The sequence below is a fragment of the Oreochromis niloticus genome, linkage group LG13 (assembly GCF_001858045.2).
Source record: "Oreochromis niloticus isolate F11D_XX linkage group LG13, O_niloticus_UMD_NMBU, whole genome shotgun sequence".
Taxonomy (NCBI): Eukaryota; Metazoa; Chordata; class Actinopteri; order Cichliformes; family Cichlidae; genus Oreochromis; species Oreochromis niloticus.
Window position 1 is genome coordinate 1205189 of NC_031978.2, and position 71381 is coordinate 1276569.

Genomic DNA, 71381 nt, shown 5'->3' on the forward strand with positions numbered 1-71381 from the left:
TTTGAGGGAGTAAAGGTGAGAACACAGCACCGAGCACGGTGGTGGTAGTGTCATGGTCTGGGGCTGTGTTGCTGCCTGTGGAACTGTTACACTGCACCGAGTGGATGGACTAACAGATAAGGACTAACGTCCAGTTCTTCAACTTGACCTCAGATCAGCAAATAGACGGTTGACACTTGGAGACAGTTGGGTGTCCAACAGTAAGCCTCTGGAATGACCTCACCAAAGCCCCGCCCCCATCCCTACTGAAACCGTGTGGACTGTGGAAATCAGCCACTTTAAATAAACTCGATCAGTTCTGTCAAGAAGAGCGGGCCAACATCAGCTGGAATTTAAGCAGAAGCTTGTTGAAGGCTTCTGCACACGGTCGAGGTTTGTGCCTGTGTCTCTGAGCCTGTGTGGGTTAAAGAAAATCCATTCTGATTTTTCACTGTCATTAAAGATGTTTTCTGTCCAATCATTCCACCTAGAAGAAATTTGTTGTGTCTGTGGTGTTTTTGTGGGATTTTGTGCCTGTTTTCAGCTTTTATGGAATAAACTGAAGTTGAAATCTGGTTGTTTTGTGTCTATATTGAGTGTTTGGTACATTTTTCTAAAGGTTTGTAGTTAATTTGTGCCTCTTTTCACTCATTTTGTAACATTTTGTGTTTGTTGGGACTGTTCTGGTCATTTTTGCGCAATTTTGGGTTATTTTGGAGTGATATGTGATGTGTCGGAGGTTTTTGTGCTTCTCTAATTGTTTTGCATCTTTTCTGTCATTTGAAGTTGTGTTCTGCTTGTTTTGTGTTCTTTTCTTGTCATTTTGCATCTGTTTTAGGTGCTTTTGGGTGTCTTTGGGGTCCCTTTATGCCTTTTTTGTGACAATTGTTTTTGTTCCCTTTTGTGATCATTTTTGCATTTTTCTGAGTTGTTTAGTGTTTCTCTGCATGCATTTTGCATGATTTGTGACATTTTTGCCTTTCTGTAGACATTTGAAGTATTTTTGTGTTAATAGTAGTCACACTGCATCATGTCTGGTCATTTTTAATCATTGTATGTCTTTTTTGTGATTTTAAAGGTGTTTCCTGTCTGTTTTGTGTCTCTTTGTGGTCATTTCCCTCCACCTTTGGCCATTTGAAGTTTGTGGCTGTCTCATCCCATTTATACGCTCGTGTTTTGTAGGCTCGCTGGACCTCTATAATAACCCCACTCATGAGAGGGTGTCAGCTGTATTCATCATATTTTGGGATAAACCTCTTCAGCTGTTTGGGGTCACGAGGATGCGTCTCCGTCACTCTGCTCCAAACGGAAGAGGACACTTTAATGAAATTATAACATCTTCGTGGGTAAAAAACACACTTTAGTCCTGCAACTCTAACAGTGACTCATCTGTAAGCGTGACTCACTTGTTGAGTTTGGCATTTCATGATAAAGACGTAGGCAGCCCTTTTGGACATCTTTCTGCTGGGAAACACCCACCCACACACACACAGCCTACTTTATGGAAATTCACCCTGATAAAGACATTCGTTTGGCCTATTAAAAGACTTATTTGTGTTCACTGCTGACATCAAACCAGAGAGAAACAGGATGTGGGCGATCCTCCTCAGGATGTGTTATCTTGTTAGGGTGTTCACTGTCCACATCCAACTGATTTTTACCTGTTGTAAATATGTCAGGTACATATTTATAGATTTAGGGTTGAAACGGAGTTTATGGAGCTCCCCGTTCATCCACTATAGTTAATCTTAGCTTAGCACTAAGATGACGTGAAAAACAAACAGACACAAACCAAACTGCATGTTTTAAGCTCTAAAAGCATTCGTAAAGTTCACAATGTTTGCTGTGTTCATTTAAATGCCCTACATACAGTTTGTGCCAAGCTAAACAAACACTGCTACTTTGTGTTTGTTGGAGTTTTGTTTTTAGGTCATTTTGTATATTTTAGTTTCTCTGTGGTTGTCTTATTATTTTACGGCCACTGTGTTTTGTTATGTGGCAGTTTTGAGGCATTTGTTATCTTTTCTCACAATTTTGAGATTGTTTTGAATTATTTTATGTTCATTTTCAGTTTTTTTATTGGTGTGTTCGTGTTTCGATGCTGTTTGCACGGAATTTGCAACATTTTGTAGTTTTTTGTGGGAGTTTTGCTTTACACCTTTTTGTGAGCATTTGATCTTCTTTGGTGTCTCTTTGCACTTTACTGCATTACTGTAGAAATATTTCTGAGAATCTTTTGTGGATTTTTTCATTTTGATGTTGTTGTGGGGTTTTGGATGAGATGCTGGGTCTTTGGGAGAAATTATTTCTGTTACTTTCCATCTTTTTTGTCGTAATTTTGCACATTTCTATCTTATTTTGAGGTTCTATTGTGCTCATTCTGAGTTGATGTGGGCCCTTTTGTGGTAATTTTGTACCATATTCTAATTTTGCGCGCATTATTTTGTGTCGTTTTAGGGCCATTTTTCATTACTTTGTGAACCTCTTTGTAGTCATTTTGGCTTTTTTAGTTTCTTGGGGTTTTTTGAGTTGTTATGTTTTTCCTGTTTGCATTAAACCTTTGCAGAGTGCATCAGTCGAGTTTTGCAGTGACTTTTGTATTCAGAGTTCTCCAGTTGTAATCAGATCATTGATGACATAATGTGGACAGGATCTGGAGCCACCGTCATGCTGACTGTTTAACACCTCAGTAATACTGTAGTGTGCACTCAGGCTGTGAGCGAACTAGTCACAAAGATCTCCCTCCACCCGTCCGTGGAGATGTCACCCGCTCCCACGCAGATCCCCTCCTCACTTCCCTTCAGTCCGTACGTACTCCTGACACCCACCCACTCACAATGTGACACGGAGGCCTCGCTTCCATACCAGAAATACTGCCAAGCATGTGTGCAGTCAGCGTGTGACGCCACAGTTCTCCTGAAGCGACGTGCCATTTTTATTAGCAGGAAGCGAAGGCCTGCTGAAAATAGACGGCGTGATGCAGAGCTCGGACGCTTTTAGCCCTGATGGAGAGCCAGATTGTGGAAGCCCCGAGTAGGCCGTCCTCCAAATCAAATAAACAGTTTAAATTATTCTGCAACAGGCGGCTGCTGTGCAGCCAGCACACACACACACACACACACACACACACACACGGCCAGCCTTGTATATTTATAACAGGACAGTAAACAGCAGAGGCTGTGCATGTTGTGTGTAGACTGCAGACTCTTTTGAGGTTTGCTGTCCACTTACAGCACCAGTTCACAGCTTCATTCTGCTCCTGGACACTGAAGATCCTCCCATGATGCACTGCATTAGCTGGATATCTTCCAAGATCACATTTATTTTAGTCTGCAATCCAAGACTTTCTTATTTTTGGCTACTATATCTGCACATTCAATCACAAATTGTCAACTCAAGTCAAGTGGCTTTTATTGTCATTTCAACCATGTACAGTACAGAGTGAAACGAGACAGCGTTTCTCTGACACCCTGGTGCTACATATGACATAACAGACAATCAACACAGAAATACATTAAGTGCAATGTGCAAAAATTGCAAAAAAACAAGACAAGACACAAGACAGTGCAATGGAGATGTGAGTATTGTATGCAAAAGTAACTTGGTGTATGTGTGTGTTTGTGTGATACTGCAGATAAGTGCTTGGTAGTGACGTGTATGCAGCTGTGTGTGTGTCACTGAGTGTTCAGGAGTCTGACGGCTTCGGGGAAGAAACTGTTCCTCAGTCGGGCAGTGAGGGCCTGGATGCTCTGGTACCTCTTGCCAGAAGGCAGCAGGGTGAAGAGTGTGTGAGGGGTGTGTGGGGTCCTCCACAATGCTGGTGGCTTTGCGGATGCAGAGGGTGCGATAGGTGTCTGTGATGGAGGGAAGAGAGGCTCCAATGATCTTCTCAGCTGCTCTCACTATCAGTTGTAGGGTCTTGCAGTCCGATACAGTGCAGTTACCGTACCAGACAGTGATGCAGCTGCTCAGGACGCTCTCGATAGTCCGACTGTAGAACGCTGCAGCACATCATTCTGAGCATCAAACCGTGCATAGAAGTTGTTCAGCGCATCTGGTAGGGAGGCGTGGTCACAAATGATGTGTACTAAGTTGGTGCGCTCATGTCCCAGTCAGTGTGCTCAAAACAGTCCTGAAGGGCACTGAGAGCTCCTGCAGGCCAAGTTCTCACCTGTCTCAGAACCGGTTTGCAGCGTCTGACCAGCGGTCTGTACGCCGGAATTAGCATAACAGACAAGTGGTGTGAGTGTCCGAGGTGGGGGCGGGGCTCCGCTCCGTACGCTCAGACCTTGTCCTTCAAATGTATAAATTTGTGATAAAACTTTAGTCTCAAACTAGTTTGTGAACTATTTTCATGATGTCAGTGAGCTCAAAGTTTGGGGCAAATTTTTAAAATACAGTATTTTGGATTGTGCAGGACGCGGGTGGCTGAGTTCATCCTCGAAATCTCACAAAGTCCAACAAAAACCAAAAACATGAGGTGGATGAGAAATCATTAGAAACACACACACATGCTAAACAGGCGATATGAAAGGGAAGACTGAAACTGAGAGTGATCAGGAACCAGAGACAGCTGAATAAAAGGAAACTATCAGAATAAAATGGAGATAAAGCTGAAGAGACGAAGATGAGTTTGGACCTGTGCAGAGGAGGGAGGGCGGATATACTAGAGCTCTCAGGCAGGAGGGAAGAAAGGAAGACCTCGGAGAAGATTCATGGATGGAATGAAGGAGGACATGCAGAGGGTTGGTGTGACAGAGGATGCTGAGGTAGAGGGAACTGGAAGCAGATGATCTGCTGTGGAGACCCTGAAAGGGAGCAGCCGAAAGAATAATGATCAGAAAGTCAAAGAAGACAGAAACATGAAACTAAATACTAACCAGAGGGAGGGAGGGAGCAGCAGCCAGGAGGATAACAACAACAACAACAACAACAATAATAAGCAGGAATCAAAGAATAACAGCACAAGAAGTTAATCTCACTGTTGGAAGAAATAAGTGAGGACAGGAAACCAAAACTAAATAAATACTTAACGCTGTAAACAAAAACTACAGTTACGTTTTTGCTCTTAGCTTTAGTTACTGTCAGACGCAGGAAGTAACAAAGTACAGATACTGTGTTACTGTATTTCTGCCACCTGTGCTTCACGCTGACTTTCAGGTTGTGTTTCTGAGCCTTTGTGTTTCCATCCTGCTCGTCCTTCTGTCTCGTCTGTGTGTCTTTGTCTTTCTGGGTTTCCTCATCTCGGTCTCCATGTCTCATTTTCACTCTGTCTGCTTCCTTTAGTCACTTCCTGTTTTAATTTGAAAGGCCCAGATTTGTTACAGAGACCCTGATTGTCTTCAGCTGTGTTTTGGACCCCACCTGTTTGTGTCTCTATCGTCTCAGTCTTCTGTTGTTATTTGTTATTAAGTTGCGCTCCTACTCTGTTCCGGATACTTGGATTCCCCGGATCACCGGTCAGTTTTGGACGTGACTTTAGACTTTAGTCTGGACTAAGAATCATTAAAGCTCGTTTAATGTTTATTTCAGTCTCGAGAGTCCTGCATTCGTATCTGCAAAACTTTATTTTCCACACAGCGGTTGATGACAGCTTCAGACACTAAGACAATAAAATCCCAGTCTGTGAGAAACTCAGAAGAATATACGTGAAGACGATTCAGGAGAATCCCCCAAACCATCTAAACAAATAAACAAAAACAAATAAACACGACTTGTGACAAAAACATGGTTTGTGTTTTTGTTTCCTGCCTCTTTGTGGTCATTTTTTAAACTTATTAAATTGTTTGTTTGTTTTTTCCATTGAAGTTATTTTTGTGCCTTTTATTGTTTGGAGTCATTTTTTATTTGTTTGTGATTTTTTAGCTTCTGTGTGTTTATTTTGCATCTATTCCTGACACTGCAACTGACAACATAAAGCACTTTGAAGGGTCTGTTGTGAGTCGATGCTTTAAAAATAAAACTGAAATCAAAGTTATTTGTGCTTTTAGTGTGTGTGTGTGTGTGTGTGTGTGTGTGTGTGTGTGGTAATTTCACAGGTGAATATCTTATGAAAATGTTTCCTGAGACAGATTTCACATAAGAAAAAAAAAATCCAAGATGTTCCCATTTTTTGTCTCTGCAGTTTCCTTCTCTCACCCCAACCAATCACAGCAGATGGCCCCGCCCCTCCCTGAGCCTGGTTCTGCCGGAGGTTTCTTCCTGTTAAAAGGGAGTTTTTCCTTCCCACTGTCGCCAAAGTGCTTGCTCATAGGGGGTCATATGATTGTTGGGTTTTTCTCTGTATGTATTATTGTAGGATCTACCTTACACTTGGTGCTGTCAGCCTTAATCTCGTTAAAATGAAGTTAATGTTATAACTGCATTAACGCGTTAGCAAGGTAACGCCAATCGCCGACATTAACGCTGACAGCTCTATTTACAATATAAAGCACCTTGAGCTGAGTGTTGTGATGATTTGAAGCTGTATGAATAAAACTGAATTTAACTGATGTGTCTCTGACATTTACAAAGTTTTTGTGCTACGACGTCACTTTATGAACATGTTGGTCAGTTTACGGCATGTTTGTAATCAGCATAACTGACCAGTAGATGAATGTCACACGTTGCGTATTGACTGTAATTTACTGTCTTTTTTAGTTACATTCAGCTCAGCTGTGCAGTCGTTATACAGTACTTTTTATTATTTGTATCATTATAGTGATAATCTGTGCGATGCTAGCTCGCACACAGAGCAGCTCTGCAATTCCCTTCATGCTTTTTCGAGGTTACACGGAGCTCCTTGAAATTGGAATTTGAGCTTTGCGCAACAATTTCTCTTTTTAACTTTTGCCAGCATTGGCAGCAGAGCTCTGTGTGACATTTCCAAGATTAACTGGCTGAGGCAGTTGTCGTCCCTGGGGTATCGTATAAATGTCGCTCTCGGGATGACAACTACTTTGCAGTTTCAGGATGTGTGCTGCGCTCTGATCGGGAATCTGCATTTCTAAAGGAGCCCGAACGAAGCTAAGTTTAGGTTTGCGTGCCGTTGTTCCTCAGACACTTCAGCTTGAGTGGATCCAAATGTGTTTTCTGACAGACTTTGGTCCACAGGGTATAGACAGGAAGCTGGATCTGAAGGCAAAAGAATCCCACAGAGAACCTTCACATGCACATGACTCTGGGCTTTACTCTGTAAAAGTAAATGATGGTGGTATTTAGCCCAGAAACAAACTATCTTGATGGACCTTTCTATTTTGGGGGTGATATATGTAATAATACTAACATTACTGTCCTTTTAGGTTCATATCAGTTTTTCATGACTTCTCCTTGGACTCTCGGGATCTGGACCTGATGAAATTTCATGTTATTTCCGTCTGGAGGATTCGCATGGACTCGTTTCTGCCGTATTTTGTGCTTCGGCCCATTTTTGGATGGTCGTTGTCTTTATGGTGGGTCAGCTTATGTTGTTAAAAAGTTCCTGCAGAGTGTATACACACACAAAATCATTTTTCTTTTAACGGTGTTGACTATATAATGAACATCAATGATGTTTGTCCACTTCACAACCATTAGCTACAGTAGCAAGTGCTAAAAAAAGCTACACTCAGAGGGAATGTTGGCTGGAAGCCTGGCACCAAATGTTGGTGAAAAGGAGACCTTTCACATGCTCTAAGTTGTTCTGAGCAGCCACCTAGCCCACATGGTAATAAAAGTCTTTAAGGTTTACCCAGAATGTAATTTTTGAAGTTTTATCTGCCAATTTCTCAGAAAACAGATCAAAGATCTGCGACACCAAAGCCTGTTTCTGTTCATCTACATCACACATGTTAACCTGGTGCACTTTATTCAGACTAATAGATCATCGTGCTGAAGCTCAGACTTAGTGAGATTCTGGATTTAAGTTGGGTTATTTCTGTTTTTTTAGCACTGAAAAACATCAAGAGCACCTCGCGTGAAAGACTACATGGTCTGGAACGATGCTCAGGTTGGTGGTACATGTTAGAAAACATCCATTTGGATGGCAGGACCCAAGGTTTCCCAGCAGGACATGCCCCAAAGTATCACACTACTTCTGGGGTCCAGTTTGGATGCTAAGGGGCCCATTGGTGGAGGACACGGGTGTACATGCAGTTCATACACGATGGACTGTAATGCTCTGTGTATACTGACACCTTTCCATCAGAATCAACGTTACCTGCACTGAGTCTTAACACACAAAGCTACAACACTTAATAGTACTATAGTATTTTTGCTTCCTTTCTTTTGAAATAAAAAAATAAGGTCTAATATTTATCACTTTTATTTTAAAATGCTCCAAAGGTCTGAAAAAGTATAACATTACCTCCTTTTAAATACCTTAAAAATACTTATTTAAAACACTTAAGCAAAAAACAAAACAAAAACAAAACAAAAAACAAAGCTTTAGTTTACAGGTAGTGTTAAAGTACTGAGACCATAAATTCAGACAAATTCCTAAATGCTGGGAAGTGACACCGTCGGTCAGAGGTGCTGCCTCTAAAGTCAGCCTCACGCATGTCTCCTTTGTACCAGCGCAACAACAACAACAACTGTGCTGTGTGTCTGTGCTCCCAGAAATCTGTTATCTGCAGCCCACACGGCCCAGGCACCACGGTTACAATCTGTAGATGCGCTCGGCGATACGGCCGACCGGCCGCTTCACACAGCGTCTTTTTTCTCTAAGCCACGATTTGACGGCGGAGCGCGGAGGACTGAGAGCGCCGTGCGAGTCTCCGCGGTGACGTCAAAGTGCCGTGTTATTGTGTTTACTCTCTCCATGAAAGATCAACACCAGCCTGCAGTATTTACTGACAGGCTGGAGTGCAGTTAGGAACCATAACATAACAAGACATTTAACATTCTGCCGTGGCCTCAGGAGCAACAGCCGGATGGTTTTTCTCAACGCGCAGATGGCGCTGATTTAGGTCAAAAACCAGGAGAAGAAACAGAAATAGAAACAGAAATGCTTCATATGAAGAATTTCTGTTCAGATGGGAGGAAAGCAGACACGTGGTGGACACGATGATCCAATTATTTACTATTTATTAAGCAAAGTGACAGAACAGTGGCTCTGTCAATATTCTATATACATCTTTATTCAACTTTGAAGTGGCTGCTGAATCAAATTGTGAGCTCTGCACTGATTTATTTCAAACTGTCTTCACACCATCAGATGGTGTCAGCGGGGCTGGGAATTTTATATTTTCTTTGCTTATTATACGTTGAAATAATGTTAAGTTCTTCTTATTATTAGTTTGTCTTAGTTGAGTTTCAGTCTAGTTTATGTTTCTTCTGTCTCCTGAGTCGTTTCCTGTCCTCTGTGCAGTCTGACACGTTGTCAAGCTTGTGTTGTCTTGTCCACGTTCTGTTAAGTTTCCTGTTTTACTTTGAAGGGTCTGGTGTTCCATGTTTAGTGTGTTTAGTTTTACGTCTCCTGCTGTTCAGGTTCATTTGTGTCAGCTGTGTTTCCCCAGGTGTTCTCACTTCCCTCATTACCCTCCTGTGTATTTAAGTCTTCTGCCTTCCTCTGTTGAATGTCCTGTACTTCAAGTCACGTGATTATTTTCAAGTGTTGGTTCAGGTTCATTCTGATGGACAGAGTCTCCCACCCCATGCATGTAAATGTTGCTGAACTGCAGAGCTCCTTCAGTGACAGACTGCTGCATCCTCGATGCATGAAGGAGCGTTTCCGCAGGTCCTTCCTCCCTGCAGCTGTCAGACTGTACAATCAGAACTGCTCCCAACAAACACAGATGTTTACATCTGTGCTGTAACTGCAATAAGTTAATTAACCGATTTGCACTACAACCTGGTTTGCCTCTTATCTGTAGTTATTTTTATTTTATTTAATAACTGTACAGTACTCTGTTTATAGTAACCATTGTCCTTAATAAAAAATTGTGTATGTTTCTGTTCTGTGTCCTGTGTACTGTTTGTTTGTATATGTGTCTTTTTGGCTGCTGTTACAACCAAATTTCCCCTTGTGGGACAATTAAAGGATTATTCTATTCTATTCTATTCTATTCTATTCTATTCTATTCTATGTCAGTGTTAGCTTATTCCAGTTCCCAGTTCACCTTTGCTTTTTGTGTTTCTCATCAGCCTGAATAAACGGCTCGCTTTTTGTTAAACCTGTCCTTTGTGTATCTGCTTTTGAGTCCACTCCTCAAACACACCGGCCATCCCGGCCGTAACAGATGGTTTACTTCCTCAGGTGTTGGATCATATATGGTTTATAAAACGTGGACATAACCACTTTCTTACTGTTAGTGTTACTCCAGTTCTGTTTTTTGGATTTTTAAGTGATTATATTTGCTGTATGAAATCTAACACTTGTTCTTTACTGATTTGGGGTCGCTGATGTCATGAATAACACCTGCAGATGTGTCACATGTAAACACGATCCAGATGTTTTCATCTGCGAATGCTTCACTTATTTTGGTATGAAACCAGAAAACCAAGACGACCTATGACACCTGATTCAGTTTGTTGGGCGTGCGTGGATAACTTGATGGTGATGTTTTGCCTCCAGATGCACAATATTCTGGTGATGAAGACTTTGAAGATCCATCTCCTTGGAGCTCATCAGTTACTCACTTAGCCAGAGTTAAATGACTGAGTACGAGATCTGCCAGAGGAAGCAGCTGTCGGCTCAGTGAGAGTAACCTCCTGCCTCCAGGAGCCAAATTTGCTTTTTACAGGCATCACGAAACCGATCTTAATCCAGTGTTGAAATGGATGATGACCTCGTGTGTGGTGTTGTTGTTGAAGGTCTTTGGGGTGCGCTGGGCTGTGAGAGTGATGCAGATGAGTGGAAGCTGTTCGCTGACAGCTCAGAAGCCTAAAATGTGTCCTGCTGCAGTGACTATGAAACTATGCAAACTATAACAATACAGTGAGCGCTGATGGACCGTGTACACGACTGAATACATTTATTGGTATTTTTAAACTCAGCGTCACTGAATCTGGACATGTCAGCTACTCTTCTAGAAAACAGCAGAATTTTTATTTTATGTTTTTCTAAATGCAGAGTGATGAATCAGTTATGACACTGACGCTCCATCAGGAACAACTCAGGGTTCAGTATCTTGCCTAAGGAAACTCTGGCATGCAGACCGAAGAACCACCTCCAACCTTCCAATTAGTAGATGATTTGCTCTGCTCTAATTGGACTATTAATCAGACAAATAAAATCCTTAAATCTCACTCAAACTAGAGCACAGGTTTCTGTTAATGCAGTAAAGCACACAGCAAACCGTAGTACTGGATTAAAAGTCTCCAAAAGTACAGACCAGAGGTTCAGTTGCTGTTGCTGAGGGACTGGATCGCTTTTTGGAGCCTCATGTGGACATTAGAGGAACTGCAGTTTATGAAACGTCAGCATTAGCTTCATGTTTCGAGCCCACGGATCGATGCTTTGACTCACGGCACACCGATCACGTTTACTGTTGTTCACAGTCCACCCTCATGTGAAACCAGCATCTTTACTACGATTCCGTCTTTTTTCAGAGAGTTTTGGACGGACGTGAGAAACAGGACAGCGAGCTCGGCTCATTTTAGCCTCACACAGTATTTCTGTGCTCTGCCTCCGGCTGCTTTGGACATCTTGGACTTGAGAAACAATCATCAGAAAGATGAAAAAAGAAGCAGAGCTGTCATCTGAATCACGTTCATATGTTCTCACAGACAGAGAGGCGGACAGATGAGCCCCCCGGAGTCCCGGGGGGTTGCAATGAGCTGTGGCTAACCGCCGGTTTCTTCCATCCCGACCACTGTGCAAGTTCCCACCATGCCCTGTTCACACACTGGTGTATGGACACAGACCGTATGACGTCACACGATCACAGTAACAACACAAATTTATCTGCATATAAAAAGTTACAATTTATCAATTCATACCTGCAGAAATTCATAAACAGATTTTTCTTCTCCTGTTTCATCTTTTTTTTTAAAGGATTTCCAACAAGTTAAAAAACATTTCCTGGAGTCATCATGTCAGCACCGTCATATGGAAGAAGCTCCCTCCAACAGATCTTCATTTACACTGATCTATAAATCTGTTCATAATAACATTAAAGACATCGATGATACAGAGATAAATAAAACTTTATGTGGACATACGGTGTGGAAAGAGATCATTTTATTCTTAGCATTAGAAATATTATATTTGGTGGCTTTTACGAGTCCCACACTGACAAACAGAAATGTCTAAACCACAGATGAGGCTCATTCAGCCCAATTTGACCTTAAACTCCACTTTTCTGTCTCAGATATCGTGATAGAAGAAGAAAAAAGTGCAATCCCACAAATACATCTCAGGTCTTCGATATGATAACGAAATACTGCTGCAGTAAATGGAAGAAATCTGTCAGCCTGATTGTTTCTGAACTAAATGTTAAGAAATAAATGTGCAAAATTCCTGAAAAACAGTTTAAATTCCCAGATTGTCCTTTAATAATAAAGCAAAGGAAAGTTTTCTTTTCTATGAAAAATATTACTTTTTATTTCAGATAGTGAAAAAGAAGGAACTTTTTATAATCATTTTAATTTTTATCCATTACCTAAAAACTTTGATGAGAATATTTAAAGTATTTTACTACTACTTATTTTAAAATCTGTGCTCTCCCTTCCAGAGCCATGCAGTGGGCCCGGCGGTCCAATTCTGGCCCCCAGGCCATATGTTCAGAACCCCTGGGCTTGTTTTTAATGAAGGAATCATGATATGTGATCTTGACTTATTCCTCGCAAAACAACAGCGTAAAGACATTAAACCTGTTTACAGACTTTACGCCACTCTCTTGTTCATGTCTGTGATTCTGCTGCACGTATGAGTCGCCTGTTTCTAAGCAGTTTGTAATAAAGAGCTGGACTTTGTGGTGTTTACGGCACAAAACCTGTACACAGCGATGAGCAGGCGTGACAGAGCTTTAGAAACCTCTCCTGTCATCTACTGCGAGGATAACAGCCTGAACACTCACAGAACGCATTCTGGGAAATATAAGAATAGCAACCAAAGTAGTGAAGGCGCCGCACCTCCCTGTATTTATGTGAGAAGAGTGACACAGAGTGGCCAGATACGAGTACTACCATAAAAACAGTTGGATAACTACAGGTCGGTTACTTTTGTTAACTTGAACAGAGACTTGGGAGAAGATTTCCAACAGACTTTCATGTTGAAAATGTTACATTCAAGAACACAAAAATCTGCTCATTTTCATCTTTTTCCCACCGTTTTCAGGCTTGCTTGAAATTTATTCTGAATGTGTGCAGCTGGATGTTGGCGATCTGTAAACCACGCTAACTTTGCACTTACCTCTTCTTTTTGCAGGTACATCGTTATTGGGTCCCACCTCGTAATCTTTGAATTCAGGCGTTCCCAGTCCCATTGCCACAGGTGCACCAGGGTCCACAGCTCCAATAAGTCAGCTCAATGAATTTCCTCCCTGATCCGCTGTAAGTGGGTCAGTTGCAAAGCTGAAGTATTTAGGAACCACAGCAGCTCAGCCAGTAAGTGTCAGGCTATGTAGAGTTACAGAGTGAGCTCATCGATTGCTGAGGTCAGTAAAAGTCACCAACCCTCGCTGACTCAGTAACTCTACAGCCGCAGATCTCCTCTGGCTTTAACATCAGCACAAAATCTGTGTTTCATGAGCTTCATGACACGGGTCGTCTTTGTTCCAGTGAAGGGAAATATTAATGGGTTAGTTTTCCAAGAAATTTTGGGCAATTTAATGCTTCCAACATCTCTGCAACAGCATGGCTGTGACAAAGTGAGGCTCATAAAGGCCTGTTTGAGTTTGGTGTGGAAGAACTTTACTGGCCCACCTACAGCCCTGACCTCAGCCCCACCAACACCTTTGGGATGCATGAGAACAAAGACTGTAAGCCTCTTGTACAGCATCAGCATCTGGATTACTCGGCAAAAATCTTTGTAGACACTCTTAATCTTATAGAAAGCATCTCCAGGTGAGTGGAAGCTGTTATAGCAGCAAAGGAGTGACCAACCTCATATTGATGGCTGCGGGTGCACAATGGGAGGTCATAAACCTGCAGGTGTATCACAAACAGCCAGCGGTTGGTATTTTTTAATGTTCTAGAAATCTTGTTTCCTCATATCGAGGGGCTCATTCATCATTATCACTTCTAATGTAGCAATAACTTCATTATGTCATTAATCACAACACTTAAACTTGGACAGCATGAATATGAAGCATGAAACGGACCCCTTCATAAGACTTCTGTTGAATGATCTTTTATAAAAGAAAAACAGACAATAAAACAGCAGATCTCGTCTTGGCGTCATATTTGTTCTTTAATCTTCGATGGCTATCACACATACCGACCGACGGGATTCAACATAAAGTGTTCCAGATCTTCACAGTATTGCATTTTTGCACAGTGTTTTTTTAAGTTTGTGGTTTTTTTTTTTTTGTTGTTTTTTTTTGTTTTTTTACAGACTACAGAGTTCTTGAGTGAAGGCACAAAACTAGAGATTACTTCTGCAAATGAAATCCCTACGGACAAAAGAGAAATAAAAATCAACAGAAATCAAGAATATCAAACAGAACGCTGCTGCTAGAACAGTTTTACGCAAACAGAAAAGCTAACGTCACCTCTACCACCTTACTGCAAGAAAGGCAGAGAGTCATATTCAAACAAACAATACATCAGTTACAATACTTTTCTTTTCTTACACACTTGAACCGCCTCTTGCACATCGATCACCCCAGACATTTCAAAACTCTTTCAAACCTGTGCACGAACCCTGCTGATTGTCCGTTATGCATCCCTCTTCCCATCGAATGACATCCAACAGCGCCAAGAAAAGCTCTCTTGGATGGTTTAGTGCAACTCTCCTTCAAATACCATTAAAATAGACCTCGCTCTGCTACAAAAGTACACATGGTAGTACAAGATAACAGTATTTTATAGGAGTTTTTTGCTACATATGAAGCATGCTTTCACAGTAACACAATAGCTACATATGTAGTAGTAGTAGTAGTGGTAGTAGTAGGGCTGCTTCATGCATCTTCTACCATTTTCCAGATACACAACAGGAAGCAGTTCAGAGTCGAACCCAACGCCCGCACACTTCCAAGAGATCTGCTGTTGTCTGAATAAAAAACCCCAAAACTTAAAGCTAGTAAGTCATCCCTCACCGGCAGACTACACTGGCGTCCACACAGGAAGAGCCCAGCAGTGATGAAGTAACCAGAAACCTCGAGAAACTTCATGAAATTCAGCAACTTGTAGGTGGAGGAACCAGACGTGCACAGAGCCACTGAATGAAAAGAGGCTAAAATACTGAGCAAACTTCAACCGCGAAAAAATCTGGGATGATCCATCCATAGCACGAGGTTAGTCATTAGTAATCTGCTGGGTGGTATCACTCCGTGATACTAAGCTTAATGCCCATCCTTATACCTGCTGGTGTTGCCATTGGGGGCCAAAACTGACGTCACAAATGACAGAAGATTCCACTTTCTAGGAAAAACTTTTCCCATTATAGGATCTTCTACTCCTGTTATACGCACAACAGGTCACATCAAGTTATGGGGTTTTTATATCAACAACAGCAGTGCTCAGTGGTCGGTTTATCCAGATCCATCTGCATCAGGTTTCTCCGAGCAGCGAAATTCAAGAATAGCGTTTCAGGGTCCACAAATCCATTTTTTGACCACAGAACATTAATATCAAAGATATACTCTACATTACTACCAAACTTCTCACATCTCAGTTTGATTCCAATGAAAACACAAACATATAATTGGCTTTAAAAATATCCCAGTAAATCTGAAATTCAAAAAGGGTGCCTGGAAGCTCAATTCTCGAAGATCTGACAAGGTCAATCCGAAGTCAAATTCACACCGACTAACTGGAAAGAAAGAGAGAATAATAGATAATACAGATAGTATTTCATGCTGTAGCGTCTCAGCAGCAGCAGGGTAATATACTTCCATAATTACATGTTTCCAAGACGAATTTGCATGACATAATTGAGGAAATACTAAAATGTTTCCAGAACCTGCAGACACCCTGTTAGACATAAAATGATTTCTATTTGCAAGTCATACAAAAGTCCTGCCAAGTTATAGTACTCTAGGACCACAGCCTCCACTTGATGACATGAAACAGCTCTGTATATAAAATATCAACACCATCAACAAAACCTAAACCGACGACAGCAAAGATACAGTTTACACCAAATACTGCCTTTTTTACATTTACATTCTAACATTAGATGAGTGCAGACATGTAAACGGATCGAGGAATGATTCTGTTAAACAAGCCGTCGTGAGTCGTTAAGAATACTGCAAATGGACGGTACGCATTCACGGCACTGTTAAGTCACTTTGGATGAAAGCGCTGACGCAACGTCATTCGTGTGTGATTGGAGAATCTCCACCCGTTTAAACGTGAAGGAGCGCGAGCTAAAGCCCGAAACGTCGGGACTTGAAGCACGGCATCGTTTCACTGTGAGCTATAAATTAACTCATACATTCGTTAAGTGTGTGGCGTCCTCCAGACCTGGGCCAAACCGCTCCTTCATGTACCTGGACAGCTATATTCAAAAAAGCAAGCCTAGCTTCACCAAAAGCATCTGCACTTGTTGGGAACTATTTTCAACCGTCTCCATTAATGGACGTCGGCTACGCTAACAAGCCCTCGGGTCTTTTTTCAGTTCAGATTGTCTGAAATGGGACAAACCATCCAAAAAGTTGTGCTGTTTGGGTTTTTCTACGTCCACCACACCAGTGATGAAATCCTGCTTTGGCAGCAGATCGGTAAGTTTCTCACAGATGGATAGCATGACAGCTCCTTAGAAGTGAAGCTAAAACATCTTAGAAATGGGCGTCATCGTCTAGGACGTGTGACATCATCTACAGACGTCGCAGTAATGATTCAAGACACGATATCGAGGTCCTGCATTTTGCCCTGGCCTCAATGTTATGATAAGAGACAGCCAACCGAGCAGCTACAGATAATTTTACCCCAACAAGTGTCCACAACCAAAGTCCAGAGGACTGGAGTCGAGATGGTGGTGGCAGCATGTCAGCGCCACATCTCAAACCCACCGCTAAAATATCACTGCCCATTTCTGCAACATTTCGTCCTTATTTGAGTAGAGTAGAAGGAAGCTGTTTCCTCCATTTTTATTTATCACCTGTTGTGATTTTTTCTTTCTATGCATCAAAAGCAGATCCATCTTCGAAGGAAACTCCTCTCAGCTACATGCTGAACATATTTGATCCGGGTCTGGCATCATCGAACTCGTGCCTGTGCTTTAAAAACCAAATCAGTGCTGACAAGGAGGCCTTCACTGAAAATCAACCTTACTCAGAGTCTCCTCTGCCTGGAAAACCTCTGCCAAGGAAGCATCCTAATTGCTCAAACCACCTCAACCACATCACCCTCAGTCTTATTATCACTTTACTCATGGATGAGATTCTGAGATATTAATTTTCCCAGATACGTTCACTGAAGAATCACCTCATTATCCTTGTGTGCCTCTGTGATCCTGGGAACAGCACTGTTTGAGGAAAAACCCTGCGAGTTTTCCAAGGCGAACAGGTCCCAGGTCTGTTTGGTTTTCTTTTCTGAGTAACCTCAATAAAAACTGACAACTAGAAGCGATAAATGTTGCCCAGAAGCTAGCAAAGCCACACCAGGGGTAATGGTGATGGGTGGAGCCCAAAAGAGCTGGAGTTGGGTATCACCTAAAATAGCCACCACTACAATGGCACTGAATTTGGTTCCGTCAAGCACAGAAAAAGGACTGTGGCCATGCAAACTCTTTACATACCAGGACCCTCTCTTGGAAAGGAACAGCCCAGACTATGAGCGGAAAGGGATTTGACCAGACCTTGGAAGCAGCCTTGAAACATGGAACCAGTTGGGCACAGTCCAAAACAGTCACGGCCAGAAACGATAGACAGTGGAGTTGGGTGTACCGTGCAAAGGCAAAGACCCAGGATTCCTCTTGGAATAGTAATAATTTAGCTCCTTGTACCTCCTTCTTCAGCAGAAACCCAAAGTTTCACTCGTGATGGGTTGTTAAGATGTGACTGAACAGACTAAACAAATCTTAAACTATCAAGACGATCCCGGGTGATGGTTTGGCTTAGAAAGCACAGGCAGAGATACGATAGCTTGACTGATCAGGAGTTTTTGAGCGAACCAGGCCAGGATGTGAAGGTCTGACCAGAGGAGAGGACGTGTCATCAGGCATCAAATTCTGTGATCAGACGGGCATTAAATCATAAATCAACAGACGAATATAAAACACGTCTTTGTACCTGAAGATAAAATGAACTATTATACTTAACAGACAGAATCCAGTTCTATGTTTTAATATCGAAGGTTTACCCACTCATACATCCAAAGGAAAAATAACCAAGTGTAACAGTTTACAATGGTCCACTCCAGTTTAATAATCTATGGAAAAGTACCAAAATTACAGCAACACAATGCAAGCAATTAAAAGTGGAATGTGCCTGATGCAAAGAGCTCATGGAGTCATATTTGTTATTGCTTTACGTTGTAAACCCTGTTAGGAGGAAGCAGCCATGATACTCTGTTATCATCTTCAGAATTTTATTATCCAATAGATTTTATGTAAAAGCTGGATGTACTGGGTCAAAAACCAAGCAAGCCGAACCTTTACTGGTCTCATAGCCTTCTTCTTGTCATCAGACTCCGCCCCCTGCTGGCCATTAGAAAGAATGCAGGTTTAAGGCACTTCCACACTGGCACCACTTCTCAGACCTGGAAGCTACGTCCATCTTTTATATATAGTTTTCCCTCCATTATTATTAGAGACCACATGTCATTTATGGAGTTTTCAGGAGGAGAAGCAATAAAGTATGAATATCTAAATATTTTTAAATAATTTGCCAGATACAAAAATAATCCTTTTTAAAATCTTTTTAGAAAATTTGGTCTAAATTTGCAATGATGCAAAAATAGTTAGTACTGTTTAATATTTGTTATTTTGGACACACCCTCCTGTGAGTTTGTAAGCTCAAGTCAGACTAACAAATCCAGCTTTACGATGAGAAGTGGTGTAAAACAAGTCTGATGCTGATGGGAGCATGTGCTACTTTTCCATAGGTTAACGTACTGGAATGAAGTCATTGTGTAATAAAGTCTTGCCCCCGACACCCCTCCCTCTGGTCTTTCTCTGCTGGTCTAGGTCTCGTACCCAGTGGACCGGCGCCGCTGATGGTTCCAGATGTCGTCTCTGTGTTCAGGCCGGCAGAACAGCCGGGATGACTGAGCTAGGCGCTCCTGGTGTTCCCGCTCCCGATCTCGGTCTCCGCCTGGTTTTGAGGACAGAGGACGTCCGCCGAACTGGGACGAGGACTGAGTTCTGCTGTCAGCAAGACCAGACGAGGACAGCTGACCTCCTGCTGACCTGGAGACGTAATTCAGACATGAACAAACAAACAAGAGGAGGCTGTCATTTTAACTTCATATGATGGAAAAATTCACTCCACAGATAGAATTTTACACAGCAGGAGTGGGTAGCCAGTCACACTGATGATAAACCAGATCTGTCCCTGGTTGGTGTCCAGCCTGGAGATCATCAGCACCTCAAATGCTGCCTTTTCACCTGCATCACTGACGATCTTTTGAAGCTCAACAAACATTTATGAGCTTGACACGAAACAAGAAAGCAAAATGCACCAAATATCCTTTTATGTTCAGCAACTTTACATCGAAGAACCAAGAGTAACCCAATCAGGTAAGACATGAAAACGTCTCTGAGCACTTTTTAAAATGACAAACTTCCATCTAACTGCAAAAACAGACAGAACCTGCTGTTTTTATGGACACGCTGGACCGAAAAGCTGGTCTCACACGAGGAATAAAGTTCAACAAGAAGATAAACAGCATCTGACCTGAGCACACACAGAGAGCCTGGTAATCCCTCTGCAGTCACTGAGCGAAAGCACAAAGCATCCCATGTCGAGCCATGAATTAAACATGAGAACACCACAGAGAAACCCGACAGATGACACGAGAAAGCTCCTGAATGATTTACCACCAACTCCGTCACCTTTTGACTTTGATTTAGACCAACGGCAGCAGATTACCTGCTCTGTTAGAGGCCGGTCCTGCTGAGCAACAAACCTTTTTACAACTACACCTCATCGGTTATTGACGACTTTCCTCCCTCTCAGCTCAAATTCAAATGATTTGCAATAAAAAGCCAAGAGAAAAAGGAAAAAGCTGCTGCAATGCTGCACTTACAGAGGAACACATATGAATTCAAATCTATTTTATTTATATAACACAAATTCACAACAACAGTCACCTGAGGGCGCTTTATAATGTAAGAATACAGAGAAGACCGTAACAATCAGACAACCCTGTATGAGTAAACACTTGGTAACAGGAAGAACCCTCCTGTAGAACCAGGCTCAGAGAAGAGCAGTCAGAGTTTAATGAGATTTTAAATCCTAAATGTTTTAGCAGTATTTTCAACCTGTTTGTGTCCAGTTAACACTTTAATATTTTGCATTTAGTTGTTTTCGGTCTGAAAATTTGCTGGCATTAATACTAATATTGTTCATTTAATGATGGACTCACCTGCTCTTAGTTATTCTGTGAGGGCCGTTATCAGTTTTCTGCTGGTGCTGCTGAGGTCACAAAAAATCACAAGAATCAGGCTTTCATCAGAGCAACAATCCACCACAGAAAAACATCATATCACTGGAAAAGTCAGGATTAATTCAATCTGTCCGTGTAAAAGGTAAAAGCAGCTAGAAAAAAAACAAACATAAAATGACATAAAGAAACACAAAGACTTACAAAACAACCAGAATAAATAAATGAATAAAAACCTTGAGAGTACCTTGTAGTGGTTGCACTGTGGCGGACTACCGTTGACCTGGTAATACTCCACCAGCCTCTCGGCCAGAGCGATACGTCTCAGCAGATTCTCGATGAAGCGCTGGATTCGAACTTTGCCGCACGTCTCCTGGCGAACTGCCGCCTCCAGAAACTTCTGGATGGTTAACACTTCCCTGCAAAGCAAAAATCACCCAATTCATAACTTAAACAAATACACCGTTCACCCTCAGCTATGCAAGAGAGGCAGAAGGGAAATAAAGGGCTGCACCTTGAGATCCTGTCCATGAATATCATAAGCAGGATCAGAGACAAGGAGCAACCCTGGCGGAGTCCAGCACCATCCACCTGGCGCATCCTCCAGACCACATCAGTGACATCCTGCCTGCCTCACCTCTCTCGCCGCTCCAGCTCGTTCTCTGAGGCGTTGAGCTGCTCCCTCAGCGCGGCAATCACCATGACAGCCACATCCACCTGTCGGCTAAGCGACCTCTCCTTGTCTGCAACTTCCTGCCTCTCCTGGGCCAGATGCTGCGAGTGAGCACGCTCACACAGGAGCTCCGTGTCGGTCTGAGCCAGCTCGGTGCTCACCCTGGCCAGCCGGCGCTGCATGGTGCTATCAGCCACCCGCAGGATGCTGGCCAGCCGCTGCCGCACTGCGGCCGAGGCTGCTGCTGTCTCCAAACCGGAGTAGGAGTTCTGCTCTGGTAGGTGCAAACAAGACGAGACGTTACTGCAGAAAAAAAACAGATGTACTCTGATACTGTAACACTCTGCTCCTGAAACCCACCAGTCAGATCCAGATCCAGGTCCAGATCTGGGTCCGGTGGAGGGCCAAGAGGAGCTGGAGGCGGGAAGAGGAGGTGATGGTGGTTGATGTGGTGATGGTCTGACTTTTTTGAGGTTTTCAAATCCTCCTCATTTCTACTTCCACTTCTCTCTTCACCCTCATCGTCCTCCTCCTCCTCGTCCTCTTCCACATCTTCGTCTTCTGTCCCCAGATCGATTTCCTCATCCTCCTCCTCGTCCTCCTCCGCCTGCGTCCCTACCCCAACGCTCTGGGTGCGCCTCCTCGCAGACCCATATGAGTGGAGGTATCCGCTGTCTCTGCTGTCGCTGAGGGAGCGGACATGAGGCGGCCTCCCTGTACTTTGCTGCCCCCTACGCGTCGGGAGGCTCATGTCGTGCCACGGGATAGCTGCCGTCAGCGGGTCGGGGAGCTTCCCGGTGATGCTGAACCCTCCAGTGACCATGTCTGGTGAGCGATACGAGTGGCGGTACTCGAGGTGAGCGCGGAGGGAAGCCAAACTGCGAAAACGCTCCTGCTCACCACAGCGGGGACAGCGGAAGGGGAGGTCACAGGGAGTGACAGCGTCCACAATCGCACCGCAGGCCTGGCCGTTCCTCTCTAAAAGGAAGGATCCAGAACCTCGGGAACACAACTTCTGCTGCATCACTTTACACCTGAGAAGTACAGAAGGGATTAGTGCTGAAAGACTGAAGACACCTGTAGACGCTTGTAGTGGACTACAGGCTCCATAGACTCCCAGGTTAAAATGTCCAACTTTACAGCAGAAACAAACTTGTTTACCTTTAGGGTGTCTAGAGATAACCCTGCCTGACCTCATCTGTCCATCACCACTGCAAACAAGAAGGGGCTCAGATCAGACCCCTGATGTAAACCCACCTGTTAGCCCTTCACACACCCCGCCTCATACATATCCTGCACCACCTTCACATACCTGACAGTCTATCGTATGCTTTCTGTAGATCCACAAAGACACAGTACAACATCAAATCCAGGAGTCGTTTCAATTCATTTATTTAATTTACTTAAATGTACATTGCATTTCTTTTTTTTTTTTTTTTTAAATAAAAAGACAAAAAAAAAAGATTGTTATGAGCGATGAAAGCCTCATTTTACACAGCTTATGTGTTTTGTTTTGGGGTTTTTGAAACACACATATACATAGTCATGTACACCTGGGCTAATGTTAACTTGCCGTTACCTTAGAGAATTATTGTGTTTATAGTTAATCTAGACTGAGAATATGTGATTTTAAGTGAGCCCGGACCGGCTGAGCACAAACGGAGAGGACTTTTTTTCCCCCCTCAGACTCCGTTTGATCCCGAGTCTGAACAACAGGTACCTGTCGTTATCACCCAGCTGCACCGTTAGCTTTACCTGGCTGCAGCTGCTAGCCTAGCCTAGCCAAGCGGGTTAGCAGAGACCGAAACAATCGCTGAATCACGGCGGAAGGATTTAAACTCTCTTACCGCGCGCAGCTTTAACGGCTGGCTTTAGATGACACTCCCAGATTACCCGTTACTGTCTGAAGGAGTCCGCTCGCAGCCCGACGCAAACAGCAGCCTGCATGATGTCATTCATTCAGGACACACAGGACCAGACAGCAAGCTAGCAGCGCCGCTGACCAGCCACATCCGGGAAAACGTTTCAAAATAAGATTAAATAGTCACTTCCGTCCAGGGTGCGGGCGAAATTGTTGGTTTTGTTCATTTATTTGTATTCGAGGTTTTTATTCTTTCCTTATTATTTTTTTCTTTTTCGTTTTAAACTTATTTATTAGGATTTTTCCTCTCTTTTACTTTTACTGCGGTGATATGACTGCTCAGGAAAAACATCAAAGCTGAGGTTGGGATGATGACGCATCACCACCAACGCTGAGACTGACAGGCAGGACTGTGAAAGATGGTGCAGTAATCTCTGCACGAACGACTGAGGAACTTTTTCCACCAAGTTGTAAGACTGTTGATCTCTGGCGCTGCTCTGGAGCCTCTGAAATGTTCACTCTCTGCCTGAACATTTTCTTGTTTATAATTAAAAAAAAGATTTTCTTATAATACTGTAAATATCTTTTCTGTTCTGTTGCTTTTGTGTCTTCACTCTTTTTGGTTTTCAGGTCTCGCTGGACTTGGGTGCAAATGTTCGTTTCATGTGAATGCATGTGTAAGAATGACAATAAAAATCCTTGAATTTGTCTTATTTAAAATTTTACTCATTTTTACTTTTTGTTATGTTTTATTTGTGCCCTATTGAGCTATCTTAATTTTTTAGAAAAACAGCTTTTTATTATTTTATAATATTTTTTATTAAGCTATTTTATTAGCTTTTTTTGGCTGCTGTAATACAATATCTTAACTTCTGGGGATAGATATCATTTTTGTTTCTTTTTACATACTTTATCTCAAAAGTGGAAACTTCCTTTGTAACAGCAGTTACTTTAAACACAACATTAAAAACAAATAATAATGATTGCATCATTATAGCGCTTTTCTAGACCCTCAAAGCGCTTTACAATTCCACTATTCAGTCACTCTCACATTCACACACCGGTGGAGGCAAGCTACAGTTGTAGCCACAGACTGACAGAAGCGAGGCTGTCATATCGCGCCATCGGCCCCTCTGGCCAACATTAGTAGGTGGTGGGTGAAGTGTCTTGCCCAAGGACACAACGACCAGGACAGACAGAGCTGGGGATTGAACCGGCAACCTTCCAGTTACAAGATGAGCTTCCCAACCCCCTGAACCATGGTCGCCCCATAAATAGCTTAAAGGTACAGTGTGTAGAATTTTTCACCACTAGATGTCAGTAGATTGCAGGTTGCAATCAAGTGAATTCTGTTTTCTTATTTCTCCCAATTCAAGTGTATTATTCCAGCTATGGTGGCTGTTATAGGACAAACAGGCTTTTCTCAGCCATAGATAAAAAAAACATTACCATCAGATTATATCCCATAACAGCCACAGCTGGCTGGTATGTTTCTACTACAGTTTGTATAAGAAATACTTTTCATACACATTACATTTGAACATATTTGAATAATATCATCACTTAGCAAAAGATCAGGAAATAAAAAAAGAATATGGCCAATTAAATTACTACACTGGAGTCTCACATTAGCTGCATGAGCATACTGTATGCAACCAAAACCAGCTTTTTTTGTTGTTGTTTAGCTGGCTCTTGTCTACTAGCTGTCCACACCTACATGTTTTTAATAGATTACTTATAAATTTATGGAATTGGATCAGTTTGTTGGATAATTTAATTACACACTGTTCCATGTACATTTATGGATCCAGTACACTTTTTTTAAAAGACAAAATAACCAGAGAAAGTACTGACTGTGCCTTTAATTAAGATTAAAAAACTAAACTTTTGAGATTTAAGATTAAAGTCATTCCAACTTCCTTACAAACATTCAGATGTCCCCCGAGAGTAAACTTTAAAATTGTTTTATCATAAAAAACCCCAACAGAGTCTAGACAAAAGAGATTTATTGTTTATTGCAATGATATCTTCCAGCCATGTGCTGTTTGTAATAATGTACATGTAACTCAAACAGTGATTTACAGTATTGTTTGATTGGCACAGAATCAGCTACAGGAGTGTTTCCTGAACTGCACCATCATGGTTTCAGGTAGCTGCCGGTAGAACGAGTGTGCTCATTTGGTTTCAAACCATCAGGACTACACCAAAGAGTTAGTTTTCCTTATTTCCAGGTCTAATGATGGATGTTCATATTAAACTTGACCAGAGTTTTAAATAATGAGGTACAATAATCCCCCTTAGTCAAAAGTTCAGGCTGCAGACTGCTATCAACACTCAGTTTGTCACAGTTTTTCAGTTTTTTCTACTCTTGGATCTGTATGATGTCAAAAAGAGGTCATCTGAGGCACAGGAGCCCCACCCCCATCTGATGTTCAAACTCAGAAGTGGGAGGGGCTAATATAGCTTGAGTACTGGTGCTGTGAAGTAATGCAAAGTTATTCCAGTCCAAGGATAGAAATATGGAGCTGGACATGAGCAGAATAGGTTCTAATCACAACACAGTCAGACTTCGGTTGAAACTAGATTCACAGATTGGAGTTAAAATGCTTGAATCATGAGATCGGTTTTCCCTCCTCCTATCCCTTTTGTTTTTCTTCTTATTTTACTTGAGATTTTAACAGTAGGACTTCGGGCCGTGAACTAACCCTCCTCCACTAATTTAAGTTTAACAATATTAAAGGTAAACCCACATAAAGATGCCTTTCCCAAAAGCTCTCGTGTGTCTTCCTTGGTCTTCCTCCTACTGACAGTGCGCTTGGTAGTTAAGTTTGGCTCCTATCTTGGTCCCTGCCAGACGTTTGTTGAAGACCTCGTCCATCTCTCGGCTCTGCTCTGGTGTGAAATGATTCTTCCAGTCTCCAACCTCACCTTCGCAGGGAAACAAACATCACAAAGTGAAACAACTGCATTTGGATTCCACCTGAGGATGGATTAGAGGTTGGCTAAGTATCACAGTACTATGCATTTCTCATTTGCTTGGCTACTTTCTGGGCACCTTTCCTGAAGAAGACATTCCCCATATTGCCGTGAGAGCTGGCAGAGCTCTCCTTCATGGCTTTAAAGGTGCTCGCGTCTGCGATCTGCTGCACCTGAGCATCCGTCAGGCTGAAGCCGTAGAAGCTGGAGACCTTACGGATGCTCTCGCTCAGGTCCTACGGGAAACAGAAGAATCATTACAGCACATTACCACAAACCCTGAGGTGTCTAACTGTTCCATGTCAGACGCAGCTTTACCTGCTTCATCTCTTCATACGTAACGACCATGACATTGGGGTCGTCCATCTTCTTCTCCCAACCTAAGGCGTGGTCAAAGTATGACCCCCAGGCAACTACACACAAACAATGGCAAAAAAATCATTAAATCACAAAGTAAGCAAGATGTCCAGGTTAGAAGATGGCGCCCAAAATCGAAGCCACTCTTTCCCATCCTTACTTAGAAATGCTTCTGTAATTCTAGTCTTAAAATTTAAAATCAAATTTTATAGATTTTTTAATGTGAATAATTTATATATGTTATATCAGAATATCTTAAGAGACGTGTGATTTCCAGTTCTAGGTTCTAATGAATTAATCATAAACGATTTGAATTTATTAAATCATTTTTTTACCAAAAACATATTGTCAGGGTACTTCTCAGTGTTGACGATGGCCTCAATCCAAAATCAATAATCTGATTCATTCTAACACTTCAAAAATTGTTTTTTTTAGGAAGCTTTCCAAATAATTTTCAGGACCTAAATGTAACCAAATTATTACTTAACCAATTTTTAACACCTAAAGTTGAACGAGATATTTTTAGCATCCAAAGCTAACTGAGTAATTTTAGCACCTTTGTAGCAAACCCAGTACTGTTATGTGATAAACCTGATGGAGTAGTCTCTGGTGTCTAAAGCTAACCAAGGACTTTTTTTAAATACACTCTTGGCAGTAACTTGAAATCTTTGCCACTCGTTGATAGTTTTCTTTACAGTCAGAAGAATTTATTTAAATTTTTTTTTACTCTTTTAAATCCAATTTCAGAATCACAGAAACTCACAGTCTTGGACTGAGTGATTCTTCTGTACTTTTTCTCTTTTAATAAACGTTATAAATCTCTTACTTTCAGGTAGTTTCATGGTATCTGTGTTTATTATACTCTGACAAGCCTCTCTGTGCTCAGTACAGGCCTGATAAGCATCTTAACTCCCTTTTTATTGCTGTGCTGGCATAGTAAACTCACTAAGTGGGACAACAGCAGCTCTTTGCCCCACTTGGACCGATCCAGCATTTCCACTGTGACCCTGCTGAGTCAGCACTATGTGCTGTTTGTGAGGCTACAAATGCAGCAAAGCCCAGGATTATGAAGCCAAATCAGAGAGTGAAACAAAAGCTGGTATTTTTGTGGTCGAGGTTTGGACCACAGTGTGTCCAGCATTCCTCACATTAATAAGTATTATGCTCGGTTTGTTTGCTCACCTTCTCCACTCATGAACTGGGAGTAGAAGGTGTCCCAGGACTTTGCGGATGGGAGCGCCGGGTTGCTGTTGGAGAAATGATAGAAGGAGACCATTGTGTCCTTAGGGTTTCTGAAGACCACCAGAATCTGTGCAAGAAAAACACACAAATTAGATTTTACTGAACAGAAAGACAGGAACAACAACTACAACCACTCTGAACATCGGACACATTTTTCCTTAAAGCAGGGTTGCAGCGTCGTTCTGTTCTTTTTCTTACACAGTTTTACTGCAGCAAACCTCGCTGCCTTTTCTGTCACCAACCAAGCAGCTAAATCCTGGGGTTACATTTGGAAAAGCTGCAGTTTGTTGTGGGAACGAGACCTTGATTTTTACACCACACTGAGAGACGCTTGTTGCAGCAGAATGCAGCTGAACGTCTCCTGCAGAGCTCGTGAAACTCACCTTAGTCTTCTTTTCATAGAAGGAAGCAGGGATGTTGTTGGGGTGAAGGTGAGTCCCCAGAAATCTTGGAGAAGGAGCTTCATCCACTTTCTGAGGGTGGACACAACATACCATATTTAGCCCAACACTTTATGACATGCACTTTCCTAGAGTCTTGTTTTTGTGGTGAAAGCAGGGAAGGCTTTGCTTGTGCAAACACTTTGGCCCAGGGTGAGGCTTTCCAGGAACCCAGTTTACCAAAGGACCGGCACTTGGCTGCAGCTTCACATTCTGTGGATCGAATCAGTCTGCTTAAAGGGAATTTGCAGAATTTCCAGACTTTCCTTTTAAGGATTTTGCTTCCTGTGCTGTAATTTGTCAGGATTGTAACGCTACAGGGTTCAACTCATGATGAATGGCAGTCTGCACATTTCTGACTGAACAGCTGCAACACGTCCAGACGTGCCTTTTCTTTCAAACAGGAAGTAAAAAAGCGCCTTCAGGGAATCACATCTGCTCCTCAGTGAGCCAATCAGCTGCATTTCTCAGAGTCAAACCACAAAAATGCTGAACTCTGTTGACTTTGTTGACTGCTGAGGATTTAGTCCTAATATATTCATCATTTAGGTTCAAGTATCTTTGATTTATTTCCAGCTAAACAGAATTTAAGGTTTTGGAAAATTATGAGGAAAATGCTGTCAATCCAAACAGGAACAAACACAAAGCAGCTGAAGTGAGTTCACCTGCAGTCAAGCTGTAAACACAAACGTTTAAACGGAGGTTTCAGGATTTATTCATTTAAAATAATCACTCCAAAAACTGGTTACAGTTAAGTTGACGTGCTTGGATCCAACTTTTCACTATGACTTCACACAAATATATTAGTTCTTCTACTTTAGGCAGGAGCGTGTGATGTAACTGTACTATTTAACATGCAGGTATTAAACAGGTTTTACTGGTTTTGCCTCCTCGGGCGACTCTGGGATCAAATCAGTGCTGTCAGAAGAAACTAAAGAAAAAGCCTCCATACTGGTTGCATGTATTCACTATTTTATACATTTGTGATGAACTTGATGAAAACTAGACGCACAAACATATGAATATATGCAAAATCAAACTCTATAAAAAAGAAGAAGAAGCTCTGCAGCTGAAAGTAAACAGGACATGAACTGTGTATGAATCAGCCTTTTAAATGGGAGCAGACAAACCAATTTCCTGAAGAAAGCGAAGACTGAAAATCTATTTTGTCCTGTTTTTACAGAGACATGATCGTCATCTCAGGGTCAGATTTGGACCTTTTATCTCATGAAATCTGCAGTTTTGAAGCAACTCACAGACATTCAGTGACTTTAAAGCATAGGTGTCAAACTCTGGCCCGCGGGCCAAATTTGGCCCGCAGCCTAATTACATTTTGCCCGCGAAGCCATGCCAAATTACTATTAGAGCTGGCCTACTGGTATTATACAGCTAATATATATCGTTTAGTATTAAACTTTGTTTGTTCCATATTCAGTTTTTCAGCAAAACTTGTTTGAGTCCATAAGAAAAGATTCATTCTTATATCTGGAGGAAGATTGTTTTTTCAATAAATATTAATGTTAACCCGCGACTTTGTTCCAGTTTTGAATTTTGGCCCACTGTGTATTTGAGTTTGACACCCCTGGTTTAAAGGATCGCTGCGAGGAGCCTGACAGGAATCCAGCTGTGGATCTGCAGGGACCTCGTCAGTACTTTGTCAGGGTGTTCTTTTAATCATTAAATTGAATGAACAAGGCTCAGCCAATAGCAGCAGCTGATGCAATGTGATCTTATTTTAGTGCATATCTTACAGAAAACAGTGCTTTCAGGGTTACGTTCCAGTAGGCCCAGTACGATATAAACGCAGATTATTCTGAAGTGGGAATCATGCAAAGCCACCGTAGTGGAGCCTAAGAGTAAAAATGAGCTCACATTAAAGAAGTTAGAACGAGAGGAAAATGCAGTTGTGTAGTTTCTGGGTTTGAATGACATCTTTCCTTCCATCAGAAGGTAACAAGTGTAAACTGTATGGAAAGATTCAATGAGTCCCCTGAAGCAAAGCCTTCCAGTTTCTTAAACCACACCTGTTTGTCATATAGCTAACAGCACCCCACACACCAGTGCCTCAGTGGTGGATGTGTCGCCGCGCCCACTCTAGATGGTATCTGGTGTTCGTGACTGCACAGGAGCCGGCGTGTCACGCAAACACAGAGACGCTTTATCTCCATCTGTCTGCACGCCTCAACCTTTCACCTGTACAGCACACCTGCAGACAGCAGGCTGGCTTCTAACAATAACCACAATATCAATGACTGATATTTAGTGTCTCGTATGCATTGTATAACACACACATGCTCCCCTTATCGAATGTGCACTGTCACAGTGGACGTATACATATCCTTTCCTGCAGCTGGTCTCTGCGTTCAGTTTTGGATGTAATGAATGAAAAGCTGCTGGGCTGAGGTCAGGTGACTGACTTACCTACATGCATGTACCCGGCACTGTGTGCGCCGCTGCCTGTACAGCACACATTAGTGCTGTACATACATATATGTCACACAGGGCCATTAATCACAGAGGTTCTCTATGAGCTATGGTGAGCTCCTTTAATTCACAGACACACACACACACACACACACACACACACACACACACACACACACACACACACACACACACACACACACACACACACACACACACACACACACACACACACACACACACACACACACACACACACACACACAAACAGACACACACACACACAAACAGACACACACAAACAGACACACACACACACAAACAGACACACACACACACACACACAGACTCTACCTTTAAATTTTCTGGTCCATAAAACTCCATCAGCGGCGGGATTTTGCTTTCCGACTTCACCCCTGTAGCCGCTGCGATGATCTTCCTCATCACCCCGACCATCCAGTTGAAACCTGCACGCACACACACACACACACACACACACGTGCGGTTGTGGTATCATTGCAGAGATTACACAGATAAAAGGCCTTTCATGAACCTCGGTGGAAAGATGGAGCTGAACTCTTTGAATTTCGGTGCTGTTTCCTCACATTTGCACAGCGTGACACTGGCTTTGGTGGAGCGTGCCTCATGCTTCCAGCACTTTTAATCATTTGTTTCTTGCAGCTTGCATTTTGCAGACCTGTGGTGAAGCCACATGCTCATTGGCTAATGCCTTGTCAGTCATAAGCTGTTAGCCAATGAGAATATATTGGATAATCCTCCTTTCTGACACTTGAATGACCAAAATTAGCCACATTTTACTAACTGAGCTAAATTGTTTTGTTCATGACCTGACAGTGTTTTTCAGAGCTCCCAGCAGAGGGAGGTTTTCCTGTGCGCCTCTGTGGGACTGGAAGTCTTTTTGCAGACACAGCTATCACCCGCTGATGGATTTTAAAGGCCTCCAATGGTGGATGTTCACATTAAACATGAGTTTAATGGGTTAGGGTTAGGTAAACTGCTTTTATACTCAAAGATCTGCATGATGTCACAGAGAGGGGGTATCCCTTTGGTCATCTGAGGAAAAGCATCATTTCTGAGCTGTGAGTCATCGGAGGCTGTCAGAGCTGTCTACTGAGGTGGAAATAAGCCGAGCAAGTCCAGAACATGAACTGTGGCTTCCCCGTTTTGCCCGGATTTTTGTGTCGTGTTTGTTTTTTGTGCTCTGATTTCAGACTCGTCACTTCCTGTTTTCACGAGTTTCCCGCTGTTGTGATCATTGCCCTGCTGTCTGTCTCTGTTGTACAACAGTTTTCCCTGTTGGATTTGTTTGCTTGCTCTGATTAATATCCGGCGTGCTGAACCTTTCCTCGCCTTTTTAATCATCTCCGAGTTGTCGGCTCATGATTTACTGTCGTGCACTCTTGAGTGACTCTGGCTGTTTTTAGTTTTGCTGCAGCGTTAAGAGTTCAGGGATGGCACCTAGAAAGCTTATAGGTCAGAGGTCACACGGTCTGATGGAGTTTAAACACGACTAAAAACAGGTTGGTGTTTTTAAATGAAAGCAGAGAAGGCTCTCATCTTCAGCTCATTAACAGATCCTTGTGACTCGATCAGCATTACTCACCACATTTGGGGTAAGCCACCAGCATGATGTCATCCTCTCTGGCCTGCATCTTCTCCAGACACTTTAAATGCTCCTCGGGAGACAGGAGGGTCGAGTACAGCACACCATTGTATCTGTACAGCTTCTCCTCGTCGCTGATCTCCTTCGCCTTCAGCATCTTGGCCTGCAGTGGGCCCACCGGTTCCTCGCCGCTCATCCTGACTTACGCACGGAGCACAAACTCAAAGAGGAAGGAAACTCGGGAGAAGCTGCAGACGCTGCCGGAGCTGAAAGTGAGAAAGAAGAACTGAGACACAGAGGAAAAAGGGTGTGTGTGTGTGTGTAGCAACAACAGGAGGAGGAGGAGGAAGAGGAGGAGGCATCAAGCACCTCCTCCTCCACACACACACATGCAAATATGCAGAAAACTGTGGATTCATGGAGGCGTGGCTGAATGGAGATCTCTGGACAATGTTCTCCATATGGAGCTGCCAGACTGACACACACACACACACACACACACACACACACACACACACACAGGTTATATATGAGCTTCCTGTGTTCCTTCCTGGCTGATGAATTGTGAACTACTTCCTGCAGCGATCTTTGAAATGTGAACTATGAGCCGCCGAGAGCCAGAGGAAGCTTTCAGAACCGTTTCTTCAGTTAAAGTAGCAACAACACACAAAACAAAAGAAACAAAGCAAAAATTGCTAATTTTGTGTGTAATGCATTAAAATATTCTGCAGAATATATATTGTTGTATCCATCGATATAACTGCTGCAGATAAACATTTAAATATAACATTTAATGTTTAATGTCTAGTAAGGCCTCATATAAACATATAAGCTGCTTCTGATATTTTCATCCTTGTGTTCAACGTTCATTCGTGTCATGTTTGTCTTGTATTTGTCACTTTCACAACCAACAGAGAATACGACCAGCTTAACCCGTCACTGCTGCTCAGAATTCAAAACTATCCAGTTATGATCTTTTTTCCTAACCTGACACCTGAACACAGGTGAAGCCTGTGTTTAAGCCTGTGTCTATTTCCTGGACACTGAAACTGAAAACCTGTTTCATGGCCAAAAAACGGGAGCAGAGCATGGGCGGAGCTAATCCTCATTCACAAGCCTCAGGAAAAGTCTCTTAAAAGGAGGCCTCTCATTGGCTACACTGAGGCCATGTACAGCTACACCCTGCTGGTCCATGCGGGTCCCTGTGGGTGAGGACGTGGGACGGCCGTGCGTTATCTAACAGTCCTCCGCACGCGATTCACTCGTCTGTCTTCGTGTCAGCGAGCTGCCGTGCGAAAGTCTTTTGAAAGCAAACATTTCCGTGACAAGAAAAACACGTCACATTCCTCGAATGCACCACGGCCAACAACAGGAATGTCACACCATGTTTCCTCTACAAACCCCAGCTGGAGGGCCCAGAATTCCTCCAGAGCCGGAGGCATTGAAGTGGTCACTAAATTTAAACAAGGAACCTTTAAGAAGTGACTTTCTAAAATTATGAGGAAAACAGGGACTTAGCCTGCTGTGTGGTCTGCTTTCAAAGAACTCAGTGTTCTTCCGAATCCAAGAAAACACACAAAATCCACAAGAAGAGCCCAAGACAGGAAACTCCAAGGATACACAGCTGAGTGGATAACACAAACAGACTGAGGAAACATACACACAGAGGTGAGGAAGGGAGTGGAGACAACAGGGAAACTGAACACAGCTGACAGAGGAAGTTACACTCGACACCTGACACAAAAAGGCCGCTACCAAAATAAAACAGGAAGAATAACCCTGACACAGGTGAAGACACAGGAACGCAGAGAGGGAACAAAGAGGGAACTAACAATATACAGGAACGGCGTTTCTTTTACTTCATGAAAAAAATTAATCTGATGGAAACAATGCTGAGTGAGGTGTGCTGCAGCCTGGCGTTAGTGCTAATGGCAGCATGCAGATACTTGCTCAGTGTTAAGAAAATAAAGATCTCCCACCGCCCGCTTGCACCTTAAACACATCCCTTTCTCTTTGTTCATGTAAATAAAGTTATTCAGCATCACGGCAGCACAAACATGAATGGAATCAAACTGTTTTTAAGTGTCAGGCAATTTTAAAGCAAACTTTCAAACAACTCAGCAGATACAGATACTGATCACAAAGCTAAACTACAGGAAGTCAACCTAAAATATACTTTCACAAAATGAAACGAGTAAAGCTCTGGGAACGGACGCAGCGATCGGGACATCAGCAACATGACTGTTATTCACTCTCTCATTTATAATTATGATTAAAGTAAACATGTCTGCTTATCAAATATTGAAGAGCAGCTGAGGTCAGCAGAGACTAACTCTGTCTGTGAAGGTTCTCCGTCATCCGGGTCATCAGAGCTCGGAGAGAAAAGCGTCTGGACTTCTTTAAGCTGCTTGAAGACGTTTCATTCGAGAAGCTTCTTCAGTTCTAGGGTCAAATAGTGGAGAGTCCCAGATTTAAGGCCTGTGGGAGCGTCCCCCAAAAGGGCCACAGACCCTTAAATCCTTGGACTAACTCTTTTTTTTTTTCATATTTGCGTTGTGGGTGTGGCCTAAAGCCTTCTCTTTTCACCAGGTTTACGGTGCTTAATGTTAAAATGTGATCAGAGATCAGCGTGGGGGCGGATTAGAAGACAAAGGGTATCTGGGTGCAGCCGCCCCACCCACGGCAGTTATGTATGTGGAGCATTAAACTGTGTGCAGAGGTCTTTAGGACCCCGCTAACCGGTTGTGTTGACATTTGGTGGTTTATGGTTATTTTTCAGCCAGCTCTGAGCATCGATGGATCTATCAGAGTAAACTGCAGCAGGTGTCTGTGACGTGTTTCTGATCATTCACTAGAGAAAACTTCACAAAGTGCATTCTGGGTAAACTTTCAGGCTCATGTCAGCATGTGGGATAGATGACCAGCCACTAAGTGGCCAGTACTGAACAGGGACATATATCAGAATGCAGAGTTGATCAGGTTTGAATGTAAAATAATGAAGGAAGCAGTGGTGCAGTGGTTAGCACTGTTGGCTCGCAGCAGGAAGGTCTTGGGTTTGTGGGAGGACCTGCAGGGAGCTGAACGTCTGTCTGTCTCCATGTTAGCACTGAGACGCCGTGTGACCCGTCCAGGTGTGGCCCACCTGGAGACGTGACTGAAGGATTTATGAGATGAAGATGGAGTCGGAGGTTCAATGGATTCATTTGGGTACCATATCACCTGATGCGCAGCAGGTGCGAGGTTACACAAACACAGCAAAGTGAGCAAGCAAATAACCGGCCGACACAAAGGACAGGTGTCCTGGTCTGTCTGTGGTTAAAACCCCAGCAGGTACAGAGGGCAGCGACACGCCCACATTCAAGCAAACAGGAAGAGCAGGATTGAAACGGAGACAAGAAATTAGGAAAGCATCTAGTGCATGGGTCAGGATGGTGACATAATCTTTTTACATGAAAATAATGTGTCACGGTGAGTCGTCAGTGCCGCAAACACGTGAAGAAACAGGGCGAGGAGACGCTGCTTTATGCAACACTTTGGGCTTTTTCAGGTGCTACGTTTATCCAGTGACTCGAGCTACGATAAAGTTACCGCTGGTCCTGTCTGTTCTGACTGCAGAAACTCAAAATGAAATAAATAAATAAATAGATAAATAAATCCTAATAATAATAAAGGTATAGCAAAAGCTAAAGTGGATCCACTCGGGAAATCTGTTGGGTATTTTTCAGACAATAACTGTGATTGCTACTGTGCTGAACAGGACATTCAAAATAAATAAATAAACGTGTAGAAAATTCATTTATTCACAGAAAGTGTCCTTGTACTTTGGTGTATGGATGGCAATGAGTGGTGGGAGTCTTTATCAACAGGAAAAACTACAGAACTTATTAAAATACTGTTAAAGTTTAAACTAAAGCTGTCCAGTGGGCTCATCCCTGACTTACAGTATGACAACAAAAGAGACGTCTGATGTCTGAAAAGACAATCACCAAACTATATAATAATAACCATGAAATACACCCTTTCTTTGAGTATTGAACAGTGTAAACAGCTCGTTATGAAAATGCTTTCAGGTCTTCAGGTGGAGTTCTCCTGAGACGAGGCCCCCATTTACTCGTAAGATGTTACAGGTCGTGTTTTATTCGTCTCTTTTCTACTTTGTCTCTTTGCTTGTGTTTGTGTGTATGCGTTATTATCAACAGATATAAGCCGCTCGTCACGTAGCAGCTCTAAGTAACTCTGAAGCATGTTAATAATATTATTATTATTATTTCATAATATCCTAACATGCAGTGTTAATGTCATCAGTATGCAGATACAGCTTTCATTCATAAATGACAGTTTTCTAAAAAATTACAGATGATTTTGATGTTTTTGTCTTTTAAATTTGTAAACCTTTAAAATAAAAATGTATCTCTGTGTTTGTGTGGTCTTTGTCTCTGTAGATTTAGATGAAACATCAGTTCTGAGCTGGTTTAACTCGTCACGTTCTTCTCTCAGGGTCACGTAAAGCAGTAAAAATCAGGAGACTGAAGATGGAACTCACTGACGCTGCGTCTCAGTTTGATTTGCACTAAAGATCCAACCTTCCTGTGCAAACAATCAGCAGCATCCCTGTAAATGCTGCATCGGGGTATTTTCTTCTGAAGGTTAGCAGACGTGGCAGAAGCAGATCTTTTTCAGGGCTCTGAGATGAAGCTGGACGGAGAAAAATACCTTTGGTCTAAAAACAAAGAATGTGCAACTCTGAATCGCTCGCTTGTTCTTCTGGTCCCTCACCCGTCCTCTTTGCTTCCTCGCTGTCCTCAGATAACTCACCTCCCCCTCCCCTCTTCACCCGCTGTCTTACATCCTGACTCTCTCTCCCTCTTTTTCTTTCTATACATTTCAGTGTCGGCCGCACAGGGCCCCTCTCAGCCACAGTGGCGATCGGGGCCTCACAGTGTCATTTACAAACTGTCCCAAACAAAAAACTCCATTCAGCGCCACACAAATGAGCCACCACACACACACACACACACACACACACACACACACACACACACACACAGGGTCCCAGAACGAACACACACATTTCCACGCCTGAATCCGTCACGCTTCCTCGTCTTTCTCTTAAAGTGTTTAATTAATGAATGATTTTACACCCTGCTGACTTTTCCTGCTGGCGTTTCAAACACCTACAAAGACGCGTCTGTTTCTGCTGGGAATGATTTCACTTCATCAGACGGACGCCAGGACTCTCCACGAGCACCAGTCCGTTCCCCAGTTTTACTGGTCGAGATAATCACGATTAGAAAGCAAATAAAAGGCAGCAAAGCTTTGTTGGCTGAAGTTTATCGAGTATTAACATACTTCAGTTTTCTATTTGTTTATATCTCGAAATCCTCAAAAAGTTGGAACTTTGGATGAAATGTGGATAAAAACTTAATGCATTGATTTTGCAGTACTCGCAACCTAATATACAGTGATGAGAATAACGGCGTTACAAGTAACGGCGTTACTAACGGCGATACTTTTTTCAGTAACGAGTAATCTAACTAATTACTATTCCTATCGTTACAACGCCGTTACAGTTACTAACAAGGAAACGCGGTCGCGTTACTATTTTTCAACAAACAGACGGTTGAAGCTGTGTTCAGCTTACCGCATCTTATATCAGCTGCAGGAAGTAGCTGTAAGTAATCTGGACGCTGCAGCTTTAAGCAGCTGCGCGCTCCCGCGGACGGTAATCACGATCACTGTCTAGCACAACACCTGGAGCTAAGGAGGCAAAACAATCGCATGAGTGCTGCTGTTTGACTGAGGAAGAATAAAGTAGTCGTGGTAAGTCAATCACATGACCACTTAAAGACAAAGCAACAAGGTGCCAGTTTTTAAATTGTGTCGATAGGCCACGTAAAACCAGAGTCATGATAAACAAGATATACGTGTTTTTCCTCAGTAGTACGTTTACTAAGGACAGCGCTAGCATGCACTCTCTGCTTATGAGCAAAAAACAAACAAACAAACAAACAAACAAAAAAAAACCGTTCATGTTGGTGGAAAAATGCACCATGTCGACCAATCAGAAATGATATGGCAACATGACATTTGGTTGTTTAGGAAGAGGGGGAAGATTTAGGAGTGACGGCGAGAGAGAGAGAGAGAGAGAGAGCGAGTTTTGAGATGTGAGATTTGTGACGTTTAGCATGTTTGGAGTGTGTAGTTAATGTGTTGTCTTGTGTAGTTAGTGTGTAGTGTTGTGGATAGTTTTGTGTTGTGTGTCAGAACAATGAGGCGACTGCTGTCTCCAGGTAGAAACAGCAGTGATACACCTGCTGCTGTCAGACCTGCAGGTATCAGGCTGTGATGTTCTCCTTTATAGTGGACAGAAATTATTGGAGTGGCACAAATAATTTGTGTGGCATCAGATTGAAGAACAGCTGATTGTTCTGTAAATAGTTTGAAATGGTTATTTAAAAAAGGGTAAAAGTTAAATGGAAAACTTGTGTCAGGGTTCCTGGGTTGTTGACCCAGTGATTTCAGTTTGTTCATGTTCAGTTTACTTTGCCACATTTATGTTCTCACTTCCTGTTTTTTCCCGTGTCAGCTTGTGTCATTAGTCAGACTATGTTCAGCCCTGTACTCACCTGTTTCCAATCATTGTCATCATTCAACCTGCGTATTTAAGTTCCTCAGTTTCACCAGTTCTTTGTCGTGTCATTGATGTTAATGTCGTCTCTCTGCATGTACGTTCAGTTCAGTCAATCAGCCGGCCAGCCAGTCCAGTCCAGTCCAGTGCAGTCAGTCAGTCAGTTAGTTGTCAGCCAGTCTTTCATTCATTCAGCCAGCCGTCCATTTCCTACTTGTGTTCTGTTTGTTCACTCCATCGACAATAAAACACCATTATCCTGCACCGTGAGTCCAGCGTTTGGGTCCTCCTTCTCTCATCCACAACACAAATCCTGACAACATCTGCATATGATTTTAAAATTGACAATTTATATTTGCATTTAAAGTTATGAAATATGACTCATTAAACATGTTTGTGGTTGTTACAGTAAAAATATCACTTTTTCTACTCGGATTTTATGTTTTTTGTCTGATTTTAGATCAATTGTGTTAATACAGTTTGTCAAAATGAAAACATGACTGTAAATTCAGACACGTGAGGTTGTGCTGAAAACAATGATGCCAAACAAGACAAAGTAAACAGTTTTTAAAGGCAAAATGTGGAGGAAACATCAAGAGTAGTCAAAAATAGCCAATTATACCCTGGACCCCAGAGGGTTAAACTTTTTTTTAAAAAGTAACACAATAATTACTTTTCAAGTAATTAATTACTTTTAGACTCTTGTAACTCAGTTACTAACTCAGTTACTTTTTTGAAGAAGTAACTAGTAACTATAATTAATTACTTTTTCAAAGTAACTTGCTCAACACTGCTCATATTTTATTCACAATTGAAGACAGAAAACAAATGAAATGTTCAAACTGAGATGTTTTGTTATTTCATGGCAACAAGACATCGGGGCAACAACAGGCTGGAAAAGCTGGAGGCAGATTTTACAGGTGATCAGGTTAACAGGCAGCAGGTCGGTCACATGATCAGGTATAAAACCAGCATCTTAGCGAGACAGAGGCTCGAACTGTGTCCACAACTTGTTGGAAGAATTTCCTCACTAGTGTGGAACATTAGTGAGGAACAATAATGTTCCTCACTGTGAACATCTCATCATCTAGTCCAGCGGTCCCCAACCCCCGGGCCTCGGACCGGTACCGGTCCGTGAGTCGTTTGGTACCGGCCCGCGAGAGTTGAGGCTCAGGTGTGAAATGTATGGTTTTCAGGGTTTTTATCGGTTTCCAGCGTTATTTTGTTATTGTTTTTATTGTTAACTCGGTTTTCCTGGGTCTTTTCACGTGTGTTATGAATAAATCTTCTTTTTTTCGGTACCAGTACTAGTTTTATTTTGTTGTATTTATCCGCGACACCTTAAAGGCCGGTCCGCGAAAATATTGTCGGGCATAAACCGGTCCGTGGCGCAAAAAAGGTTGGGGACCGCTGATCTAGAGAACATGATATCAGAGCGCGGAGGAATCTCTGTGCGCAGGGACGGGTCTGATATCCGTGGCCTTCAGCAGCGCTGCATTAAAAACAAGACTCTGATGGAATCGGTGCACGGGCTCTGCGAGCAGCTCGCCATGCCATCCACACGTGTGACCGTGACCGTGGACCGACGCTCCCTAAAACTGATCTGAGGTCAGACCATCCAAACATGGATGCCGCGTCCTCGGACTAAGGAGGATGCTCGTTATCAGCGCTCAGGTTAAAACCTGGTTAAAGCTCTGACAGTATGGAGGGGGAGGGGCATCAGTGTGTATGGAACTGGCCGCTGAACCGGCCCGCCTGCAGTCCAGAGCTTTCACCAGCTGACAACATCTGAACATCTGGAGCATCACGAGACCAACAACAGGACGAAGCAGAGCCAGGACCGCTGAGCAGCTGGAATCCTCCATCAGACCACCACAGACTGATGTTAGAGTAGAGGACTGTCACGGTCCTGAGTCTGTGGACTCAGTGTTTTTCTGTTTGTATTAGTTATCCTTGATTTCATGATGTGTTTTGATTCTCTTGGTTTTGATTTCTGTCCCTAGTATTCCTGACTCCCTAGTTCCTTGGCATTTCTTGTGTTCTCGTTCTTAGGTCGTGGTTCTGTGTTACTTCTGTTAGTATACAGTCATTTCTGTCAGTGTGTCTCTTGTTCTCTGTCACTGTATCCCCTAGTTTAGTCCACGTCTGTTCAGCTTCCTGTTTTACTTTGAAAGTCTGTGTACTATATCAATGTGTTGAGTTTTGCCTCCCCTTGTCTTGTCTGATGAGTCCCAGCTGTGCTCTCCTCCTGTTTTACATTCCCTAATCACCTCAGTATGTATTTAAGCCCTGTGTTTTTTCCCTGCCAGTTGTTGCGTCCTCCATGTTTGTTGTGTGTGTATTCCTCGCCATCTATCTCCAGGTTAAGTCATGCCACGCTGTGCATCTTCAGTCTAGTTAGTTTGTGTTTTGTTTTTGTATTCCCAGTTTTGTTGCACCAGCAAATAAAGCTGCCATTTAAGTTAATGTTTTGTCTCCGAGTCCTGCACTTGGGTCCAGCCATTGCCAGCCACACAGCTCATCGTGACAAGGACGCTGCTCAGTGGGAACATGGACCTGACCAACTGCCATCAAACTGAAAACAAGCTAATTTTTATTCTGAAAATGGTGCTTTTACTCCACTTAAACATTAGATCTTTTTTATATGTTTTAATGTGAATAAAATATAAGTTTGAGTTTTACATTTACTGAGACAACGTTTAAACTTTTTTGGAACTGAGTTTGTAAATCCAGTTCTTACCCAGTAAAAAATATTTTTAAAGGTTTGCATAGAGGACTAAATTATTTACATCTAGCAAAACTTTAACAAAAAAAATATTAGCCACTTTACCCTATTAATATTTTTGGCATAAATTTTAATTAGAAAGAAAAATTAGTAGAATTTCTGTCTTGTGAAAACTGAGGTTAGCTAAAGATAAATATCAAGATTTAAAAGATGAAATTATTCCAACATACAGCTGTGACCTCACAGTGACCCTGAGCTGGATAAGGAGACGATAAAACACTGAATGGACACTCACTGTCACACCACCGCCCCCTGGTGGTGAAAGTTTTAGTTACAGAGGGTAATCAGGCAAACACAGAAAGCTGAATCATAAATGTACCTGGGGCTTTTGCTCAGGAGCATTTTCTGAATGATTCCTCCATCTATCCATTTTGTTATGCACAGGGGGCGGAGCCTGTTCCACTTGACACTGGGTGTAAGGTGAGGTAGACCCTGTGGAGGTAAACTACACGTTTCAGGTGAGTCACCACAGAGGTGTGGTGTCTCACCTGAAACCTCTGCCTGCAGTTTTCATTTGTAGCTTAAAACATTTTCTGAAAACACTGTTCCACATCCAAAACATTAGGTACAGTTATCATTACTTTTACAAACTGTTATTTAACACAAGGATATTTGTCCATCCATTTTGCTTTGCTTTTATCTGCTACTTGAACACATCAGGTGTGTGAGAACACAGGGGCCATCCTAAATGTTAAAACTAAACTGCCAGCATAGTGTCGGCACCAACCCAACATATCCTGAGTCCAACATGGTGGCACTGAATGTAAACAACAGTAAAACTACAACCTTTCAGTCTGTACTGCTGCTGTGTATTTTTGACTCACTAAATGAGCCACACACAGCGCAGTGATCGGGCTCTATCAATGAATCTGTTTTTTAAATGCAAAGTATTCTGCTGAACTGCCTGTGAGACCTGAATGTACGGTGGCCCTCAGAGGCCAAACTGACTGCAACTTAAGAAAACCTCAGCAAATAGAAAACTCTGCAAAATCACGTAAAACACAACAGAAATGGGCAAAAGAAAACAGAAACAGGAAAACTCTGCAAAAGCAGAAAGAAAGAAAAATGTGGAAAGAAAACAGAAGTGTTTCTGGGAGAACGATTTGACGGACCAGATGAAAAAGTGTGGCGGTGGATAATTTTTTTTTTATTGGCAGACGGCCAAAGAGTAAACTTCTAAAAGTAGGTACTGCGTTTAATCTCACTGATTTATGTAGAGATACAAATGTTGGCAAAGTCACGTGACATTAGTAATGTTAGTACTCAGTGCAGCTCAGGTTCCACTGGCTTTTAAAGCCTTTATGATGCACGCGTTCAAAGACTGGCGTTAACCTTACAGAGAGAGATGTTATGGATAAATAATGGCAGAATATCCACAAACGGAACAATCTGACACATCCACACAGGATGGGAATGCTGCCTAAACCGTGGCAGGAGGACCATGCACTCAGCTGAATATCACTCTAACAGTGACGCACAAACATCAGGGTCGATTACACTAATGTGAGTTTGGTTATTTTGCTGCCAAAGCTGGTTCTGCTGGTGGTGTCGAGCCAAACTGACATTTGTTTTAAGGAGAAACGAGCAGACAGTTCACCCGTTAAACTCAGTTTATTCACAGGAGCCATCCATCCAGCCAGTGTGGGAACATTTAGCTCTCATCTTATGTAGTAGCCCTAATACTAACACAAACAGGAGGTACTCTTTGTGCTGTTTTTGTACACCACCTGAGCCCGTCACCTTTCTGTCTGCACGTTTCCTTCTCTCTCTCTTTTTCTCTTTATTGTAAAATAAAAGTATGAACTTGTATTTGAATCATGCAGCTTATCACACATTTGATTTCAATGTGTGAGAAGTGTCCAGAGTCAGGACAGACTGATGACAATTTTCATGAGAATTTGCATATTAAAAATCATAAACTGACCTCCCAGCCCATTGTTCATTCAGTGGGCTGGTTTCAGTCATTGTGCAAATGTCCTGTTTATAAGGTTGGAAACCTGCAGTCAGCTGAGACTGAAGAACTCACCTGGATGAGTGACGAAACGTTTCTCCCACTGAAAATGTCCAGATAAACAGAATTAACCTTTTGCTATTTACTTACCTGGATGACTGAGCATGCATCAAGACATTTTTTCCTAGCTTTGTCGGGAACACGCTAACTCTGGAGTTCTGGGATCTGAGTTCAAAGGTATCTGGAACGTGACACAAGTCCCTAAATTTAAAGTCCCTACCCTCACCTCTACAAGCCGGCTTTTCCTTCATCATGCTCCCCTGTGACATGTTTGATTTGGCAAAGATTTTTTGCAGGATGCCCTTTCTCTCACTTTCTCTGGACTTGGAGCTCACACTAACAGTTTTTAATTTAAATATTTTAATTTCTAAAGTGTATGAAAAAAAAGCCTTGTCCCAAACGGTCTTCCGTACCTTGATCTGGAGAACAGCAGATCTGTAAATCACATGAGCAGCTCCTGTGTTCAGCGCTACCGCTGATCGGTGCTATGCAAATCTATGGAGTTGCGCATGCGCGGCGCAGCCAAAAGAAAGAACAGGCTGATGGGAACAGGAAGTCCAAAATGGCGATGGACGGAATGATGTCCACGTCCTCGGGTCTATCTTATCACAATGCCGGGGACTTTTACCCGAGAAAGTTCGGCCCGAAGCCGGACGTGGTGCCGTCCGGGGTGACGGAGAGGAAGGTGGGGCCGCTGGATAAACCGGACATGGTGTCGGTGGATGTCCTCAACATCAAGGATTCAGGTTTGTTATGCTAGCAGGCTAACGGCTAACAACACGTATTCAATCAGCTGCTCCGGAGTTTACCGGCTGAAACGACACTAGCACCGTGGCTAACGGCCGGTTTGAGTCAGTTAGACCTGTTGTCTTTTTTTGGTGACGGCTGTACCCGGATAATCCGTACATAGAAAGCAGTTTAACGTCTAAACGACGTATTTCCACTCCTCCACCGTCTCTGCTTCCTCTCCTTTAATGGAAAAAGGTGAAGCAGGAGTCCTCCGCCGGCTCCCGTGTTTCCCACAAGAGCTGGTAAATAATCAGCCTAACGTGACTCTTTTGGTCCTTCTTGGTGGATCCAGCAACAACCATCGCAGCTGTTAAACCAACAGGCTCATACTCTAGGGTTAGTCGTACCTTTCTGCTGGAAAAGGAGTCAGCAGAACCTGGTGGTAACTGCTCCATTTCATCTTAAAGAAAGACTCACTAATATCTGCTCACTTCACCTGTGAGGTATGTGTGCAGGTATTTTATAGGAAACTAGTTCCTTTTAGATGGAGAAGCTGCAGGAGACAGCAGGACATAAAAAGATTCTTCCATCTGCAGTCTCGAGGTTAATGTGAAATCAGCTGAAACATGCTCACCATGTTAATATCAGTTTGGACGTCTTGTGAATCATCAGATAAATCTTTTAAATTGTCAATGACTTGGATGAAAAACACCATGTTGCTGAAGAACAGCAGGGATCTGATCTGTGGAAAGCCCTGGTTAGATTACTGTGGCTGACCTGACTGTGTCTTTGCTACAAGCTGGAGGATCAGCACCTGCAGCAGGTGGAGAACTGGTTTATGTGCAGCTCTGATGAGTTAACGGAGGCTGCAGAGCAGAAAAAAAAAAGTACTGCAGCTTAAGATGTGGTTCTTCTGAGAACTAGTGTTGGTGAATGGCATCAAGTACCCCATCAGCTGTGACCCATCCAATCAAAAGCTCGAGAAACCTGAGACGGGGCAAACATTTCTGTCTGATAAGGCTGTAATCACACTTTTGAGTCCTTCTGTAGTCGTTGTGAGTCCTTCTGTAGTAACACACTGACTGATTTTTGTCGTCCACAGACGTCCCGATGCACAGGAAGAAGCACGAGCACGACACCTACGTCCTGGTGAGTTTCCTCTGAAGGTTTCAGAGTCATAGTTTCTCTTTTATGACTCCAGTGTGAAACTGGGCTGCGAAGGACAACTCAGGAGTTTCGTTCATGTTTTTGGGAACAAACTTTTAGGATTTGTAGGAGTTTGTAGAAAGAAGCTAGGCAAAGCTTCAATTAAATCTTTCGTGTCTGCTACAAAACAGTCATTTGTCAGGAAAATGCAAACATAAAATATTTAATTTAAAATGAACATTTTCTTTGGGGTAAAGTTTCTGCAGTGTTGTCTGTTGTTTTTCTGGGTTTTAGCTGTTTAGAGCACACGCTTGGAGTTTTAGGGTTTTACAGAGTTATATCTGGTTTTTATACATTAACAGCAGGTACATTCATCGTCTGAGGACATAGAAAAGCTGAAAACTGTTGGTTTGACGTTACTTGGTGTAACGTCAAAACATTTCTGTCTCAGGACCAACTTCTTTAAAACCTGCAGAATTTTAGCTGTAACCCTGTCTGCAATCTGGCCCACATTTTCAGGTGTTTTACAGCTTTCCTGCTGATAAAGAGCTCATGGCTGATTCATACTACACCAAAGTAACCGATAAACAGTTAAATGTTAGAATTAAAATTTTACAGAAAGACATTTTTCCATTTTCTACAGCAAATCTGTGTATCATGTAGAAAAGCTGAGAGGTGCTCTTTTTGTTATATTAACATGTCCCAGGATTTTAAATGTGCAGTGAGTCTTAAACTAATTTTTAAAACAGTTTTAACTTAAAAAAACCTAAACAGCCCATGAGGATCAGACTGGGCTTCGTGGATCTGACCCAGGATGATAAACTGAGCCCGACTTCAGTGTGATTTATTTTTGTGCAGTGTTACAGAGTCTCCGGTTCACCTGTGTGTTAATGCGATGCTACCAAACTGTACCGAATTCAAACAGGCCTTAAGCATCCCCCACACTCTCAGCAGAGCGCTTCTATTTAAGAACAAAACATATAAATGTAATAGACGCGCTGTGCTGAGTGTTGGGGCTGCTCTGCCTCTGTATGTTGGTTAGATTCAGTAGAATAAAACTCTGGTTTGAGTTGCTGTGCCTGGTTAAAGTTGGAGTCCTTTAAAGTGTTTGCTTAGAATAAAGTTGTTCTGCAGGTTATCAGGAAGCTGAAATAAATGTGCTACAACACGTGGCCACATGGTGGCAGTGTAGGTCAATGTTTGCCTGCTGCTCTGCTCTTCTAAACCTGATTGTAGTTTAATTTCACTGACAGCTGGACCGAGGGGTTGTATTTTGCTTCTGATGGCTCTTCCTCGTGTGCTTTGAATTTTCAGGGGACTATTCACCCATTCAGGAAGACGCACAGATCCGTCTTTGGGAAGCTTCTGCAGGAGTTCAGGCTGGTGGCCTCAGACAGACGAGTAAGTGATGAAACGTGTCGTGTCCTCTCCGGGCTTCGGTTGTTTGGCCTCCTCTCGTTTTCACTGAGCGGCGATCATCTGAAGGATCCTCACGTTATAATCCCGATAAGCTGGTTAGACGCTGTGTGTCATACGCTGAGCCCAGCCCAAACACCTCCTGTAATCCTGTTTTCCTGAAAGGTCACTGTGTTCCAGCAGGGGTGAAACCCTCAGAGGAAAACACCGTCATCCGTGAGCTGATTTCACGTTCTTTAGCTCGTTAAAGGTCCTCGGAGCGCCGTCAGAGCCTCTGTTCACCTGCTTCCTGCTGTCGTCTGTTTTGCTGCTGCTTTTCGGTAAAAGTTTAGGATATTCCTTCTGATTGGAAGATTAAACCGAGCAGAATTTAGGATTTAAGTAGCGAACCTTTCCCTCAAACTTTCATGACTCAACCTGTGACTCTGTGCAGTTTCAAAACCACCGAAATCTGTTCAGAAACCAGCTTTTGTTATTTGTTCCACACTCGATGAGCCGTGCAGGTAAAAACAGCCCTGTGGTGAGCTCTGCATGATTAACAGCTCAGAATAATCCTTCTTTGTCTTATACGGCACCCTCAGCTGAAACAAGCTGCTTTAGCTCCTCCTACCTCCAAAGACTTTCTTCTGACTGGCTGCTTTTGGAAAAATAAGGTTTGAAAAGCAGGTGGGTGGGGCTTCTGCACATGAGTATCTCTCTCTGACATCATAAAGACCCGTAAATAGAAAAGACTGAAACAGAGCGAGCTTTTTATTATGTGAAAGTTTAATCATGTTTTATGTGAACATGCAGCGCTGGGTGTTTTAACTGTAATGGTGCAAACTCACTGGGAATAACACACCTTATCGCAGATTGGGCTAACGTTTCATTTCTATAAACGTACGAACACACAGGAGCGAGATTTTCACCAGTGAAACCTTTGAGTTTGTGTTTGTGCTCCGTCAGACTGATATTTACATCTTTGAGCTGGCTGTGGCTGGTGGAGGTGAACAGTCTGTGTGCGGTGAAAACGACGATCGGAGTTTGTTTAAACATCGAAACGACGACCGGTCACAGGAAGTCTCAAATCACGAGGCCCTGGTGACTTCCTAAAGTCTGCATGTATGCGCTGAAGTGAGTGAAGAGGTCATCTGATTAAAGGATGTGTGGATATATTATGTGTTTTAATTTAAAGTCTCTTGTGTCACTGCTACCCGCCCTCGAATGACCAAATCACAGGCTGTAAAAGCAAATGGCACGCACTCACCAGCATCACCCACACCAGGAGGCGGCTAGTCTCTGTGGGTGGTCGTCGTCAGCCTGTCAGTTCATTTGGTCGATTACCACGCTCGGTCTGGATCCAGATAATCCTTTAACACCAAACTCCAGGCCTTTAAAACAACCCTCCATCAACCCTGGGAGGCTTCCACCACCTCTGACTTATTAATGGTGCTTCCAGCAGAGATCGCTGCTCGGTGACCAAATCTGAGCACATTCGACTCTGAAGTCTTGTTTCAGTTGAGTCTATTGAGTCTATGCTGTGGAGCTAAAAGAATAAAACATGAAGTGAATAAACAGTCATCAGAACTCAGTGCGGTTTAAAAGCCAGAGAATAAACAGGGAAAGAAAGACTGAGCAGAAATGGGAACACGCTTTTATCACGCTCAGGTTTGGGTTTCTTTCTCTGGGTCTACCCCGAGGTTTCCTCCCAGCTGGCTGTCCTCAGAAAACCTCCAAAGGGAGGCGCTCTGGATGCATCCGAATCAGACGCCTGAGCCGCCTCAGCTGGCTCGCTTTCAACACGAAGGAGCAGCAGATCTATTTTTAACTCCTCGGCTTATCTCGAAGGCCAGGTCAGGCTCGCAGGTGAGCGTTTAGCGTCCGGGCCTGAAATCATAAAGCCTGGCTCGGCACGGCCTGAAAACATGGATCCACGGCAAAGGTGAGGACTTGGCCCCTGTATTATTTTTAACACACATCAGATCAGTGCTCGGGGTCAGCAGATTCCCAAAGCCGAGGTATCGGTATCTAAGGACAATGGGAAAAAGTTGGATCGGTCCATCACAAAATGTGAAAACATCTCCAGCTGTAACAAGCAGAGTAATGCCAGTCTATTAAAAAACAGTGACATGAAATAAATAGACTGAATGGTCCTTTGGTTAATTCATGTATTGGGTTTCCTCAATCCTTCGCTCTCACTGAAATCCAGCTGTCCTGGCTCCTAAATCTGAGCAGCTTGAACTAAATGCTAACTCTGTTAAGAGCTGTGTAGTGCAAATGTCAGTGCTTCAGACATCGCACGCGCACACGTAGCTTGTGTTCAGGCCTTGTTTTCCTGCTTCTGGCTCCCGCTGCAGCCTCTGGTTCACGCCGCCTGCTGTAGGCGTCTCGTCGGCATCTCTCGCCCTTCCTGCAACACGACTTTAAATTCTTCTTCTGCGATTCCCCCGTACACATAAATTAAATATTCAACAACAACAACAACATAAAAACAGGGAGCAGAAACAGAGATTGTCCTGATTCCTGCTTATAAATAAAAATACAATTAGAGTGCATTAAGAAAAAGTAGAGCCAAAACAAAACGGGGACAGATGTGGAGCTAAAAATGTTTCAGAACAGGACAAAAAAAGCAAAAACACTGAAGGCATGGTAATGAATGCGAAAGGATTAAATCTGTGTGTGTGTGTGTGTGTGTGTGTGTGTGTGTTATTGTGCTATAATCCACTTTGGCGATGCACTAGCAGGGGGTCCGGCCTCCCCGTAGAGCCCGGGATTGGATTACGCGGTGTCGTACACGGCTTAGCGACCAAACACGGTTCAAAGCAGCGAAAGTTGAGACGTGCTTCCTCAGCGCCTCGCCTCCAGTCTCCGCTTACATCTCCTGTTTGTGCAATAAAGTTCCTCAACATCTGATTTGAGGTTTTATCAGCACGATGCAGATATTTTTACTGATCGCTGAAATCTGCAGGTTCATGCCATAAATGTCGACATTAGGTCTGTGAAACGAAGTCTGCGTCAGACTCTCGCTGCCTGAATGTGCCTCAAAGTGAACGCACGTCCTGCACCACCTGGATGATGGCCTTTGTTTCCTAATATCAGTCAAGTGGTCATGCAAAGGTGGTTACCAACTGGAAAAGTCAGCGGCGGATCTCCCAGTCCGACTACGAGTTCATGTGAATCAGAATCAGAATACTTTATTGATTCTGATTCACATGAACTCGTAGTGGGACGAGGCACAAACGGCGTCTGTGTGTGATGATGGGAAAAGAGTTGTATGTAGATGTAGTGGAGAGAAGCAGTGTAAGGCTGTGAGTGTGGCTCAGTGAAACCCAGGACAGTCATTTAGAAATAAAGTTTTATTTCAAAAAGAGACAGCAAGACTTTGCCAGGTAATAGACGTATCCAGTGGTTTAAATGGAAGGAATCACCGTCACCAAATTGTCATCACCTCCACCGGTGCGAGCGGCCAGTTTGATGTCTTTTTGGTTGGTGGCTTTGGGCTTGGTTGAAGACGCAAGCGTATGATCGTGTCACCTTTGACCAGCGTGTTAATGACACATCCGTACACAAGCTCACAGATTCCGATTTTATATACCGGTGTGCTGCAGATGTTCAAAAAGATGAACCCTTCTGTTAAAAAATAAAAACACTTCTTAATGCCTTTGCTTCTGGTTTTGACTTCTTCCTTTCACATGTGTGGTAGATCGTCTGAGTGGCGACACCTATTGTTCAGGAGAATACTGCAGCAGCTACCTGCGGCTTCACGGCCAACAGAAATGGATGTGACTGTGTGATGACGCTACTGTCAGACTCTTCCAGCTGTATCTTCTGCTGTCACCCATTTCCTTTAATTCCCAACATCAGAAAAACTGAGCGTTAAAAATGTTCCCATTCAGCGATCAGTGCGGCTCTCCTCCCAGCTGTTACATTAAAATGAGGATTTACAAGGTGCAGAACTTAAAGGGGCGCTGTCTGAAGTTTTTCTACAACGTACAAATGATGGAGGAAAATCAGCAGCACTGAAGTCAGGCTAGTTCGAATGTAAAGGTAGGTGGCCAGAGAGATGATGCAGTCCTGATCAAAAGTTTAAAACCACCTGAAAATGGCCAAAATTCATATTTTGCATGGTTGGATCGTAACAAGGTTCCAAGTAGAGCTTCAACAAGCAACAAGAAGAAATGGGAGTGAGACGAAACATTTTTTTGAGCATGAAATTTATTGAAAACAACGCTTAAACTGAAACGGGCTGTTTTACAGCTGATCAAAAGTTTAGGACCACGTGTCTTTAAATCTGTGCAAAAATGTGGATTTATTGTCATTTCCTGTCAGGTAGTCACACTGTCATGACGTCCTGATGGCAAAGGTAAACAAACGTTCCCTTTTTGAACATGGTCGGGTTGTTGAACTGCATAAACAGCGTCTCTCGCACGCACCATCACTGCTGAGGTGGGACGCAGTAAGATGGTCATTTGGACTTTCTTAAAGGATCCTGAGCCGTTGGCTGTCTGTCGAGACACTGGACGACCCTTGACCCAAACTCAGGCCGTTACTGGTGCCGACTGCAGCCCCATAAACATCAGACGGCATCTGAGACTGAAGGGCTTCAAAACCAAAAAAACGTCTTCAGAGCTTCGTCAAGACAAACGACATCACATGGCGGGAAGAAGATGCTGAAAATGCACCAAACGTCAGCTGAGGGGGGGTTGGGCCGTCCCAGCTGGGGGGACAGGGGCGGGTACACCTGGACAGGTCGCTAGTCCATCACAGGTCAAAGAGAGACAGACAACCAGTCACATTCACAGCTACAGACAATTTAAAATCACAAGTTTAGCTGAATGTGCATGTGTTCAGACCGATTTCAAACCCAGGACCGTCTCGCTGTGATGCACCGGTGCTAACCACTGGACCACTGTGCCACAAAGACCACCTGGAGATACCGTGAACGGTGCTGACGAGATCCTCCTCCAACACAGGAGGAGACTTTAGACCTGGGATGAAGAAGTGGAACTGAAGAAGCTTCTCGGATGAGGGTCAAACGTCTTCAACCAACTTAAAGAAGTCCAGACGCTTTTCTTTCCAAGCTCCTTAGACTACGATGACCTGGATGACTGAGAACCTTCACAGACAAGTGGAAAGCTTCTTGCAGTTCTTCCTCAGCACATGGTTGCGGAGCTGCATCGACGTTCTGGCAGCAAAATGTCCCGACGAAGCTGAACAGGGACATCGGGAAGGACACGACTGCAGGATGGCAGGCTTCAAACGAGCGGGAAAACTCGTCTGCAGTCGCCGCCGCTTCATTATGTAAGTGGGTTTATTTTGAGAGGAGAACACTGCCACCCTGGAGACAGCGAGGCCTGACGGCGTGGTCTGAGCGCCGCACTGAGGTCATTGGAGGTCACTCCTTGTGTTTTAATTGCCACCGAAAGCGAGCCTCAGTAGGTTTCGCCACACACAAAAAAATATCCCACAATCCTGCACAAAGTCTCGAGACTGGTGTGAGTCACACCTCTGCTCGCCGCGATGACACACATGTGCCTGGCGCTACGTGGTGATGCCGTGGTGCGCCACGGTGCTCACTGATGATGTAATTGGGCCTGGCATCAGCAGCAACTCGGGAATTTAATACAGTACCTGGTGACTGACCCTCTGTGGCTCTGTCACTCCAGTGTCACATGTAGCCTCAATAAGCTGGCACGCTGTCACGCTGCCGCCGGACGGTCGGGCGAGGCCGCCACCGGACAAACGGGGGCAGCAGAGCATTGCAATGTGGCCGCCGTGCGCTCTCCCCTGGGCGCTCTGCGTACGTGGAAGGAAGCGGAGGTGGGGGGATGTTTTGGCTCGAGTGCTGTCTCTGTGTTTGCACACACTCACTCACACACTCTCTCTCTCTCTCTCACACACACACACACACACACACACACACACACACACACACACACACACACACACACACACACACACACACTGAAGGTCTCCCATGCCTGTCGCTGGCTAGTGCTGTCACCAGACGCCCCGACGCTGTCATAACACAGCACACCACAGTAATTGTAGATTTCACAGCACTCGGCGCTCCCCACCACGGCATATGACTCCAACACGAAGTGACAGGCCAGGACACAAACACACAGTCGCTCGCCCGCCTCGCTCCATTTCCCGTTTCTCTCCCCTCTGACACACACAGGCGTGCACACACACGCGCACACGCAGCCTGGACTCAAGGTTTTTTCTCTTCATTGAAAATTCTGCTGATTGCACATCCAGGCTGAGGGAACGGGCTGTACTCACAGTAAAAACACTGAACGTTTACCTGCGGACTTATTTCTTGGAGTTGTGTCACCTTCGTGTGTTTCCCCATAAAACCCACAAAGATTTAAACGCGCCTTATGTGCTTTTTTAAAAAAAAATGCTTTTTATTAAGGTTAAGATCGAGATATTTTATTTGTCATTGTAGGAAGACGCAGTTGAATTTCTTTTGACTCTTAACTAAATGCAAAGGATAAAAGTAGCTGTAAAGCAAATTGTAACAATAAAAGCTTTATGCAAACAATAGGAATATGTCTCTTGCCCCTTCTTATTTGTCTGAGCTTCACCCTTACGTGCTGTCGAGTGCTCTTAGATCAGCTAACCAGGCTGACTGTCCTGAAGACGTTTTATAAATCCTGAGGAGACGGAGCCTTTGCAGTGTTGGCTCCTATAATGAGGAACGAGCTGCCTCTGGAGGCCAGGCAGCTCCATCCCTTTTCTCCTTGGCTTTTAAACCAGTGTGAGTTGTCATCTGTGTTAAACTTCTTACCTTTTTATGCACCTGTACTGATTTATTCTTGTATTCTTGCTCTCTTATATTTTTTTCTTTTTGTTTTTGTACAGCACTTTGGTCAGCTGTTCTGTTGTTAAAATAGAAAGTGAAGTACAAGTATTGTTTTGGTATAATAAGTAAGATAATCTTCTCAATTCAATTTTATTTACACAGCACCAAATCACAGCAACAGTCGCCTTAAGGCGCTTTATACTGTAAGGTAGACCCTACAATAATAAACACAGAAAAACCCAACAATCATATGACCCTCTATGAGCAAGCACTTTGGCGACAGTGGGAAGGAAAAACTCCCTTTTAACAGGAAGAAACCTCCGGCAGAACCAGGCTCGGGGGGGCGGGCCCATCTGCTGTGACCGGTTGGGGTGAGAGAAGGACGACATTGGTTTAACAGCAGGATTTTCTTTGAGTCAAGTTGGATGTTCCCTTAAAAAATCCCAAAGGTTTCCTGTTGGGAATAACGTCCAGTAATCACTAATGTCGCCACGTTACCGGCTCCCAACACAAACTATACATGAGGACAGAAGCTAACACTGCTGTAGCTTTCTCAGGTAATGTTGAGCCACCATGACACATGGAGTTCCACAAGGGCCTGCTTTAGGGCCTAATTTTTGTCTTTATACATCCTGCCGAGGGCTCGCAAAATCGCTAGCCCGACGTCCCGGGGCTAGTGATTTTTCCAGTCGGGCTACCAAAATCTATCACAGCCCTGCCCGTCGGGCTATCATAGGAAGGAAAAATATATGTCAATGCTTTTGCATTGACATATATCCCTAAGGGCAGGGATAGCTCAGTAGGTAGAGTGTCTGCCCCGTGATCGGAAGGTCGGGGGTTCGACCCCACTGAACGGCTACCCTGAGGTACCCCTGAGCAAGGTACCGCCCCTACACACTGCTCCCTGGGCGCTGCACTGGTGGCTGCCCACTGCTTCACTGGGTGAATGGGTTAAATGCAGAGGAGTAATTTCCCTTCGGGGACTAACACAACACACTTTACACACTTTACACTTTACACTTCTTTCGGAAATGTAGCTAGGAAATTATGTCATTGGCATCGGTGAGCCACTGTCGATATGTGACATATTGAAATCGTGTTTGAATTTGCGCTTGTTTTTTGCCTTCACTCGTCGACATCATCTTATCACTCATTAGCTTACTATTCAAACCTGACAACTGAAATCTCCCGCAGCAAACTTAAACATGTGAGAGGTTGATTGCGCAGAGAATCGCTGACCGTTATGTGTCCATGTGTAAAAGCAGCAGGATATATATTTTAGTTCTGCTGAGCCAAATAAGACAGGTCAGGGTGAAGAAGGGGCAGCCAAAGAAAAGCCGACCACAAAACGGAAAAGTTTTGACAAATCAGACTATGAGAGAAAAAGAAAGCTCAGCTTTTTTGGTTTCATGGACAAAAGAATTTCTGTGGCTGCAATATGACGAGCTAAATAACATCATGTTCTGCCGGGTGTGTTGTTGGTTTTCCCTTGATTTCTGAGTCGACAAGCGCCTTTGTTACTGGGACCAGTAAGTTTAAGAAAGACCCCATCAGAATCCATGAGAAATGCATTGTTGCTCAGTCTGCAGTATCTGTCCCAAAACAAACTCCAATTGCAAAGAACATACTAAAAATAAACCTGAAAAATCTGTTTAGAACAGCGTACTATGTTGCAAAGAGTGAACTCTTTTTTATTCGGGCTACTTAAATTTATTTTGGGCTACCAAAAACTGAAGAGTGCCTGCCCAAAGGGCTACGAGGGATTTTGAAATTTTGCGAGCCCTGCTGCCTATGGGTCTCCTGGTGCGTATCATTAAATGCTAAGAAGCACAGAACTGTGTAAAAGTCTTGAGCCAACCCATCATTTTTTTATGTGTTGCTTAAAAAATGGGAAATAGATGCAGTAATTTATTGAAACATGCAAACATACATGGAAATACTGACAGCCGCCCTTCCACGAGACATTTCTAAGGAGGCTTCAGTCAACAGTAGACGATCAGCTGAAGGTCCAGGTCATCTCTCATCTGTTGCAAATAAAAAGGAGAAGAAGAAATTCTTCTTCTTTTGTGCTCCATATGTTTTCAGCTAACAGCTCTTTGGGAATCACCTTGGTGCAAAAATACTATTTTATGTCAGATTTTAACATTTTTCATGGATTCTACTAAAGAAATGGAAACACCTGCTGGTAACTGGTGCTCAGTTGTGTGTAGACATAACACTAAATCATCCTTTGAGTTTGAAGCTATTTATGCTTGAATGAGTCACAGGTAGTGGTTTCATGTTTAATAAACATGAAACTGCTGTGAAAATGATCAAGTACAACGACTGCACTAAAAATGAGTGAAAAAGCAGCCAATGTCCAGAGAACAACTTAAAAATACCTTCAGATAATCTGGAGAACTATTTTTCAAGACCTGTTTAAGAATTACAAGACAGTCTGGCTCCTTAGAGGCAAAATATAAAGAAAATATAAAGAAATGAGGCATGGCTCAGGGCTGTATACGCTTGGTGTTCTGGTTCATTTATTTCTCTGTTTGGAATAAGAGGCTCGGACCTGCAGATGTTCCTGACGGGCAGAGCTGCTCTTTGTCATCACCGAGCCCGTTTCCTGCTCTCGCGCTCTGAATGTGACCTTCCTCTGGGCTCGTGTTTCTGATTCAGACCTCAGCGAGCGTGTCCTGCCGCACGGCCAAGCCTCATTCACTCAGAGCGTTTACTTAAATCTCACCGAGCTCAGAGCAGCAGGACTGCAGGTGGGAAACTCACCCTCTCTGTCCAAGAGCCAAAACCAGCAGCTCCCAGTCCGACTGGAGCTCTGATCGCCTGTCAGAGGAGAGGCGTCTGCAGGACATCCTGCATCCCTCGTTGAAACACTGACAATGACTGAGTGGTTGAGAAGTGATTAAGCCTAAGTTAAGTTAATAAAAAAAAAATATCTTGTGTCGCTCTGAGTTTGGTTTGGTTTGCTGAGCGTCAGCTGATCAAAGCCTGGCTCTGATCAGCTGACGCTGCTCCTTGCTCGCGGGATGCTAAGATGTCTGAGTAGCGCTGGTGTTCCTTCTTGTTTATGAACCTTTGTGTTACCATTGCATGTTCTAAAAAGATTTGCCTCACGTATTTTAGCGTGCAAATAAAGTTAAAATGATTGTATCTGTTCTGCTTCACATGGTTAACCACACTGATCCATCGCAGTCACTAAAAAGCTTCAAAACAGTGAATTTCTTTAGCACTATGAGTGAAATAAAGTCCCTCGTGCCTCTCGTCGATGTGATGCTGATTAAAGGACTGTTTGTTGGTATGACGGGGCCTCTGCAGGACCTCGACCCGGAGCTTGAGCCGCTGCATTCGCCGCTCTCTGACGGCTTTCTTGTTTGTTTGTTGTCGTTTGCAGTCGTGGAGGATCCTGCTGTTCGGGGCGCTCAACCTGCTGTGCACCGGCTGTCTGCTGATGTGGTGCAGCTCCACCAACAGCATGGGTGAGCACGTGCACACACACACACACACACTCACTCAGAGTCTCGGACGTTAACCGGCAGAGATACCTGTCGACACACCGTAAACAGATTGACACACACACACACGGGGAGGATCGTCCCGCCGCAGGGGGTCAGGCTGATCCTGATGCTGCTGTATGCGTGTGTCTGAGGCGGCGGCAGCGGCGGGGAGGTCACCTCAGTTAAAATATTGCACTTTAAAGGGCATGTTGAAGAAACGGAGTCCTTCACAGCGTCTGCTTTCGCCCTCCGGTGCTACAACACAGAGAACACATCTGTCATATTGACAGGCACGCTTTATTTTTTCCTCTCCAGACTCGGCAGCACAGCAGAGCCGTTCCACCTCATAGCTCTGTCCTCGCTGTATATGAAAGAGGCAGGTTTACATCAGCTGCAGTCTCAAAGCTGTGCAGACGGAAAGGAGGCGTCTGCTCACAGGTCGGTGGATTCATAGATCAGTGGGAGTGATGCCGAGGAGCGGAAACATTTCCAAAAGCTTGAAAACACGCGTGAAATATTGGTTGTCACAGCTTAAACTGGTGTGAGTGTTACGAGCTCAGGTTTGATTATTTAGTGTTTGTGCTGATGCTCCGTCTGCCTCCAGCCGCGGGGTGAGGCGGCGTGTTTATGGTCAGCGAGGCCCGTGTACGCCACCAACATTAAATCCTCTCAGGGATCCATCGCTCAGAAAAACGCCACCATGAAAAGAACAACATGCAACTTTATCCCCCGCTCTGCCTGCAAATACTGCGGCATCAGACACGCACGCACACACACGGGTTGGTGGCGTCGGGTGTCGCACAGACAGGAAGCAGAGAACAGAGGTATCGAACAAACAGGGGAAGGCGACACCGCTGTCGATACTCGGCCCCGAGGAGAACAACGGGCGCAGACAGCGGGCCGGTCTCAACGCTGTCAGACAGTCCTCTGCACGGAGGAAGTCTCCTCTGACCTCAGCAGCAAACACAACTTTAACCCAGGTTACGAGGAAGTACGACACGGGCTTGTGTTTATGGATGCAGACTTCGAGAAAAAGACAGCGACGCTCACGCTGTGGCGTCCGGTACAGTCGTGTTTGTTGGGCGACGTTTGTGCAGCTCGTGGTTCCAGTCCAGGCTCCGCCCCTTTTTATGGCGTGTAAAAATAAATTCCCTGATTGTATTTAGACTGATGCTGCTTACATTTAACTAAAACTGGTCTAAACACAAAAACTGAGGCGTAAAAACATTTGTGATGTGTACAGCAAAACCAACCAAGTAAAATATAAAGAATACGTTCTCTGAACTCCGACACTGGAAAAATCCTTCCTCCTAAAAACTCTGCTGTCCGTCTGGTATCTGAGAGACAGTGTTCTTCATCATTCTTTCATTCCCGACGTCATCAGCGCCGAAAACATCAGATGTTTTAGACTTAATACGCTCCATCAGTACTTCTGTCACTGACGCAGAGAATCAGAACGATGTCGGTGATTTCTGACCTTTGCTCCAGTGTCATTTAGACAAAATGGATGTAACCTGCATACGAGCAGGGGTCATGGACAGGCTGTTGGATGGGGTCAGGCAGGAGTCTCTGTGGACTGCGGTGTGAGCGAGGCAACGCTGTGATGTGGAGCGAGAGCAGGGAGCGGGTGGAGGTGTGCTCTGGAGAGGAGAGGAGTGAAAGTCGGTGGAAGAAAGGTGAACATGCGAGGAGCAGAGGTGGTGAGGGTGGATGAGTTTAAATACCCTGGGTCAACCATCAAAGTGAGTGCGGGGAGGGTGGAGCGGGTGGAGATGAGGGTCAGGGGTGATTTAAGACAGAAAGGGAAGGTTTAAAGATGTCAGTGAGACCTGCAGGAGGAAAAGATGATCACTTTACATCATATTTATTATTGGCTTTAAATTTGAGCTCATTGAGTGATTTTTTTATTTTTGCCAAACTATTCAGATTTATTTATGCTAATTAGTTATCAGCTGTGTTTTTTTATGTGCTCCTTTAATTTGCACTGTGTGTGTGTGTGTGTGAGAGAGAGAGAGAGAGAGAGCGGTTAAACAATCTGAACTGAGGTACGATCCTATCATTTTCACATTCTATCAGCTACAAAAGCCACACACTGTGTGTGTGTGTGTGTGTGTGTGTGTGTGTGTGTGTGTGTGTGTGTCAGATCCAATGAGATCTCCTCCTGTCCTTAGCTGTTGGCTAATGACCCTGATGATGTGGAGCGTTCACTGTTTATCTTCCACCTCATTAGTTTGAGGCCAACACACACACGCACACACACACGTACATGTATGAGGCGTGGATGCACAGACCCTCACAGGTTCACACCTACACACACTCATTTTTTTAAATTTTCAATTTTACGGGTGCAAAAAAAGGTTTGCTGAGATTTTCAGAGCTGGACACAGAGCTGTGATAGTGATGTGTGTGTTCAGGCCCACAGGAGCATCACAGGAGCATCACAGGAGCATCACAGGAGCATCACAGGAGCATCACAGGAGCATCACAGGAGCATCACAGGAGCAGACTTAAGCTCAGTTAAATCATGCCAACATTCTCAATGATGTCATGCTTGGAGACAAATTTAATGCCTCATTTACAGGCGACTTATTGGACAAGTTTATTCAGTTTAACTTGGAGTAATTCACAGATTAATTTGCTCGTACTTCACTGCAGCTGCTGGTGTTTTCTGGTGCATTTGAAATAAAATGTGTACATCCAGCGCCTGTGGTGCAGAGACAGCCTTTCATTTAAATGGAGCATAAGCCACATACATGTCAGTCCCCACACACACACAGGCGGACATGTCCCCGCTGACCTCCCTTTGCAAACACTCTTTAGCTCATGACTAACGGCTTAGCTGACGTTTAAATACACACTATAGATTTACAGCCATGAGAGGACGGTATGTTCTCCTCCACAGTCACTGCTTCCTGAACTTTTACCCTAATCTCAGCCTAATCTTACTTCATCCTAACCTAACATCACATCTACGCAAAAAACAGAAGAAATGAGGGTGGTTCAGGACTTTTGCACAGCACCAGATAAACCCGTGTCAGGGTGGTCTACATAACCACATAACTGTAAGAAACAGCAATGATGTCACTGCAGAACCTGGTTTAAATGTTGGAGAGGAGCAGCTATTCAAAGCTAAATCACAGGGAAACATTACAGCTGGTTTTTCATTTGTTACCTTATTGTCATTGTGAAAGCAGAAAGAAAGCAGTCAGTGCTAACCTCAGGTTGTGTGTAACTGCGGCACAGATACAGAGACTATAACGTGATCCCACAAATGATAAAATATACATCAAATAAATCAAATGTGATGTGAATGTTCAGTTTAATGCAGGCTCCGTCAAAGATGCTTAAAAAGTAAATTCATAGGTTTAAAAATGGTTTAATACAAAGTACAGGCATCAACAGTGCTGGACGAAACCATCTCCATGACACAGAAGAAGTCGAACTAGGCCCGCGCTGTACCATTGTGATCAGTACCATTTTATACCACAAGATGGCGCAGTGCTGTAATTTTTATTTGCCCCGGGTGTTTTTGAGGAGGACGTTCTTTACAGTTTTTAAATGAAACCTGCGGCACACGAAACGTCACCACACTGGTGAAACTCTGCCCCCTGCTGGTGAAAGTTTTAGTTGAGCACTGCAGAGGGAAACTACAAAAAGCTCCTTTAAATGTGAGAGCTCAGACTGTGTGTGTGTGTGTGTGTGTGTGTGTGTGTGTGTGCGCGCACGCTGTTTAAGCAGCCGGTGTTGCATTGTTGCTGAAACTTAATCTGATGATGATTCTTCAGATCTGTGTGTGTGTGTGTGTGTGTGTGTGTGTGTGTGTGTGTGTGTGTGTGTCCATATCAAATTGTGCAGTGAACTACTGGATCGTTTTTCAGCTTTCTACAAAATGAAGACATCAGCTCTTTGTCTCTGTCTCACACACACACACACACACACACACGCGCACACACACACCCCGTCTCTCCCTCTCTGTTTCCCTGACAAACACACACTCCTCAGCACTTACCTGAACTCACCACCTCCTCTCTCTCTCTCAGCCTCTCTCACCCCCGCCTGGCTCAACCACCTGACCCCACCCTCCTCCCTCCTCCCAGCTCATGGCTGCTCCATCTTTCAGAGGCTCTTCAGGTTTTCCTCCTCCTTTCTCAGAGTTGGGCCTAGTTGCATGTGCACGTCTGTTTGCTGCGAGGCTTCCCAGACTGAATAAACTGTCACTGTATTCCCTGCAGCAGCTCCTGAGCCTCTCGTCTCTTTATGCAGTTCTTTGACTTTCATTTATTTATTTCATAGCACAGATGTCCCCTAAAAACACTCTGCAGTGGTCATCCTCGGCCTCTCCAGGCTTTCATTAGCACGTCTTTGAGCTCAGTTTTTAAAAACGTGCAGTGTGCACTGATCATTTGATGGCACTGATTCGAGTGTTTGGACCCAGAAATGGTTTCTGATGGCAGACCATACTTATGGATTTATTTAAAATAACTGCTGTCTTTAAAAGTGCCAGGGTGGTGGTGGTGGTGGTGGTGGTTCGTACCCTGCCTGAGATCTTCACCCGTACTGTCAGTCCTACTCTCAGTGCAGATGTGCAGTTTGGATCCTGTGCGATGGCTGAGCAGCTGAATATTTCACCGAATTAACATTTCTAAAATCATATAACCCACGTTACCGCCCAGGTTCACTATATAGTTTAAATATTGTGATTGCCTAGATGCCTGAATGTGTGTATATGTGTGTGTGTGTGTGTGTGTGTGTGTGTGTCTCCAGCTGTTTTTCGGCCCAGAGCAGCTCAGAGAAACCAGGTCAAGTGTCTGTTCAACAGACGAATAAACACACGTCCTCCTCCTCCGTCCTCGGGAGAGATGAAGACTGAGCCTGTGTGAAGAGAGAGTGTGTGTGTGTTTGATTGATTAGAATTTTCTAATTCCTTTTTAATTTGAGACAGGCGATGAAAAGAATCCGATGTTTCCTGGAGTTTTGTTTTAAATTCGAGTAGAAAAAAAGGTTTTCATGCACCGACTTCAGAAGTTGGAATGTTTCAGTCGTGTTTTCGGCTGTTGCAGTGTTTGTGTGCATATCCATGAGTTTGTTTGTTTGTTTCTCATCCCGACACGGTTGAGTGCACACATGTGATCTGTGTGTGTGTGTGTGTGTGTGTGTGTGTGTGTGTGTGTTGTCCCCAGGCCCTCGGTGTTCCTGTGTGTCAGAACACAGCTGGTGAAGCAGTTCGTCCCACGGGGCCTTCAGTACAGCCAACACACACACATTTGCTGTAGCTGTGTGTGTGTGTGTGTGTGTGTGTGTGTGTGGGAGATCCACTCCTCTTGCTCCCCAAACAGCCACCACATGTGCTCTTGGCTCTTCGTATGAGTCGATCTCCTAAACACACTGATGATGTCTGTGAATGTGCTCCCAGGGGATCCCACCTTTAAAGGCACAGTCCGCTGCAAACTGCAGTCACTTCATTACAATGACGGCTTGTTTGGGTTCAGACTGCAGGAATTTTAAGCAGGACTGGACTGATTCGACTGTATGTGCTCCATCTCCACCTTAACGTGTGGGCCGGCCTCAACCAAACATGTAGGATTAATGTGCCGCCGCCTGTTTCGAGCAGCCGTCCGTCCCACACGGAGACAAACTTAGAGGGGAAATCAGAACCAACATGCAGGGTACCAACGCTCGCTTCTGTTCCTGAGACATGGAGCTGCTTATTGAAACTACGACAGATCCCACCATACGGAGCTCCACCCCGGTCATTAAAAACAGATTTGGGAGAAATCGGAAAACTGATTTTTTTCAGTTTTTCTGTCCTGAAAGTTCCATGTGACTGTTTCCTGTACTTTATGGAACCACGAGGACTCAGAAATACTGGAAAATGATTGAAAAGCACAAAAATTCAGCCTGTTTTCATTTTAAATGAAGGTCAGATTTTGTGTGAATTCGATAAACCTATCACAGTGATTGTGGGGGGGTGGGGGGCGTTACCTGATCTGTCATGAAGATGGTCCTTTGGCTCTGAAATTCTTCCCAAATGCAGATCCAAGTCAGCAGAGGCAGCCTTAACACAGCCCTGCTGCTTATCTTCATCGTGTTTTATTGATTGTCCTCATCAGCAGTGCCAGAGGAGGGGGCTGCGGGGTCAGAGCGAGGGGGGGGGGGCTGTGTGGTTTAACATATCAGAGCCAGCTGCCTCTCGTGTCTCACGTGGGAGTTCAGAGTCTGACTGAGAGCGGCGTCGCTCTGGTTTCATATCGACGAAGACCTGCCAAGGATGACGAGGGTGTGTCTCTGCGTTTCTGTTTGACCAATAAAATAATTACAATATGATCGCATGGACACGATGGTTCCCAGTCTTATTAATTTGATTGATGTCCACCTTATTTCCTCACATTAAGCTGATGAAGACTTTGTGTGTGTGTGTGTGTGTGTGTGTGTGTGTATTGATCAGCGTGTGTATTTAGTGTTTGCGTGCTGATATTTTAGGCAGTGTTGTGATCACACGTTTGTGTGTGTGTTGCCTTCTCCAGTTTAAAGTTTCCTCCTCAGTGGTCAGCAGTGCACCTCCTCCTCCTCCTCCTCCCGTGTCCCGGCCGTCTCCTCTTCCTCCTCCTCATCTTCTTCCTCGTCCCCGGGGATCCTCCTCCTCACCCCAGCAGTTGAGGCGTTCGATAGAAGCTTTTAGTTTACATCTGCACCACAAAAGAGCTGACCTGACACCACGACCACGTGTGTGTGTGTGTGTGTGTGTGTGTGTGTGTGTGTGTGTGTGTGTGTGTGTGTCAGTTTACTGGTAGGCGGAACCAATGACACTAAGCGTGTGTGTGAGTGTGTATTCATATCTTTGTGGGGACCAAAACTTGAAAGTTTACTTGTGGGGACCAAAATCCTGGTCCCCACAAGTTTGGAGGCATTTTTGAGACTCAAAATGTGGTTTTAGTGTCAGGGTTACAGTTGGGTTATGGTTAGGTTAGGGTTAGGGGTCAGGGTTAGGGGTCAGGGTTAGGCATTACGTCAGCACAAAGAGTGTCTGAGTGTGTTTTTGTGTCTAACTGTTGACCCAAACAGAAAGCTGTGAGGTGGAAGTTGTGCAATGTGTTTTTGCTGTCGGAGCATTTTTAATGATTAATCTGACCAATAACATGGCTGCGGTGAGGTCACTGTACTAACTGAGCTCCAGTTTTCTTGGTATTTAAATCGTTTTTCATGTCGCATTAATTAGTGCGAGTAAGTGTGGATGCTGTTGCTAACCGAGCATAGAAGCTTTAGCTTATTGCCTAAAGCTCCGCCCTTTCATCCATATCAAAACAACATGGCAGCATCTAAAATGCTGTGTTGACGCGTCAAAGTTCAGAACAAATGGGTGATGCTCTAACTGCAGTTCTGCCATCTTTGTGCCTGCTGCTGGTCGGGTTGCTGTTGAGGCGGTCCTTGCTATGATGCAGCTGGTGATGGCAGTCCTAACCAGCCGTCCCGTGCTCTGCCTGTCTTCTCTGCAGGCCGGCTCGTTGGGCTGGTTGGTCTAGCTTCTCTCTGATAGGTTTCTTCCAGTGTCACAGTCTCAGTCTCCAGCTGCTGATGCAAGTCCTTCTGGCCTGGAGGTGCTGTGAGGCGGAAGGCCACCCTAACCAGACCCTGCAGCAGGCGGAGAGCTGGTTCAATGCCCCAAAGACCACCAGCTGCAGTCCAAGACTGTGAAGCAGGAGTCCATCATGAGGATGTGATGGTTATGGGAGGGGCAGCTGGTTTAGATGCACTCATAGAAACTTTCTTAGAAAATGGGCCACACGAATTCTGAATCTGCAACCTGTGAAGGTGCAGCGTCCGTCTGCCAGTGTGTGCTTAGCGCTAGTTTTAATTCTAACTCCTCTGTGTGTGTGTTTGGGCTTCTCCTCTGCAGACACCATTAAATATTCATCCTGCTGCTCGTATTTCTCCTCTCTCATCTGTCCGTCCACTCACGGCTGCTTTCCTTCTTCCTTCTGTTTTAAATCCTCACACTTTGCCTTCCTACTTTGATGTTTTAGAAGAAACAAACCCGGGAAAGACGTGGAACAAAAAGAACAGAAGAGTTAGGCCAAAAAATAAAGAGAGACGAGTGGTTGTGACAGATTTGCTGCCCTCCCCTCCATCGATCATTCCTGAAAACAAACACAGGGATCTTAATCCTCTCGTTCTGTTCTGAGTATTGAGTTCAGGTCCTCTGGGGCCTTTATGTCTGTACATGTTCTAATATACATGTATATGTGTGTGTGTGTGTGTGTGTGTGTGTGTGTGTGTTTTCTTGTTTTGTAGCTCAGTGTAATGTTCTCCATCTGTTCCTTTTAGCGTGAGTGTGTGTTACAGATGAATAATGTCCCGTCTGCTGTGTTTGTAGCTCTGGTATCACATCCACACGTCCTCTGGGTGTCAGTGTTTGTAAGCAGGAGGCTGGGACAGGAATTTAACTGGCTTTTCTCTGTGTGTGTGTGTGTGTGTGTGTGTGTGTGTGTGTGTGTGTGTGTGTGTGTGTGCGTGCACGTGCACGCCCGCGCTGCAGTGTACATGTAAACCTATCTGAGCACAGCAAGGGGAAATTTCAGCCCACGTATTGATTTGCTGCGGCCTGTTTCAGGGTCACTGTGATGTCAGCGTTTGTATTATTATTGCTTTTATTGTCTGCAGCTTTTAATTCAACACAGTGACATCAACCCTCATTGATCCCTGTGGAGATGAGCTGCTGCATATCAAAATAAAGTCAGCAAAAGGACCTTCTGAAAATTATTTTATATTACTGTAAGTCAACCAAATCAGTTTACTCCCAGAGTCACAGTGTGAACACAGACTCTGGCGTCTGTGACCAGCTGTGAGCATCAGAATCAAACCAAAGGTTTCTGATACTGGAGAAAACCTCAAAAAATTGCATTCTGGGTAAACTTTAAAGGCTGATATCAGATGTGGGACAGGTGAACTCTAAGAGAACCACAGGCTCAGGCGTGGAGGTGCCACTTCACACTTGATTTGAAGCTTTAACAGTCGGATGTGGAGGTCGCTGCTTTCTGAATCAAACGACCACCAAACCCAGCACAGTCCGCTCCGGCTGTAACTGCTGTCCATGAAAGTTATGAACAGAATCGGTGAAAGGCGATGCCCCCCATGGGGCACCGCCTTTTTGTGGGGCTGTTCGTTAATAGGACGATCAGGCCTGATCGTATTTAAGCTGTCGAGCTAACAGAAACTGGGACCCCACACACTTGTTTGCACGGGACCAGAAACTCAACAGGAGAGTGTTGACTGAGGTCAGAGGTCAAAATTAGTTCAATAAAGTTGTTTATATGGTGATTAATCCCAGCAGCAGTCTCCTCGAGGCGTGTATCATATTACAATCAGATGAGCCAGCACAGGTAAGAGTGGGAGGAGCCCCTTTATCAGGCACGGGCCCAGTGTCTCTGGGTTTGTTCTGGTCCCTCTGGACTGGTTTGGAGGCCGGCTTCATGCTTTGGTGTTTTCTGAGAGGTTTTTGTTACTTAACGAAGCAAATTTGTCAGACTGGCTGTTGGAGCGAGCCGGCGCCATGACGGCCATGATGAAGCTGGTGGATGGTGTGAAAGTAAAACCGACATGAATGTATTTTAATTCACATTTTAATTAGATTATCAGTGTTATTGAAGAGTTCTTACGTTTAGTTTGGAAAAAAGTATTCCGGTCCTCCTGTGACAGCAGGATGTGATTAAAAGGCTGAACAAATCCTAAATGTGGGTATTGATTTAGAGCACTGAGCAGTAATCTAACTGTAAATAATTTATTAATAGTTTATCAGAGCCACAGCTGTTAGCAATCAATCTGAAGGATGTAAGCGCTATGTAAGAAGGGCTTCTTGTCTTTCCATGAACTGTTTACAACTTCATGATCATCAGAGTTTAAATAAGTGCTGTTGTTCGCACTGGTGCCTTAAATGTACAGAGACTCGTCCTACTTTATTCTTCACGATTCTCCTTTTAGAATCCAAACCACTGTTATAAAACACGTTTCTTTGGTTCATTCTCCCCTTTCTTGTCTACTCTCGCCACATTTAGGGATCGTCTCTCACCCTTTCTCACTCTTTCACTTTCCCTCTTTGCACCCGTCCGTCCACACGTCCATCATGCTGTCTATCCGCCTTCTCACCTCCCTCTCTCTGCCCGTCTTCCTGCCTCGATCCATCCATCTGTCTCCCTCCGCCTCCCTCTCCCAGCCTGTCGATCTGTCACTCAGCCCTCCCGCCCGTCTCCCTCTCTGTCCGTCTGCCTCTCTTTGGGTTTTTGCCGCGGGGCCTCTCTGTCAGGATTACAGGACGTCAGGTTGGCCAACATGAACGGCGGTGGTGGGGAAACAAAATGTTCCTCTCAGCACAAAGCCGCTCTAATCCGCTCTCCTCATCCCCCACAGCACAGCCTGATTACAGGAAGCTGGTTGGCAAGCATTAGGACAGACAGACAGGCTGAAAGATTGACAGACGGACTGGCAGGTTGGCAGGGTTTAAGCCAGGCCGATATCTGTATCTGGCTGGTTAACCGACTGATTACTTTGTTGGCCCACTGCCTAATTGGTCTACTAACTGGCTAACTGCTGCTTCAGCTTACCTGGCTGGAAACGAGCCAGGTAATTAGTCTGGGTGATTAACTCGGTGAAAGCCTGGCTGACTGTCTGCCCGCGTGATTTACTGACTTGTTAACTCAGTGACTGATTTAGTGGCTAGCAGTCAAGCTTGGTAGTAAACAGTCTGTATAAACCGACCCATTTCATTTGGACAGTCGTAAAACTCTCCGTGTGTTCGCCTGGTCGTACCAGCAACCACTGGATTACATGCAAGTTAATTTATGAACAGTAAACCTCACACTGTACAACCCAGGGATGAAATGCCAACTAAATGCCCCAAACTGGGTAAAAATATTAGATTTCACTAAGCCTAGGGATTATTTTAGCATCCCAAAATAATCTACAGTGGCTTGGAAGGGCCAAAGACAGAACACCCAATTGTCCCCAATGCATCCATCAGTGTGTGTGTGTGTGTGTGTGTGTGTGTGTGTGTGTGTGTGACAGACAAATTGTTTTTGTGTAAATGTGGCCTGTAGTATCAGGTACCTTGAGTGGTCAATAAGACCAGCAGCCAGGTCTCTCTTGGAAATGAGATTTTTAATCTCAATGAGATTTTTACCTGGATAAATAAAGGACTAATAATAATGAACATGAAATATATTCACCATTTTTGACTCGATACTGTTAGAAAGCTGAGCTCTGCCATCTCTAAGATAAAAGAAGAACATCTTACCTCACCTTGATACCTAGCTATTAGCTTTCTACCACGAGCTTAAGTAGGCAGATAACAATGAAAGCTATATGTTAACATGCTACTGTAGTTAGCTTGTTAGTACATACAATCTAACTACAGCGAACTGGAGATGGCACGATACCACTTTTTACGTCCGATCCCGATATCATAAATTTGGATATCTGCCGATACCGATATGAATCTGATATTGTGTGTTTTAATCAATAAAACTGTTTTTTTATATCTTGCTGCATTTTGTATAAGTTCATACTCAAGTTTTTTTTTTTTTAAATTAAAGCTATTCTGTTATACCTGTATGCAAAAAATACACTGCACCCATAGTTCATAGTTCAGCAACACTGATCAATCTAATAAACTTAAACCTGCTCCATCCTCCCTGTTCTGGAGTTTTAAAGAGTACTTAGCAGAAATATTAAACAACCTAACTAATACAGTTAGTTAGGTTGTTTAATACTCAAAGACAGAACAGAACATGCTCCAAATGCTCAACCAGACCGCCGACAGGTCTCCCACGCCACAGCCGCTCTATCATGTGACCACACTGCTCCGACGCGCTAAGGTTATGAGCAGAGTTACGCCATGTCGCAAGTTTTGTGAGGTGCTTTTTTTGATATTTCATGGATCAGATTACATTTTTTTATTTCTCTCCGATATCCGATCCAGTAACTTAGGTCAGTATCGGCCTGATACTGATACGTAATATCGGATCGGTCCATCTCTACAGCAAACGGCAAGGAGAAGCTGCTGTCGCTCAGCTCGACAGATTCCAGCCTTGCTTCCAGAGACAATAGCAAACTGGCCATAAGATGGCAGTAATTAAAGGATGGATGCAAACAGGCAGTGAGAGAAGATTATAGAACAGAACACTGTTTGATATATAAGGAGAGATATCACTTTGGCTTTTAATTTATGTTTATTTTTAGGTTTTCATAGGCAAGCACTGTTTACCTTGCTTGACCTCTGCTGTGTAGTGAATTTGACATTTTATAGTGCTGAGCTTGACTTCTCTGTGTACAAACTTTGTTCAGTTCTCTTTACCCTGATGGATGGGTGTCCGACCCAGCATTTTTCAGTTCATTGCTAACAAACTGATTGTAGCACCTTCACTCACTGTAAAGTCAGTGAAAAACATTTAATGGTTTCTGAGGATCTGCTGCAACTGTAAATACCAAACAATGGCAACAGATCCGCAGGTCAGGCTAACTTTGTGTTTCAGTTTGGTTTTTCCCCCCAAACTCCATCAGACACAGTTTGATGTTAGAACTGTTTCAGAGATGTGAGGAATCAACCTCTTGCTTCATTAGAGATGCTGGTAAATACACAAAGTTGTATTCATGACATTTAATTCACCAAAAGAAGACAATTCAAATGTTGTTTTGAAAGGAAAACAGTGTTATTGGTAATTAAATATCTTATTCTAACCAGTTACCTCTTTCCTGTGAGTACACGCTTCCAGAATGTAGATGAAAATAAATCTTCAAATACATGAAATTACAAAAATTCTAACTCGACTGTCTTTTTTTCTGTTTTGTCGTTTCAGCTTTAACTGCCTACACGTACCTCACCATCTTCGACCTCTTCAGGTGAGTGGGTTACCTGTGTTACCTCACATTTCTGTTTGTATCGAAAATGTAGGTTCCTCTGATTTTATTGGCACATTAAAATTGAAGCAGTTTATTAACCCTTTAAAACCGGTCGGAGCGGGCACGCTCTGTTTTGCGTAACTATTTTTACATCCCGGTAGCTCTGCAACCACGTAAGCTAGGGCAATAATTTTTTTGCATATGAAACCGGAGGAGTTGTACTTACATCTCATGCCATCAGCTTGTCCTAGGTCACAGTTTCCTTCCACATATAGCTTTGCAAAAACTGCATAAAAAGCGCTTGCAGAAACAAAAACATAATATTCCAGAAACACGCTTCGCCGAGCCGATCAGCTGTTCATAACACTTCCTACGCTGGAAAAGACGTCAGGGCGAACTTTCACATGACCGCCATGACCTGCCCGAAACCGGAAGTGATGTCATTTTTCCGGAAATGTAGTTTTTTTTTTACCATGAGGGCCTCATGAGCCTGTACTGGTGTTTTTAAAAGTTAACTTTGACTTTATGACTTTCTGTGTTGTTTCTGGGATGCTTTGGACTCATATTGCACTGCTGGAAATAGTTTATTTTGATGCATATGCAGCTTTTTTGCAAATTTGCACTATAATTTTTATTTTCGTTTTTCCTGCAGTATATAAAAATTGGTGTATCTCAAAAATAAAACTATGAAGACACTCAAAATAAATTTCCTGTGGTGGGAAACTATTTTGTGCAACTTTTTTGTATTTACAGTTTTGAGGGATAAGCCTCCTAAATTTCTCTAACTAGAAATATATGTTAAAAAAACAAAAACGATTTTCAATTTTTTTTGTAGTTTATTGCACTTTTTTGCAATTTATGTAATTACTATGCACTTAATGCATACATATTAAAATTTGGGCTATAATGGTTGTATTGATGTATAGCAACTTGCACTACAGCATGTAAAAATATAATATGAGCCCTGGCGGACTTGGTTCTATGGTAGGTCTTAAAGGGTTAAAAAGTGGCAGTGTAGTGTTAGATAACTGATAAACTCGAAGCTTCTACAGAACAGGTTTGCCACTGGTGTCTGGAGCTTTGTGGCAGTATTCAATTTAAAAAATGAAAAATCTAACGTGATACAAAATTTGGTTGTGTGATCTTAGTTTTTATTTATTGAGGTCTTTAACAGTCCTGGGAGTGTTACAGAAGCAGACTGGAGCAGATTGCAGACTAGACTAGTCTAATAGATTAGAGTCGGTTAAGGATGTTTGGCAGGTTGATCGATAGGTTGAGCGCAGAAACTGATGGCAGATTGCACTCAGCCTG

General features: G+C 43.6%; 3 protein-coding genes across 8 annotated transcripts in view; 1 reads left to right on the forward strand and 2 right to left on the reverse strand.

Annotated features, from left to right (window-relative positions):
• Positions 1-13328: 13328 nt before the first annotated feature.
• Positions 13329-23269, reverse strand: znf365 (zinc finger protein 365). Of its 6 annotated transcripts, none has more exons than XM_005473768.4 (8): positions 23110-23267; positions 22424-22473; positions 21623-22296; positions 21227-21536; positions 20837-21008; positions 20572-20621; positions 19181-19393; positions 13329-13429 (listed from the first exon to the last, which is right to left on the reverse strand). In XM_005473768.4, exons 3-8 carry the CDS (start codon positions 22284-22286, stop codon positions 13345-13347), a joined length of 1494 nt encoding a protein of 497 aa, XP_005473825.2. In that variant the 5' UTR covers positions 22287-22296; positions 22424-22473; positions 23110-23267; the 3' UTR covers positions 13329-13344. The 6 variants fall into 6 exon arrangements, with proteins under 6 accessions (XP_005473825.2, XP_025753207.1, XP_025753208.1 ...); XM_025897422.1 differs by lacking the exon at positions 23110-23267 and adding an exon at positions 23018-23039; XM_025897423.1 differs by lacking the exon at positions 22424-22473 and having other exon boundaries at positions 20572-20618; positions 23110-23269.
• A 1843-nt stretch (positions 23270-25112) lies between these two features.
• On the reverse strand, positions 25113-32521 carry sult6b1 (sulfotransferase family, cytosolic, 6b, member 1). The gene is made up of 7 exons (XM_003455667.4): positions 32187-32521; positions 30917-31029; positions 28082-28171; positions 27639-27765; positions 26418-26512; positions 26179-26335; positions 25113-26051 (listed from the first exon to the last, which is right to left on the reverse strand). The coding sequence occupies exons 1-7, from the start codon at positions 32380-32382 to the stop codon at positions 25924-25926; spliced, it is 906 nt and encodes a 301-aa protein (XP_003455715.1). The 5' UTR covers positions 32383-32521; the 3' UTR covers positions 25113-25923.
• An 11588-nt stretch (positions 32522-44109) lies between these two features.
• Positions 44110-71381, forward strand: part of slc30a6 (solute carrier family 30 member 6) — a 57650-nt gene continuing 30378 nt past the window's right edge. The window contains exons 1-5 of the mRNA XM_003455688.5: positions 44110-44356; positions 45442-45488; positions 46800-46886; positions 57080-57164; positions 70028-70070. Coding sequence (XP_003455736.3) covers positions 44173-44356; positions 45442-45488; positions 46800-46886; positions 57080-57164; positions 70028-70070 — 446 coding nt within the window. The 5' untranslated portion in view covers positions 44110-44172. The remainder of the gene's footprint in view (positions 44357-45441; positions 45489-46799; positions 46887-57079; positions 57165-70027; positions 70071-71381) is intronic.

Bases quoted from the DNA above. Each gene is read 5' to 3' on its own strand.
- znf365 (XM_025897421.1), bottom strand. From the start codon at position 22,286: ATGCAGCAGAAGTTGTGTTCCCGAGGTTCTGGATCCTTCCTTTTAGAG. The intron at 21,537-21,622 runs GTGGGTTTCAGG...TGCACCTACCAG, and splicing joins CCTGGATCTGGATCTGACTG to AGCAGAACTCCTACTCCGGT. The intron at 19,394-20,571 runs GTGAGTCCATCA...TTACGTCTCCAG, and splicing joins CACAGAATAACTAAGAGCAG to GTCAGCAGGAGGTCAGCTGT.
- sult6b1 (XM_003455667.4), bottom strand. From the start codon at position 32,382: ATGAGCGGCGAGGAACCGGTGGGCCCACTGCAGGCCAAGATGCTGAAG. The intron at 27,766-28,081 runs GTGAGTTTCACG...TTTCTTGCACAG, and splicing joins TCTATGAAAAGAAGACTAAG to ATTCTGGTGGTCTTCAGAAA. The intron at 26,052-26,178 runs GTGCCCAGAAAG...TTCCCTGCGAAG, and splicing joins GAATGTCTTCTTCAGGAAAG to GTGAGGTTGGAGACTGGAAG.